Source organism: Chrysemys picta, chromosome 16 (assembly GCF_011386835.1).
Source record: "Chrysemys picta bellii isolate R12L10 chromosome 16, ASM1138683v2, whole genome shotgun sequence".
NCBI classification, from domain to species: Eukaryota; Metazoa; Chordata; order Testudines; family Emydidae; genus Chrysemys; species Chrysemys picta.
This window is the reverse complement of record NC_088806.1, coordinates 20,140,200-20,197,667: the sequence shown is the minus strand read 5'-3', so window position 1 is coordinate 20,197,667 and position 57,468 is coordinate 20,140,200. Positions and strand designations below refer to the sequence as shown.

Below are 57,468 nucleotides of genomic sequence, written 5' to 3'. Positions count from 1 at the left end.
GTTCTGACCCTCCCAAAGTGTTGACAGCTCAAGAAGAAGTGCCAAGGGCATGTTATGTAAAAGGGCTCGCTAGGAAATGCACTAGAGGGTCCAAAAAAGGCTGCATTGTGTCTCCCTTCTCCTAATTAGTGCTGGCTTTATCCTGCTGAGAAGCGATTAATCTTCACTGCTGACCACTGGTTGCAAAAAAGGTTCTTTAAAACAAGAAAGCTTTCTGTCATTGCCCTGGCAGTTTGGAGATTTGATTTAAAATTAGTGTTACACCGAGTTCTGCCCCTCAGAGCCACAGCCTGAGCTTGCCTCCCCGGCACTCGCTGAATAATGCCTTTGATCCTACTGAAATCAGTGGGCTGGCTTTCCTCACAAGGACACAGCATATAATGGTGTCACCCCAAGAATGTCCCAAGGAAGGAATATTGGCTTCTAGAATCGCAGTTGGAACTGGCTGGAATTTTTGCCACAAAATTTTTTTTCACCCCAAAATACCAATTTCTCGAATCTGAGACTGCGGGTGGGGAAAGGGAAAGAACATGAGAACATAAGAGTGGCCATACTGCATCAGACCAAAGGTCCATCTAGCCCCGTATCCTGTCTTCCAATTGTGGCCAGGTGCTTCAGAGGGAATGAACAGAACAGGTAATCCTTTTGTTTGTTTTAAACTTGCTGCCTATTAGTTTCATTTGGTGACCCCATAACACAAGAACTAGAGGTCACCAAATGAAATTAATAGACAGCAGGTTTAAAACAAACAAAAGGAAGTATTTTTTCACACAACGCAGGGTCAACCTGTGGAACTCCTTGCCAGAGGATGTTGCGAAGGCCAAGTCTAGAACAGGGTTCAAAAAAGAACTAGATAAGTTCATGGAGGATAGGTCCATCAATGACTATTAGCCAGGATGGGCAGGGATGGTGTCCCTAGCCTCTGTTTGCCACAAGCTGGGAATGGGAAAAAAGGGATGGATCACTTGGTGATTACCTGTTCTGTTCATTCCCTCTGGGGCACCTGGCATTGACCACTGTCGAAAGACAGGCTACTGGGCTAGATGGACCTTTGGTCTGACCCGGTATGGCCGTTCTTATGTTCTTATATTCTTAAGTGATCCATCCCCTGTCACCCAGTTTGGTTTGGAGAAAGTTCCTGACTTGAAAAAGCATTGAAAAAAAATTAAGTTTTGAAATTGTAACAAGGTCCTAGTTCGACTTTTTCAAATGGAAAAACTTTGGGTTTTACGGTTCAAACCGACTTTTGTCTTTTTTGAAATTTCACTTAATTTCAACTAAAAACAAATTTAAGAACGAACAAAAGGGCAAAATCAAAATGAGACCTTTCAAAATGATCAAAGGGAAACATTTCAATTGGCCCAAACAAAAAATAATAATAATAATTTGTTGGTTCATGAAATTTTTCAAGATTTTGATTTTTGACCCAATTCTGGACAAGGGAATTTTTTTTTTTAATTTGGAAAATTCTCACAGGAGGGGAAAACAATTTCCTGACTGCTCCCCCATCACAATTCCCTTCTGCTCCCCACCAGCCTCCTGGGGGCTAGTAATTTGCAACTGGCCTATACCAACACTCAGTTAATACACACACTTTTAGCTGCACCAACCAATAAATGGAGAGGGTGGGGTTAAGTCTCCACCCATGCCCCTCCCCGCACACTTGCTTTGATGGGAAAAGGCTGGAATTTTCAGAAGAGCTCTGCTCTCATTTAGGCACCAAAATACGTAGCTGGATTTTCAAAGCAGCCTGGCACATTGGATGCGTAGTGCTTGAAAATCTTATCCCACCTGAGCACTTAGCCCTGTTTACTTTCATACACTCAGGCTCAAGGTCAGGGTTGCCCTGGGGCATAAGGGCTCTTATTCCCTCCTCCTCTGCTGCATTGATGTGCTGTCCAAGTCACAATTTAGCCCAGTGAACCAAGGTGGCAGAATTTGGCCCATGGTAAAGACACCTGGGATCTTCAGAACAGGGTTTAATGTTAGAGGAGATGTGCGGCTAAATCCCCTGCACTGTCTTGCAAATCTCAGCCTAGGTGCCTTTGACAATAACTGCCCCAAACAAAACCTTCAGCACACATACTTCCGGGCATGTCCCAATGCAAGGGACACAATACAATCCTTGGGCTATTTGTCTGGTTTGTAATTCCGGTACCTCATTCCCCACTTCCCTCCTATTGTTAATTACATGTTTATTGCTTCTTGACTTGCATTAAACTGCAGTCTCTTTGGAACAAGACCTGTTTCTTACTCTCTGCGGAACAGCATCCAACACAATGGGGCCCTGATCCTGATTGGAGTCTTTGGGAGTAATAATAATAATGACGCTATTACAGCAATGAGCACATTGGCTTTGATTCAGCAAAGTGCTTAAGCACACAAGGAGTCTCCTTGACTTTAATGATGCTTAAAGTCGTGTACTTGCTCCTGTGCCTTGCTGAACTAGAGTAGTGTCAATAGATGTATGGAATGGTGTCTGCGGGAGTGTAAGAGCCTCAAATGTATTTAAGCTCCTAATTTCCACTGATCCTTTGAGAATCTGGGCCTATAGTGTCTTTGCCAGCTGCCAAAGCTGTTCATATTGCATGGAACAATGCCGTACTGATCGGGAGGGGTGCACAAGGTGACCAAATAGGTTTTTTCCATCTTTGGCTTCTCTCATTCCATGCTAAATGGTTTTATGCTTGAATTAGACACATGCATTTAAATAATGCTCTACAGTTAGCTGCTTATACATAAGTCACGTATTCAAAGCAAAGCCTTGTTTTTACTCCACCGAGTTGATTTAATGGTAAATTAAGCTGGTCTTGTAGACATGGTGGTTTTGATGTGATTTAAAGGATTTGGCATGGAAGTGATGGTGGCAGAAGAATTTTATGCATTTCCAAAATATAAACCAACAGTGCTGCCTAAGGGAGAGTGTGAGCTTCATGGCCTGCAGTCCTGCCTGTCCTAGCACCAGGATCTCACCACTGACTGGATTCACCATCAGGTCACCCCATAAACTACCTTCCAGCTGAACTTGTGACCCAAAAATCAGACTCAATGAACCCATAATTTTAGCTAATGAACTCAGTGACTTTAATGAATCAAACTCCGTTTGTACACCAGCCAAAACTCAGCAGTAACTTGGGTTCAGCTGGGAATTCATACTTCATGTTTCATGTCAGACCTTTCACATTTAACCCAGCTAAACAGAGTCCTGCCTGCATGCTGATAGCCTGGTAAACTTGGGTTCTTATCCGAGGTTTCTCTTTTGCATGCTGCAGTCAGAAAGTAATGAGCGGAGGAGGGAACCCCTCAGAGAATCTCACACTGCACCTGATAACACATCAGACCCTGGGTGCCCTGATGTGGACGAGTTTTGAGATGGACTCAGAAGCACAGTTAATGAATGTGCAAGAGGAAAAGGCCAGGTTTAAGTATGAGCAACTCAAGATGCGACAGGGGACCTGGCTTCTGAGGTCCCAATGCTGGAGAGATGAGCCTGAACCAAACTCCTGGATCCAAACACTCTCAAAGTCCAGGGATGCTCAGAATCTGAATTCAGATCTGAATGTGGCACTGGGCCCCTCGCGCTACAATGGACCGAAATAAACCTTTGGGAACAGGACACCCCTGTTGGGAGGGGTTGAACTCCAGAGCTGAACTTTGCAGCTCAGTACTGTACAGCACCTGGCACCATGGAGCCCTGACCTGACTCCTGTAGCCATGACTGCAATATAAATAGTAATCAGCTCCACTGAGCTGACCTGGCTACTCCCTTTCAGGTCAGACCTCCCAATCTGACACCGACACTGCATGGGGGTGGTGGACAACTCTCCACATCATTGGCTGGTCCCCTGGTATCTGAAGGGATGTCCCTTCTCTGGAGACTAATGTCACACATCCCATTTGGATGCAGAATGCACCGTGGGTGAAATTCGCACTGGTGCAGAGGGCCAGGACAAGGTACAAGTTAAGTCCTACATAAGCTGGAGTCTGAGGCCTTTGCTCAGTGAAGAATGATACAGTGTGATTCAGCCATACGGGCAGGGAACAGAAGCCTAGGGGATGCCACCCTTTAAAAATCAGCCTTTTCATCTCATTGTTCTTATCCCTTTGACATACAGGGAATTATCCCACTACCTGATCCCTTCCTCTGGCAGCAGGAATGGAGGGGCAACTCATAACCCAGTTCTCTCTCGCCATGGCTCAGCTGCTGGGGATCCTCACAGATCAGAAAGCCCAGCGGAATCCATGACTCAAAGCTCCCAAGCAGAGCACATGGGCATTTTGAACTTGACTTTTTTTTGCTCTAATCTAACCCTCCCACTCTGTTTATTCTAAGTGACCACATGTCTAAAGAAAACAAAACCCTGTTATTTTAACATGCAACTCAACTCCTGTTTTTTCCCCTGTGCGTCAAACTTGGGATGGACCGGGCTAGTGTCATAGAATCATAGAATCTCAGGGTTGGAAGGGACCTCAGGAGGTCATCTAGTCCAACCCCCTGCTCAAAGCAGGACCAACCCCAACTAAATCATCCAAGCCAGGGCTTTGTCAAGCCAGGCCTTAAAAATCTCTAAGGATGGAGATTCCACCACCTCCCTAGATAACCCATTCCAGTGCTTCACCACCCGCCTAGTGAAATAGTGTTTCCTAATATCCAACCTAGACCTCCCCCACTGCAACTTAAGACCATTGCTCCTTGTTCTGTCATCTTCCACCACTGAGAACAGCTTAGCTCCATCCTTTTTCTACCCTTCAGATAGTTGAAGGCTGCTATCAAATCCCCCCTCACCTTCTCTTCTGCACTTAAATAAGCCCAGTTCCCTCAGCCTCTCCTCATCAGTCATGTGCCCCCAGGGGCGGCTCCAAGCACCAGCGCAGCAAGCGTGTGCCTGGGGCGGCAAGCCACGGGGGGCAGCGTGCTGGTTGCTGTGAGGGTAGCAGTCCGGCAGCGTTTGGCGGCATGCCTGTGGGAGGTCCGCCGGTCCCACGGTTTCGGCGGCAATTCGGTGGCAGTACGCTGAAGGCGCGGGACCAACAGATCACCTGCAGAAACGCCGCCGAATCCTTATGACCAGCGGACCACCTGCAGGCACGCCGCTGAGGGCCGCCTGATTGGCGTGCTTGGGGCGGCAAAAAACATAGAGCCACCCCTGTGTGCCCCAGCCACATAATCATTTTCATTGCTCTCCGCTGGACTCTCTCCAATTAGTCCACATCCTTTCTGTAGTGGGGGGGCCCAAAACTGGACACAATACTCCAGATGTGGCCTCACCAGTGCCGAATAGAGGGGAATAATCACTTCCCTCGATCTGCTGGCAATGCTCCTACTAATGCAGCCCAATATGCGGTTAGCCTTCTTGGCAACAAGGACACACTGTTGACTCATATCCAGCTTCTCGTCCACTGTAATCCCCAGGTCCCTTTCTGTAGAACTGCTGCTTAGCCAATTGGTCCCCGGCCTGTAGCAGTGCATGGGATTCTTCCGTCCTAAGTGCAGGACTCTGCACTTGTCCTTGTTGAACCTCATCAGATTTCTTTTGGCCCAATCCTCCAATTTGTCTAGGACCCTATCCCTACCCTCCAGCGTACCTACCTCTCCCCCCAGCTTAGTGTCATCCGCAAACTTGCTGAAGGTGCAATTCATCCCATCCTCCAGATCATTAATGAAGATGTTGAACAAAACCAGCCCCAGGACTGACCCCTGGGGCACTCCGCTTGATACCGGCTGCCAACTAGACATCAAGCCGTTGATCACTACCCATTGAGCCCGATGCTCTAGCCAGCTTTCTATCCACCTTATAGTCCATTCATCCAATCCATACTTCTTTAACTGGCTGGCAAGAATACTGTGGGATACCATATCAAAAGCTTTGCTGAAGTCAAGGTATATCACATCCACTGCTTTCCCCATATCCACAGAGCCAGTTATCTCATCATAGAAGGCAATCAGGTTGCTTAGGCATGACTTGCCCTTGGTGAATCCATGTTGACTGTTCCTGATCACCTTCCTCTCCTCCAAGTGTCAGGCACTGGTTTCTGGCCATAGCATCCCAATAGGCTTGAATGGGGGCTTGAATATCGGACTGGGAGGGACCTATTTGGTCACAGATGCCCATCCCCTGCTATCACAGGCAACCCTGTCATGGAAGCCTGCTCATAAACTTAGCAAGCTCCAATTTAAAGCTAGTTCGATTGTTTACTCTGACTACTTCCATTGGGAGGCTGTGCCAGAGCCTCCCTCTGATGGTTAGAAACCTGCTTCTAATTTCCAGTCTCAGTTTCTTCCTGGCCAGTTTACCCCATTTGTTTGTTCTTATGCCAACATTGTCCTTTAGTTTAAATACCTCTCCTTTCCCCCTGCTTCCCCCCAGGGTTTACCACCTGTCATAGGGTGACTGGTGCGACGCTTCTCAGAGCACCCAGGGCTGGGAGTCATCGAGTTGCCACCTCCTCCAGTCCAATGGTCTCACCTATGCCAGCTGGGTGTCAGCTCCCTAACACAGCCAACCTGTCAACTGCTTAAGCACCCACCTCTGAACCTGCCCAGCCGCCGAGTCCCTTCAAAGTGTCCCCCTGTGGTATCTAGCCCCTGACCACTGGACACCCACAGACATCCCAGATCCCCTGTTCCCAAAGGAGCAGTGTACCCCCTCAGCCCACCGCTCCTATCCCACACACAGCAGGCACGTTCAGTTCTAGTGAAACAAGAGGAAATTTTGTTTAAGAAAAAACAGAGACTCCAGCTGAAACAAATGTGCATGCTGCAAACATAGATATACTCAAAACAAAATCAGATAACTCAAACTAGGGCCTACACTTCCTAATCGTCACCCTTCCTACCCAGCAAAGTAGATCCTCACCCCAAAGTTACATCTTTTGCAGTGCTTGCTAGCCCCACAGAGCCAGGACCCAATCTTTCACGCAAAACTCAGCAAGATACCTCCTCAGTGAATGGATGCCGGGTGTCTTTCTCCACCCTGCGATATACCAAATCCATCTTTTGTCTTTATTCACAGGCAGGGCCATCCCTCTCTATTGTAATGTTCCTTTTTACCTCCAAGTGGGTTTGATTGTTTGCAGTTGTCTTTGAGGGTTTTCCATTCACTGTTCTGTGATGGGGCAAGGGTAGACAATTGAGCCTTGCATTACATCACCAGAGGAGGGGTGACAACTCCCTCCCGCTGGAATGGGCCCTCCCCAAGACACATGATTCCCTGGTGACTAGCTTTTACTCCAAGACCACAAGGCATAGTTACATTATTCCCTAAATATTACCCCTACACTCATCTCACAGTGATTAGGAGTATTCATAAATTACAAGCTTTCAGGAAAGCCCTCACATGCTACCCTTCATGGATAAATACCATGAAAGTGGTGTATTAGGTGTAGTGAGTTTGTCAGGTCTGAGGCAAGAGTTGCTTGTGAAAAACAATGAGCCCTTTGCCAGTTGGCACCAATGGCACAACTGGCCCTTTAAGAGAGAGTGTTGTCCAGTGTACCTGTGACTGGTCAGCTGCCTCCCAATTGGGCTTCAGAGAAGGCACTGGGGCTATATAAAAGGTCTGAGGCTGAGCTAGAGTTGAAGTGAGGAAGAGTTCAGGTGAGAGCTTCCTGAGAATGGAGGAGAACTGGATGGAGCAGCAGAGAGTTGGCAGAGGGGAAAAGCTGCAGGAAACGTGAAGGAGAATGGTACCTGTAAGCAGCTGGTGATGCGTGCTGTGGATAGTTGTTTGGAGGACTGGCTAGAGCTGGGGGACCCTGCTAAGTTGTGGGGAGGCTTCTGCTGAGGAGTGAGGGGAAGAACCAGCATAGTCTGTGCAAGCCAGGCCTAGAAGCAAGGGGTTGGTTTAGGGGTGGTGGTCCCCAGGAGTGGAGGTAGACATCCCAGGTGAGGGGGCTGGGGAGTGAAATGCTGTAGGGAGCCATCTTGCAGGAGTCCTGACTTGGGGTCCAAGAAGAAGACTCCTGGGAAAGAAGTGGGTCGTGGCACTCACTGGTAGGAGGCCTGGGGGGGGAGGTGGAGCCCTGGAACAGGAGCTAAAGGAAGTGGGACAGAGGGCTTATGACTGTGGGGTGGCTGTGCTGGGAATGGTGGTCTTCAAATGGGACTGAAGACCTGCTGTGGTGTAACCTTGTTCTCCTCTGGGAGGTTGGGAGGAGCTGTGTTTGCCCTGAGGGGTCTGCAGCCTCTGGCACATCCCTATGAATAGAAGGGCTTGAATTTGCCACTGAAAGAGATGCTTTTCCTCTGAATGGGCTGATAAAGGGGCAACTGAGGTGAGCTGGGCCTGTGCTGCAGGAGGGTACACATGCTCTGTAACCTTCACCTGATGTATTTTCAGAGAGCAGTCAGATCCCCGCTTGGCTTGTTCAGCCTAGGAAAACGAAGGCGAAATGCTCTTATCTGCTCCTTGAGATTGGTGCTGATCATCCAGTAGCTCTTTTCTGCACCTGCGCCTGTTTGAATTTGCCTTTCTTGGACATGTACTGTCTTTTTAGTCTATGTTTGTACAGCACCTAGCACAGAGGGGCCCGGGTCCATGAGCAGGGCTCCTAGGTGCTGCAGTAATACAAAGAACAGCATGGGTGACCAGAGCTGGACACAGTATTCCAGCTGAGGTTTTACCAGTGCCTTGTACAATGGCCTTGACATCCATTAATATACAAGGGGGGGAGGGTGACTGCTGTCCTTCGAGTTGGACAGAGGAGGAGAATGAAATAGCCTGTGGATTAAACTCTCGACAGTCCTGTTGGAAGGCAAAAGAAGGGAACAGGTCCAGAACCTTCTCCTAATACCTCGGGGCTGCAGACTGCCCTATGCACCCCGCACCACAGCATCTCTCGGCCTGACGCTAATGACAACTTGCAGGTGTGTCTTGTTGCTGCTGGGATGCTCTTGAAAAATGTAAGGAAGACGCAGTTTTCTTTGTAATGATCTTTCTCTTGAGAGACCACTAGAGAGAAGATTCATGCCCTGCATCTCATGTATCTGCAGTTAACTTTGTCCCTGGATGGCTTCACTACTGAAGAGAGTAGCTTATGTGTAAGCAGGGGAGATCGCCTACATGTGTGTCTGTTTCCTTGGGATATCTCAGTCTGTTCCAATAAGAATTCCTCGAGGAGGTGAAAAGGGATAGCACACAGGGTCAAGCATTGCACAGTCGGTCAGATCACTTATTTGCCTGCCTTTGATGCCTCAGATATTGGGCACTGCTGGAGGAGGAGGAGGACTCCTCGGGGAGCTAACACCTAGCTCTCATGTAGGGTATTTCATCCACAAATTTGGGGCCCTCTGTCTTGGTTGGGCCTTCTAGGGGCTACTGGAGTCTACATAATAACAGCTCTTTAAGTGCCTTATAAAGGAGGGGCAGTAGTACTACACCTATGTTACATGGGGTGGGGGAAAACTGAGGCATGGGGACATGAAGTGATTTACCCCTATGTCACAGGCAGTAGAACAGCTGGGAGTAGAACCCAGCTCTTCTGATTCCCAACCCAGTCCCCTTGACCACACAGATTTCCAAATCTCTGCCGCTGTCTATTTTAAGGTATTTTGCTCTGAAGGGAACACGTGCCTCTCCTGTGGTAGGAGAGGCCATCCATAGATGCAAAGAGCGCTGATCACTCAGTGATGGTTAAGAAGCTCTTTTGCTTCTCCTTACAGTCCCCAGCGTTTATTGTCTTTTCTCAAGTGTCAGGATGACCCCTGGGGTTCAGACTGCGGGGTGTCCTCTGGTGTCCTAACACAATGCTGTTTCCTCATTCTCCTCATAACTGGGGTTTATCTCAGATGCAAATGAACTGCCCATTGTCTCTGGTGTCCCCATGCTCAGTTTATATCATAGGCACAGGCAAATCAACATCCTTTTGTCTAGAACAAACTTTTTTATCAAGCCTGCCCCAAAATCATATATCAGGACCATTTTTCCAGCACACATACACAACCTTTTATCCCCCATTGGTACATACATTATGCAACAACATTCATAGAATATCAGGGTTGGAAGGGACCTCAGGAGATCATCTAGTCCAAGCCCCTGCTCAAAGCAGGACCAATCCCCAACTAAATCATCCCAGCCAGGGCTTTGTTGAGCAGGGCTTTAAAAGCCTCTAAGGAAGGAGATTCCACCACCTCCCTAGGTAACCCATTCCAGTGCTTCACCACCCTCCTAGTGAAAGTTTTTCCTAATATCCAACCTAAACCTCCTCCACTGCAACTTGAGACCATTGCTCCTTAATCTGTCCTCTACTGCCACTGAGAACAGTCTAGATCCATCCTCTGTGGAACCCCCTTTCAGGTAGTTGAAAGCAGCTATCAAATCCCCCCTCATTCTTCTGTTGTGCAGACTAAACCCCAGTTCCCTCAGCCTCTCCTCATAAGTCATGTGCTCCAGCCCCCTAATCATTTTTGTTGCCCTCTGCTGGACTCTTTCCAATTTTTCCACATTCTCCTTGTAGTGTGGGACCCAAAACAGGACACAGTACTCCAGATGACTGGGGCATCACCAGCTCTTATTTGCTACTTCACCTGATTCTCTTTACAGATAACTATGACAGAAATGTGTTGGGTGTAATGAGTGTCAGGCCTCATGGAATTACAGAACAGTGGGCAGTTGGCACTGAGGGGCTCATAGTGTCATGGGTGGAATTTTTATTTCAGATTCTTTGTTCTTTCTTTCTTCTTTCTCCTCAAGTCAAAGAGAGAACATGCAGTGAGTCTCTTTGTACCATTCTGCATCTGAACAATAACACAGAATGGTCCCTGGTGTCTCACCTGCTGCTGGCAGAGAGGCTCTAGTACCTTTAAAGGTGCAGTAAAGAGAAATCTGAATGGGATCTCTTGGCTGTTATGTAAACTGCAAACACCATGATGCCCTTTGTATGTGCTTCTGTGAATCAACTAAGACAAGAACCGGGAGAAAGATGCACTGATTGGATTGCACAGTAAGTCTCTTTCAAGGCACTTGGGGGGGTCTGGATTTTGCTGCTTTACACTCCAGTAATTCCATTCTCTTTGATGGGAGTCCACCCTGAATTGTGGTGGGAGTGGTGTGATCTAAAATAGATAGTATCCGGACACAGAAGGAGCTGGTTTTTCCAGGTCTGGTTCAGATGATGCTAAACTCTCCCAAGAATAGCTGGTGAGATCTGGGCAGCACTGGATCCAAACATGAACCCTTGCCTTCATTTTAAACTCAAAATCCCAACCTAATGTGGAATTTTAAATCTACTCTGGATCCAAATGCTTCCTCCTCAGCCCTTCTCCCAACTCTCTCTGCTCCCACTGGTGTGTTGCCAAAGGCAGAGATTTTTGGGTTTTGTTTTGTTTTTTTACATTCTGAAGCCACTTTGCAAAGTCAAATGACGAGGTGGGGGAGGTGGAAAACCCCAAGTATCTCCCATAAGCTGTAGTCCAAAAAGAGAAGTAGTTTAAAATAGCCTGGTAGAGCGCTTGAAGCCAAAGATAGAGTGGAAAGGTTCTAGCGGAGGAAATTCTGGCTTTATTACCCCACTTGTCATGTTGGCTGCGTCAGAAACTGGATTGCAGCCCAATAGGACAAATTGAGCTCTTTCCTGCTGCCTAAGCCGGGAGCTCTGTCCTGACCAACTGGTCAGGAAGAAGTATCCTGTCTTCAGGGAGAGAGGATGAATCAAACCGAGCTGTTTGGAGGCTGTTATACACCTAGGGCCAAACCCATCCCCACTGTAATTCCAAGCAGTCAGAGGATTTGCAGCAGGGATCAATCTGGCCCAGGGTATTCGCCAAATAACACTGGTGTGGAGCTTAGGTGATGGGGAAACTTGTGAGCAATTCTTGCTCACTTAGTCTCTCTGTGCAATGGCAGTAATAGCTCTGCTCTTGTGGGTGTCTAAATACACTAACGATTGTAAGGCGCTCGGATACCATAGTGACGGGGGGGGGGGCCATATAAATACACTGATGCCCATCTGTCTATTTTATGTATGCGAAAGCTGCAGATATACACGGAGTTGGCCTGGGAAAGTTACACATTTGTCTAAACAAATCAATGCCAACCGATTAGGAGCCAGAGTAGAGTGAAAATATACAGGGCTTCGTCCTCTACTGAACACGTTCCCAAAGGACAAGCCTACATGAATCACCTGATTCCTAGTTGAAAAGTAATTCTTACACAGGAGTCGCTTAAACTTAGGCCCCAAATGGTATGTGTCCCATCTATGCTGGGGTGTTTTGCACACTTGTAGTGCATTCGTGCAAACCTCTAGTGTAAATGCATCATGTTGGTGTAAAAAGTGAGGTAAACTTCACTAATGCAAGTCACTTTTGTACATCGTGTCGCACATCTACAATTAGGGGGTTGCACTAGTGAAACTACAGCGATGCCAGAATTCCCTGGTGTACCGAAGTCCTTAAGACAGCCAATTCCCCTTGAGTGGGCCACCCTGCTAAGCAACTGTTTTGAGGAAGAAATAGGAATTTCTTCTATTGCTCCATAGGTCTCTGCCCTTCTGGGTCCCCTCTATGTGGAAGCTAGGGATGAGCAAACCAGTTTATTTTTCAAGTGGCATTCCCTGCCCCCATGCTCTAGTTCCCATCAGGCAGGAAGTCTCATTTCTGCAGAGCTCTGAGAATGTCCAGGTATGGGCCACTTCACCTTGAATGGGCCCTTAAACGTATGTTACCTACTGATGCTAAACAATCTGCTCCACCTTGTATTGAGCTGTGACACTCAGTACATTTCTCAGATCTGAAGAGCTCTGTGTAGCCAGAGCCGTCCCTTGGGTACAACGAAGCGGGGCGACTGCTCGGGGCCCTGCGGTCAATCTTGGAAGTGATGGGTCGGTCCCGGAAGTGACTGATTCGTCACTTCCACCTCAAGCCCTGTACCCCACTAGGGACGGCCATGTGTGTAGCTCAGACTTCTCTCTCTCTCTCTCCCTCTTTCTCTCTCTCTCACCAACAGAAGTTGGTCCAATAAAAGCTATTACCTCCCCCACATTGTCTCTAGTATCCTGGGACTGACACAGCTCCAGCACTGCTTAGAGGTACTCTTCTGTCACGCCTGCCTTGGCTGGTACTCAATCTGGAAATACCTAAATACCACAAGCAAGTCAGTTCTTACCACACCTCCAGTCCAGCTTGGCAGGCATGAGGGCTGCATGTAGTTCAACTGAGCTTCAGCAAAGCATCTAACTGCTCTTTTCAGGAACCCCAAACCTTTCTAAGGTTCAACCCTCCTTCGGGCCCAGTGGGCCAGTGCTGTTGGCCCTGGGATGAGCAATGGGTAGGTGAACTGTCCTTCCAAATTGGTGCTTTTCTGTAGTGGCCCCTCTGATCAAACCCTTGCATGAGAGGCAGGGTTGCCCAGGGGTTAGTGCGCTAGCCTGGGCCTCCAGAGACCTCTGTTCTGTCACCAACGTCCTGGGAAACCTTGGTAGAGTCACATAATCTCTGTGCCTCAATTCCCTGTCTGTAAAATGCCTCCCGATGAAGCAGCAGCAGCAAAACATCATGCAGGTATTTAATGTAAAATGCATCCACGGGGTGGACTTGGTACTGGAGCCCTAATATGCAACGCTGAGATTTACAAGCCATGATAGTGCACGCACCTGTTTTATACAGGGTTCATTCCAGATTAATAAACCTCCCGCAGGATGTCCCAGCTGGATGCAAAGTGTAGCTCAGGTTCAAAACAAAACCAAAAATACTGTGGTCATGAAATTGCGCCGCCCCTGAGCTGAGGAAGTCCGAAAGGATGCCCGAAGTTTATGCTTCTGGAATAAACCTGGTGTAAAGGGGATTCACACTCCAAAGACACATGTGGACTGAGCAAGCTGTTCTACAGTGATTTGTTTTCTTGTCAGCCTATAACCCAGCAGCGTCAGAGCAGGGATTCTCATGCTTTTCCATAGAGTGCTAACCAGCATACGCTCCCCGGCCCTAGCCAAGGGGAACTGAGCAACTGTGTCTTTAAGGGACTTGCTCGAGATCATACAGAGAGTCTGTGGCAGAGCCAGGAGTGAGCCCACAGCTCATGAGACTTAATCCAGCACCTTAACCATACAACCACCCTTTCTCTCTCAGTAAAATGATTGTGTCAGAGATTCCTCCCCTCCCATCTGGCTTTGCACGGCTCACCTCTTTCCCCTCCATAAACACTTAAGATCCCTGCAGCAACTACCTATGTGGAAAATAACCCTGGGGAAGTATTGGACATATCGGTAGCTGACTTTAATCTATCACTGATACTTATTTGGCTGCTGTCGGTGCAATAGTTGAGCACCTCCAAATCTTTCATGAATTTATCCTCAACACCCCAGTGAGGTAAGGCAGTGCTATTTACCGCCAATTTACAGATCGACTGACTTTCCCCACTGTAGGAGAGCCGAGACTTGAAACTCACGCTCCCAACCACTAGGCCACCTGCTTCCTCCCACTACATCAGGGATCTAGCTGCTGGGACTAAAGAGGAGACAAAACCAGGTGACCCGCCAGTATTCTGCAGCCCCCGGCAAGGTTTTGTAATCAGATGGCCTAGAACCAGCCAACTCTGGTCTGAAAGAGATCTGTCCCGTGCTGCCTGTGTACCGAGATCTCTGGTGTAGCAAAACTTTCTTTCCAGTTCTAGACATTGGACATTTCAGCCAAGTGAGTGGAGGGAAAAGTCTGCAAAAAAAATGTTTCAACTCTTCTGCTACCAGCTTCACATCCTGCCTAGGAAACAGAGCATCAGCCTTTTGGCTCCACAGCGGCCTGATGTGTGAGGCCAAGTAAGATCTGCCACCAGGCATAGCACTTTGACCTTCTGTGGGCTTGCAGCAGGGGTCGTTGGTGCGCACACACATGCTCCAAACCAGGCAACACTCATCCTGAAACAAGATGGATTCCACAGCCGGGTGCCACCCTGTAATGGATCCATGCACTGAACTGGGTACCTGTGGCATCAAAGATGGGGTAGTGCAGATAAACCCACAAGCCTTTACACCTCCTCTGTGGGAGAATCCTCCTTAGCTGTCAGGGGTAGCTGCACTGATTTTTATCTCCAATAGTCCTTCAGGGGCAGTGGAACCCATAGGCACCAGCCAGTACATTGTGTGCATTGCGTAAGGCTGGCCTGGCCTGTGGTGGAGGCTGCTAGTCAGAGTCTCGCTCTCCAGCCCCCTTCCCCTAAGGTTCAGAACCAAACCCAGGGCCTGGTAGGCCTGTGAGGAACAGGATGGGGGTAGCCCTACACCTTTCCCCCTGGGGAGGCCTTGCGCCATGACAACCTCCGCTCTGCGGTCCACCAGCATCCGCTGAGCTCTCAGACTTGCTGTGGCCTAGTCTGGCCCCGCGGAAGGGGAAATACGTACAACCCTCAAACACGGCTCTGCTGGCAGGAGCAGAGCTTGACTTAAACGGGGGCCCTTTGATGTTGGGGCTGCCAGCAGGGGGAGTCTCCCACACACCTCTCTCCCTCTGAGGTAGGCGGGAGCCTGTCCCACAATCCCAAACCGTTCCCCTTGTAAGAGTCTGACCCAGGACTGTAGGATATTTGCCAACGGGCGGGATTCCCAGACATGGGTAGATCTGTGGCCCCAGCTCCGTGTTAAAACTGAAGGCAGAGTCACATTTCAGCTGCTCCCTGATTGATCTGTCTTATCTTGTATGATGTATTTTTTGGGGGGGGGACTCCCCATCTCCTCTATCTGGGGGGCTGACCTCTCTGCTCCTGGCCCCCAGGTTCAAGCTGTGTGGACGGGTCAGAGGGACTGAGGCAGAGGAGCTAGCCGGAGGTGTGCTGTGCTCCCAGAGCATGAGGAAGGGGACTGTGGGGCAGGATCACACAGAAGGGAAAGAAGCAGAAAGCCCCCTCCTGTTTGCACCTACTTGAACTGCTGCAGAGAGGCCAGGAGGTGAAGGGAAGAACAGTGGGAGACGCAAGAGAGAGGAGAGGTGGGGGCCAAAATGCTCGGAGGTGAAATGGGGCAGGGTGAGAAGAATCTGCCTCAGGGGAGTAAACAGAGGAGGGTTCCTGCCCCATGAAGAGGGGAAATAAATTAGGGGAAATAAAGGAAACTAGGGGAGGGGAAAGAGAAAGTGGGGAGGGAAGGAAAGCATGTGAGGGCCATCTGCCCTGTCCGCTAGCAGATGGATGCTCCGTGGCTGTGTCCTTAGATTTATTCTGTCTCCCCCTGGAGCTGCAGAGTGGGGACAGGGGACATTGCTGCTGGGGTCTAGCTGCTGCTGTGGGGAGAGTAGCCTCTCCTGCCCTGAGTGGTTACATCAGCCCCTGGGTTTCACTAGTGAGTAGGATTTGCCCTTCCTCTTCCCTCATCCAGCTCTGCAGGGTTTCACCCGGTGATGCCCCTGTTGTACCATTTAAAACTTGCATGTCTGGGAGCAGCACCTCCCGGCCCCAGCGGCTGGGTGAAAGCCCCACACAGGAATCTATCCCAGCTGGGGAAGTTCATGCTGGAGTCTGGTTTCTGCTACTGCCCTACAGCCTGGTCTTCTCCTTCTGCCTGCAGCTTTGGGATGGGTGGAGAGGATCTCAGGGCCCAGGGGAGGAGACCTTGGCAATACAGCATCATGGTGCAGGTGCCACCACGCTGTGGGAGGCAGACTACTCGCCCTGTGGCTGCAAAGCCAGGCTTGGGCTAGCCCCACTTGCCCATGGATCCATCACTGAAATAGTCCAGCCAGGAGCCACTCATGTCATGTGACTGGCCCCTCCATCTCACATGCTCTGTTGGAGTCCCCCAGCAGAGAGAGAAGGCTCACAAACCTATCAGTCCATTGCTTGCCTGGCAGCTGATGAGGATAAACAAGGCAGAGCTTATGAGTCTCAGGAGCCATAGGAAACATTCGCCGGGGGAACTGGGTGGCCTGGAGGACTGAGAGTGGGCTAGGAAATCTGTCATGGCTAAGGGACCTAGTCAAATCAAGAACTGTTCAGTAGTGGCCAAAAAGCACTGCCGTGTGAGGAGTGTGTGAAGACATGTATGGAACGAGTTGCCACGTCTCCACCTGGTGCCTAATGCACATCCCCAAAATCACCAGGGTGTTTTGTCCATCTCAGCAGAGACAGCAAAAGCACCAAGAAGCCCATGGAAAGTGCAATCCTCTCTCACCCATCTCCAGGCCTGTTACCATGGAGAAGAGAGGGGTTCGGTGTCATTCCAGGGCTAAATTCACTGAAAGAAATACTGAGCAGGGGAAAGGGCGAAACAAGGGGGGAAGAGATGTGACTCTTTCCATCGTAGTGTAAAAGGGGAATAAAAGTCATAGAGAGAAAGTATGAAATACAATGTGGAAATAAACCGGTATGTGCATCTGGTGGCTAGAGCACTAGAGCGGTACTCAGGACATCTAGGGGTCTATGCCTGACTCTGGCCTGGGTGACCTTGGGCAAATCTCTTCACCGCCCTGGGCCTTGGTTTCCCCATCTGTAAAACGGGGCTAATAATACTGCCCTCCTTTGTATCGCACTTGGAGCTCTGCTGATGAAAAGAGCTAAGAAGTATTCTTATGGGAGTGGGAAGGGTTTCCTGGAGCTAGGTCTCTAGCTAAGGACTTAGGAAACCTTGGTACAGGTCCCAGCTCTGCTATAGGCTTTCAGCAAGTTCCGCATTGGAAAAATGAGGGTCTTGGCACGTCCCTCACTCCAGGAGTGCTGTGAGGGTAAATGCAGGTCGTACTTTAGCTGTGTCCAGAAATGTATCATTGTTATTTATAGGCATGAAGATGGCACCAAGAGTGAGGTCCCATTGTACCAGACACATCATAGTTCCTCCCTGAAGAGTTTACATTCTATCTCTTATTCTATACAGCGCCTAGCACAATGGGGCCCTGATCTCAGCTGGGGTCCTTAGGCACGGCCATAATACAAATAACCTCATTTCATTATGTCTAAATAGGCAAGCCAGACAAGAAGAGGCAGAAAGGAAACATTATCCCCATTTCACATAGGGGAAACTGAGGCACAGAGCAATTAAACTGACTTGCCAAAGGTCGCAGAGGTGGGACCTGAACCCATGTTTCCTGAGGTATCAGGCAGTGCCTAAACCGCAAGATCGTCCTCATACATTTTCTTAGCATGTTTCCTTGTAAGTGACTAATGGAGTTGGAATGATGGGACTATTGTTTAGGGCTTTTTGGAAAGTTTTAAACCTGTTCTTCTTAAAGCGCACACATATACCTATGTATAAGGGTACCACTGACTGGACCGTCAGTGTGGAAAATCATTTGAAACCACAGTCAGTCAAGACTGCCCTCTGGAGGCAGATAATATCATCCTTAGTTCTGTAATTCAATATAAATGTATTTCTAAAAACTAACTGAAACAAAAATGTCAAGGCCCTAAACTGACATATATAAATGGAGTAACTCATTATAGTGAGGAGAAATCTGAATGAATCTTTGCATAATACTGCAGGGGTTTATGTATTTATAGTCTAAATTAACAGCACTTATAAATCAAGGGTGACCTCTGGTGGCCAAATTTACATGATTGAGTATTTAATACACTTATTGTATATTGATATCATACAATGATATATATATTGGTGTTTGATACACTCGCTCACTTATTAGGGCCTGACTTTGAGCAGTACAGGTGCTAATCAGGGCCACAATTCTTTTTCACAAGTTAGCTAAAGAAAATGCTAAGCTGTCAACATGTCTGAACTGTAGTTTCACATCTTTACAACCAAGACGTTTTCACTGAGTACACTAGAATATAATCTGGCAAGAAACAAATCCTGTCCATGGATCTTTTCCTAAAGAGATGTGTTCTTATCCACTGGGTTTTGTTTAAAAGGAAAACTAATCAAATGTATTATTTCAACCTCAGGAGATGCAGTATTTACATAGGCTGGGCCAAATTCTGTTCTCAGTTACTCTGAATTTATTCTGATCGTTTCAGTTGAGTTCCTCTGGGTTCACACCATGTAAGTGAACTCAGAGTCAGGCCCTGTGTACACAAATAATTCACTGTCTTTTTTTTCATTTGCACACTTCACTGTCAGCTACAGGCCTGAATGAAAACCTCAGATTCAACATACTATGAGTCCGGATGCCTTGCTGCATCTTGAGCCAATATTTGCAGTGTAAGGTCTGTTCAAATTGTTCTCCCATATGGGAAAAGTTGTCTCCTGGGGCCGATTGTTGCTAGTTCTTTCATCGAAATTGACACAGTCACACGGGTGGAATATTGGGGGCCAGCTGCGAATTCAGTAGAGAACACACTTCCAAGAGTTAGTCATATCACAGAGTGATATTCACTGTGTGAAGGTAATTTAACCTGGATTGCAAGCAGCTGATCTATGTCTAACACTGGATGAATGGATAGATCGATCCTGAATTCAGTTGACTAAACACTGCCCCCCTCCAATCCTCTTTATAACAGTCTGTGTGAGGTGAGAACGCACTCTATAAGACACTGATTATTCCCCTTGCTTGGGAGTTCATTATCTACACTAGCAAGAGAGGATAAAACAGCACTGACATCTAGCGGTTGTTTTTGGAGTGGTAGGACTGTATGTACTTTATCTAAGATGTTGTCACTAGACAGCACAGGGAAGGCAGAGGAGTGAGTGCAAATTAACCAGGGTCAGTGCTGCAAAAATGAAGTAAACTTCCAAATCAGGCAGGTGACCCAAGACAATGTATCACAGGTGACAGGTGAAAGTGATCAGTAGATACTGGAGGCTTTTGATTGCTACAGAATCATGGGAGCAAGTGCAATGGGCCCGATCCTGGAAACAAAACTGCCACAGAAGTCAGCGTCTTAGAATTGGGGTTCTGCATTTTGAACAGTGGTGGCTTCCCTGAGGTTTCTGTTTCTTAGTCTTCTGGCTCAGTGCAGTGATAGATTCAGGTGTTTGGGGAGGGGGAGGAGAAAGAGTTTGCAAACAATTTGATCAAAGGGGCTTTAAACTCACATTGATTATTAATTAGATGCTTTTATATGCTCAGCCCCTCTCATTGAAATCAAGGTCCCATTGAAATCAAAGGGAGCTTTGCCACTGACTTCAGTAAGACTGGCATTGAACCATAAACTCCTATCCTCCATTGGTGGTTGTAAAGTGGATCTGAAAGGGTTACAACAAGAAACAAATACTCCAGAGAAGTCAGTGGGGTTTTTTTTTCATCTGCTCCTCAGATCTGTGAAAGGACAATGCCTGAAGCCGGAGGTGAAAACCAGGTTTGGTTCTGTTATCCCAAAGCACTCCTTAGAACTCACTTTAACAAGTCCGGAGAGACTTGTATCAGCTACAAGAAACTACGAGCTACTGTTTGCAGACAAAACCACTAATGAAAACCAGGCCAGGGCTGCCTAAAATCTAAGATATAAATGTGTCCTCATAGGTCAAAAGCATGGATTAGAAATGAGCTGCATCCTATTGGAAAGATGTGTCCCGCCGTGCCTTGTGTAGATGTTACTGCCATAGTCAAGCTTGCTGGGGGTCATAATTTATATCCTGTTATCCCCAAATTCCCTTCTACCAAACCCTAGTCACGTTTGTTTCTATGCACATTATATGGATGTATCCTAGGGCAGTGAGAGGCCATCCTTCTCGTCAACTATCCTTAAAGAAAAGGAGTCAGTCAGGACGCCTGGGTTCTATTCATTGACTCTCTGCGTGACCCTGTCAGATGTCAGCTATCTGTGCCTCGGTTTCTTTAAAATGGGGATGAGAATATCGACCTCACAGATTGTGAGGCTCTAGTCATCAGTGGATGAAAGACACTACAGAAGGGCCGTGCTGCAAGTGTGAACTTTGCTATTTTGGGGTTACTTTAAGAAATGTGAAGTGACTCTGAAAGTGACATTCTTCCAGAAAAATCACTATGTAAAAATGGCCTCTTCTAACACCCCCCAGCCATGTGCAGCAGAGTCAGACCTGCAGGTTTTAATTACAAAATAAATATATATTTATGCCTGTGTCTGTAATTTTCACTCCATGCAACTGAAGAAGTGCTTAATGACCAAATAAATCTGTTCAATCTTTAAGATGCCACTGGACTCCTTGGTTTTTTGTGTTTTGTTTTGTTTTGTTTTTTAATAAATATACATCTTAGTACTCTGTCCCCTCTGAAGCACAGAGAGTGCACGCTGGAGTCCATTCTAGCTCAGGGGTCATAAGCAACAGGATTAGCAGCTAAGATCCAGCAGCAGTAGCCTCCTTATTGTAGATGCTACTGGGTGGGTGAAAGAGGCCCCAGCTTGACTTTCAGATCCCATAGTGAGCTGGCGGGAACCATTATTTGTAAACTGAGCACGTTTAATACTGAGCCACTGAGAGAGAGGTCACGGATGGATCACCACCATGTTGTTTTTACAGCTCCCTTTAAAAAGACAAGCAGTAATTAGAAACTTGGCCCCTGGATAGCACTCTATTTAGAGACACTGCTGTGTGTTTACTATATAGGTAGAGATGTGGTTTTTAAATAGAGACCATCGGAGAGAGGGGCAGATGTAAATACGCCTTACACTAAGACATTTGTGTAGGGAAAATAGCCTGTAAACCATGATCCTGCCCCCTCCCCCTCCCCCCAAGTCCTAGCCATAAAACTTGATTTCCTGCTAGCTAGAGCTTCAAAAGGCTGCGTTAGCCTTTCAAATATTTGAAGGGTTAGACTTTAAAACACAGGTTAGATTGGCTGATCTCTGGGGTTTCATGCGCTGGAGGGGAAAGGAAGTTTTGGCCCAATCCTGAGCACCTGCAACTCCACTGAGGCTCATGAGAATTGGGGGTGTGCTTTGCAAAAACGAGGCTCATTGCCAAGAGAGTTGGCTGCAGAAGGAGCACCTGCAATGATGTTCCATAGGATTTTTAATAGGAGCGGAAGAGAAATGCAAAGCTTTGGTATCTCTGGGGCTAAGTGGGAAAAGGGGCTTAGAAGGAAAGAAACAATATATCAAAGGAGGCGATTTCCCTCTCGCCTTCACAACAGCTGCTCCCTGGTTCTAAGAACTTTCCCAGCCAAGAACATCTGCTTTCTGTTGGAGTTGTGTTCTGCATTCTCCTTGCTGGGCACATGCTAACAGGTGACTTACCTGCCCCTGCAGCTTCCAGATCTAGGAATCCCACTCCCTGGGAAGACCCTCCGGCATCAAGCTAGCTGTGATTTCTGTTTCTCTAAATCATGAGATGGGATAGTTTCAGGAATACCCCCCTCGGGGCACACCACACAAAAAAAGGTGGGGAAGGAGCAACGTGGTTTGGGTCATTTTATTCTCATAGGCACACACCAAGAATCTCCTTTACCCACTAGTCCATAAAGCCTGGTGCTTTATTTTGGCTTTAGGAAAACAGCTTCGTTCAAACCCTCAGGATTCAGCTGCTTGTGTGATGTTCTGTTCAGAGACCGCATTCCCTGTGTGACAGCATTTGCTTCTGGACCACAGGGTGTATTGCCGCTGGCTGATATATGCGTGGGACTGTGGACTACAGAGTCAAAACTTGATGCAATAGGTTTGCCTTCAGCCCTGACGACAATGCTGTCTGAAAGGTAAGGGGCTGATTCTGCTCTCGGTGGGTCTCCTGCAATGGGTGGGCGCCGATTCAGGCCCCAAGGGTCTGACACTGACATGGCAATCTGAAGCAACTCCTCTGGACTCAGTGGGGGTGAAACTGGTGTAAACTGGGGGCGGGGAGGAGGGTCTGCGTCTGATCTCCGTGTAAATCAGGACTAACTCCCCTGAAATCCAGGCGCTTCTTGCTGTGAGAGCCGGCTCTTTGATCTCGGCAGAGGTTGGGCTGAAGGAGTTAATACGGAGCGAGTAAAAGGGGGGGGGGAATGCTGGAGTTGACACTTAAACAGGAGAGGCGGGTCCCTCTGTCTCCTGATTGGCCTCCACTTCCATCCAAAACTTTTTTTTTTCCTTTTTCACTTCTCCTCCTCCTGCTTCTCCGGGTCCCAGGGGAGGGGAAAGTGGAATAGTGCGAGATCAAAAATAAACCTCTTATGTCAAACGAGGGGAAGAAAGTATAAATACTGAGAAGTCGGCAGCCTGCTTTGGGGCTGCAAAGGCTTTGGAGGGGCTGCTCCAGGCGAGCTTGGCCAGAAGCGTCAGGGGAAGACAGGCGGGAAGCAAACTCTTAGCGAGAGTGAGAAGCCCCTTCCCCAAGCCCCCTCCGGCTCAGCACCTTGCCCAAGCAGCCAGCTGACTTGCTGCTGCTGGGTGTTTGGCTTGCCAAGGTGCAGGGAGCTGGTGCTGACCCCCAGTCCGGGCTCCGGAGGGAAGCGGAGCTTTCCCCATCTCTCTCGCTCTCCTCTTGCTGGTAATTAAACCAGCCGGCGTTAATCTCTCCCTCTTCTATTGCATCTGGCTTCACTCCCCAGCGCCGGTCCCACGCCGGCTTGCGGAGCGCGCCCTGCCCTGCCCTGCCGGGGGTGGCACTTGGGTCTCCCGTCGCACTGGTCCGGTTCCAAGCCCGTGGCATCCATGCCCCTGTCCCGTCGGGAGCCGCCCCTGCCTGGCAGGCTGGCACCTGCCTTCCCCCTCCTGCTGCTGCTGGGCGCTGCCCGCGCGCTGCCCCGCCAGCCCGGGGACTCCCAGGAGGTGGTGCCGGTGCGGATCCCAGACCCGCGGGGCGGAGAGCAGGTCTCCTTCTGCCTCTCCGCCTTCAGCCGGGACTTCGTGCTGCAGCTGGTGCCCGACGCCCGCTTCCTCGCCCCCGGGCTGAAGATTCAGCGCCTGGGCCGGCCGGGCCCGCGGGCGGAGGAAGACGAGGCGGGGCTGAGGAAATGCTTCTACTCCGGGACCGTCAACTCGCAGCCCGGCTCGCTGGCTGCCGTCAGCCTGTGCCGGGGCATCCGCGGCTCCTTCCTGGTGGACGGGGACGAGTACCTCGTCCAGCCCGCAGCCCGCAGGGGCGGCGATCCCCTGCTGCAGCCGCACCGGCTCCAGAGGAGGCGGGCGCCCGAGCCTCCCGAGCCCGGGAGCGAGCTGCCCGTGGGGACCAGCCGCCGAGCCAAGCGCTTCGTGTCCGCGGCCCGCTTCGTGGAGACGCTGCTGGTGGCCGACGCGTCCATGGTCCAGTTCTACGGGGAAGAGCTGAAGGTAAGAAGATGCCGCCCCCCCCCCACCCCGCCTCCATCCCCTGGCAGGTCCCTTTCCACCCTCCACGCGTGATCTGACACCCGTGGGAATGAGATGGGGCAGGATCCAGCCCCTTGCGATGAGCATCTCTGGTTCCTGGGGGAGCCTCCCAATCAGAGATCCGGGGGTGAGCCCCACTGGGGAGCAGCCACGCTCAGGGGTCGCGCTGACTTCAGGGCGAGGAGCCGCCTCCCCAGGAACCCGGCCTATTGTCTCCCCCTGGAGGGAGCGGAGCTTCGAGGAGACCTGCTGTCTCAGTTCAGAAACCAAGCCCCGGTGTTAGCGCGGCGCTCCCCACAAGGGCTAGAGGCTTCTCGCTCCTGTCTCCGCACTTGAAGCCACCGAGAAGAAATACCCTGAGCTCAGGGGTGAGCCTGAGGGGTTCCGGTTTGGGAGCTGCTGGTGATTGTCCACGAGCTTGCTTTGCAAAGGCTCTGCGGCTCGTCCCTCTCCGGGTACCCTGACTGGGTGGCAGGTGGGAAGGGAGAGACCTGAATTCACCCTCTGGTGACCACGGGCGTTTCTAAACATGGCCAGTGCCCCGGCTCCCAGGGCGGGTTGTGACGCTTACCTGTATGGAAACATCCTATGATCAGACAAATAACGGGCTGCTATAGAAATCGGTCTAAAAACCTGAGCGCCTTTCAATAGGGTCTTGGCCCCACCTGGCTGAATTTTGTAGCAGGGATATATTTCTATGAGAGACTATAGCATGGTCCCCCATCCCCCTCCAAACAAGTGTATTGTCTTCCATTACATTCTCTGTGCTTTTGACATAAGGCTGGTTAACTAATGTTCCTAAAGTGCTTTCAGATCCTAAGTGTCCCTGAAGTGTGAGTTTGAGACATAGATATCAAATGAAAGAGATGATCCTTGAAGGTGAACATAAGAACGGCCAGACTTGGTCAGACCAATGGTCCGTCTAGCCCAGTATCCTGCCTTCTGACAGTGGCCCGTGCCAGGTGCCCCAGAGGGAATGAACAGAACAGGGAATCCATCCCTTGTCGCCCATTCCCAGGCCAGCCCTGGTTATGCCCAGTTGATCTACAGCATCTGTAACGTGGGCTTTCAAACCTGTAATGAGCATGATCACTTGCATATCCCTCACTGAGGTCCATCCCAAGTGTGACGCATTTTAAAACTCAGCTATTGTTAAGCCATGTTTGTGCATTCTCTCTCACACACACAAATGACTGTGGAGTGATTTGGGGTGTTTTAACCAGATTAATAGTATTTTCCTTATCTGAGCCATTCAAAGATAGCTGCATGGGTTTTGATGAAGCTTTGTTGCACTCTTGAGCTGACAAACGGTGCAGTTTCAGCCTAAAAGGAAAACTGTGGAGACTGTTCTGAGCAGCTGAGTTGATTTGCCCTCACCCTTAACTGTAACAGCATTGTCACTAGCTATGGGCTAGTACCTTTCATGTTGCTACAGAACTAGCCGGGGAAGTAGGAAACGCTGTTGTAGCAGGAGGTGAAGGAAGCGTCTCTGGCCAATGGAGTGAGCCGTGTCTAGGCCTGCATTTCACCAAGGAGAAAGTGCTACTTTTTCACCTGGTTCTGAAACCTGGTTCATCAGGGTTTGGAGGGGAGAGGAGGAAAAGGGGGGGTAATATCTCTGTCTCTTGGATATATAGGGAAAGTGCTCTGCTGCAAAACAAGGGGATTAACTGAATTCCCTCTTGGAGCTTTAGCACGGTGAGTAATGCAAGCCTCAGCGGAACAATGCACTAGCCTGCTTGGGGTTAGCCACCTGCTATCAGTTAGCGCAGACCCTCCCTGCACACGAACACATTCATGCCATGAGGCAAACAGACTCTTCCCCATGCTTCTGCCCTGGGAAACGTTCTCTCTTCTATGGGAGAAGAGGTGTCCTTGGCCCGGTACGAGTCCAGGTCTCACGTGTCCATAGCATCATACCAATGGCACTGATTGGCCCCACGTTCAGTGTGAATGGAGAGGCAAAGGACTGAATCACCTGTGGAGGCTGATCTCCCCTCTCACCCTCCAGGTCGGGACTGATGCTTTCTAGCAAGGTGCATGCCCTGCCAAGCCTGCTCTATGGACAGAGAGTGTCTGTCTCCAGGGCTGTCAGTCTGGACCCCCGTCACCAGCACTGTCACTTTTCAAACCCTTGGCCTATAGTCTCTGCCCAAACCCAACTTCTACTCATCTTCCCAGCCATCAGATGCACCATAAGCAATTGTACAAGTGTAAGCATGAAATCCACCTGCTCTTGTATGGGGGCATATGGCACATTTAGACAGCAGAACACAATCTACCCCCAGAAATCCCTGTATAACTTCCATTAGTGTAATAATAACAATCCCTAGGTCTTATAGTGCTTTTTATCTGCCGATCTCATAGTTTTTTTGCAAGGGAGTTCAGTATCCCTCTCCCCTTTTTTACAGATGGGGAAACTGAGGCACACAGAGGGACATGACTTGCCCAAGTGTAGGGGGAAAGGAGACCATGCCTCATGAGGCAAATATACCCCAGCCATCACTGGCACTGAGTGGAATCCACACCACTCCATATATTACCCTGCCACCTGCTTGTGCAGGTATTTGCCATTGTTTTGGAGGGCTGTATTCTGCAGCAGAGGGTGGATCTGGCACTGAAGGCCGGACTGATTCTAGGTTTGTCGTCACGTGGTTTGAGTGACCCGCTCGTGCTTTTAGGTACTAAAGTGACAGAGGGTGCAAGAGACTGGCACCAGTGTGTTAAACAGTAAAGTCTGTAGGATAGCAGCAGTTGATACTAATGGCGAATGGTCCATAACCAGTGTGGGCATGGGGGGTGTATACACACACATACTGGGGAGGATGTGCAAGAGACAAGACAAGGCCTGACTCTGCAGTAGTCCTAGGTCCTGAGCTCAGATTGAAGCAATGAGATACAGGGGTGGGTAAATTGTAGCCAGATGAAACCCATGTGCTGCATTTTGACTGAAGTAAGCAAGCAGCCAGCAGGATTAAGGTGGGATCTGACCCCTTCCCAAAGGCTTCCCCTCATGTTCTCCCCAGTGGGGGCACATTCTCATTCCTGCTCTCTTCAGTTGAGACCTGATCACAGGTGCTGGGGGGGCTGCCACACCCCCTGGCTTGAAGTGGTTTCCATCATATCCAGGGTTTACAGTTTGGTTTAATGGCTCTCAGCCCCTGCTATACTAATTGTTCCAGCACGCATGGTCCTAATCCTGAGAAGATCCAAGATTCCAGTTTTGGCCCTCGTTTGTTGTTGTTTATATAATACCAGTAGGGTGCTCAGTGCTGTATAGATAAAGTCCCTGCCCCGAAGAGCTTACACTCAAAATAGCAGTAGATCCGGTCCTATTAGATGCAACATTGTGACCCAAATCTTAAGGTCCTAACTGGTTTGCTCAGTTCTTCATCAGACAAAGTCAGTGAGCGTTCGGAATGCAAGAACCTGAGGTTTTGGACCCATGGCAAAAAACTTGGCCTTGGATAAGAATGTCACCCCACCATTGCATTTCCCATCCCGGCCCTCAGAGGGGCCACCAGTGCAGACCATAGTAGTAATAATAAGGTTTTGCATCTTCCAGGTCCTATTTTTGCTTTCAAATGGGCAAGAAGTGGCTTGAAAACAGCGGTAGGGTTTTCAGGATTTGTTCCCAGCTGGTTATCGAAGCTGCTCCTAGCTGTCTACGGACACGCTGATGAAATCAACAGATCTCTGAGCGAATAACTGATCTCGTTGGGTTTCTGTGATCGAGCTCTCACTAGGCAGCTCTCCATGGCACCACGACCATTGAGCTGCACTTGGAACCGATGGGCTGCTGACATGCCAAGGATGTAGCTATGGGACAAATCCAGAAGCCAGTTACCGTGGTTTAAAGGAATGTGATGCCACCAGAGGCCCATGGAAACAGGCTGCTTATCAGCCAGGAGATCCCAGGACAGTGTGTAAAAGGGTGGAAGGGGCCCTCTCCCGATCCACTATTGGAAGTTGCCAAGCTGTTTAGTGGGAAGGGACCATAAGCAGTAGGGCTTCTCGGGGAATATGGCGTAACTCCATTTTCTGCAACTGAGGTTGGATTCTGGCTCATCTTTCACAAAAGCCAGATTGAACTGACTTCAGGAGCGTTCTTCAGGATTTAGAGGTGTAACTCAGAGGAGCATCTGGGGCAGAGCATATCCTAGTAATCCTCATTCGGTTCCCCATCCTGCCCCACCCTCTTCCCCTTCCTACTGATTTCTCTGCTTAATCCCAAAAAGGGGGAGGGGAGGGAAATATCATTTTCAAGATGCTTATTTTGGGGGGGGAGGGGGAAGAGAAGTCAATATTTTTTTTTCCGGTGGAAAGAAAATGATCCAAAAAATCAACATTTGAATATAAAAATCCCACCCCGTTCTAGTGCTGAGTTTACACACGCCAGGGCGGTTATTCAAAATGGTCCCACTCGCCGGCTCTATTTTGGCTTCTTGCGTGATCAGTAACAAGAGTTCTGCAGCTGAAACTCAGCTGGCAATCCGGGAGGCGGCTCAGAATCCAGCTCACGCTCCCATAGCTGAACTGGCTTTGCTGAGCTGGCGGGAATGCAAACTTGTTTGCGTCGGTGGGAGCAGCACATCTGACTGGAAGATGCACAGGGAGCAAAAATGTTGAGACAGAAGGGACCGTATTTACATAGTTACTTTTCTTCTCGTAACAACATTTTAATGACCAAATATTTATTAAAGGTCAAAAGCATTGTTTATAGTAAGAAGCAATTTTCTTACATAAGCTGTAACAGATCAGGCATTGGATATACATAAGAGGAAACGGGCAGGTCAGAGCAGTGTAAGTTATAATCAATTTTATGCTGCTATTAAGGAAGTTCTATCAAAATTTTATTCATTCCATTCCATTTGCTCCATCCTTCCTCAAGTAGTTCAGCTGTTAGCCTAACTCAGACAGCAGGGGTCTGATCCTGCTCCCTCTTTACTCTGATGTAAATCAGGACTAACTGTCCTGACATCCGCGGGGGAGGTGACAGCAGAACCGGGCCCTAAGGCTCTCTCTTTCTCATCACTTCTCTGAATCAGATTATTCCAGTGGGCATTTGTTGTTGCTTGTTCCTGAGAGGTGCTGAGCGCTTTCCGCTCAACAGGGCCTTGGGAGCGCTCGGCGACTCTTGGGAGGCGCTCAGACCTTCACAAGATGGTGTAAGCCATGATGAACCGTGCCTAGATTCTACAGTGATAAATGCAAATACCCGCACCAGGCACACAATGCACGGCACAGCTCCTCCAGAGACCCCACAGCACTTTACAAAGGTGGGTGAACACCATTAGCACAATAGGGCTTTTTTTTTTTTAACGGTTGAGGAAACTGAGGCATGGAAAGGACTAGGGCCTAATTATTTCAGAGATGCTGAGCACTCACAATTGCCATTGACTTCGATGGGGCCTCTGAAAATCAGGCCCAAGGGGAGTGGAGTTAGGTACCCGAAGCAATGGGTGTGTTTGAAAATAGTGGTCTCTTTGACTTGCTTAAGGCAGCACAGCCAGTCAGTGCCAGAGTCAGGGCTCAGATGCAAGTCTCCTGACTAGCGTGCCCAGTTCACTTGAGAGTGATCTCAGCTGGCCTGGTAGGAGTAAGGGCTTTGGCTGTGGGCACAGTGTTGCCAACCCCAAGCGTTCCACAATCGTGAGTTTGGTCTTAAAAATCATGAGATTTCAAACAATAATAAATGTTGGGTCCTTTTTCTTTGCCATCTGGTCTCTGAGCCTTCAGGGTGCACTGGGGTCATGTCTTCAAGCTTTTTTCTGTAACTTCCTTTGTTCTTGTCAAAGAAAAGGGAGACTCTCTTGGTATCCCCTGACTCCAGCAGCTGAGGCTTGAAGAAAAAGCATCAAATATCACAAGACTCGCGATAAAATCAGCAGCTCTGAGTAAGTCATAAGATCTACCCTTGACTGTAGCGTTTCCTCCATACAGTTGGGATCTGCACTAGAGCTCCATTGGGCCTGCTACAATCTGGTTCCTTTGAGAACAGCCAGTAGCTAAACCGCTGGACCCAGTTTGTGGAGCAAGGCTGTATTGCATCGGATTACTGTCAAAGTCCCATCTATTGCAGACAAGCAGGGCACACCCTCTACATAGGCCAACTGATCCTCAAAGTGACCTTGCAGGTGAGCTAAACCCAACCAGATCTTGCTGGTAGAGTTGCTTCTAGCAGTTCCCATCTACCAAGTGGCTATTCCAGCTCAGATGAATTTTCTGTGTCCCATAAAGTCTCAGGGTGACATTTCCAAAGTCTCCTGGGGGAATGAGATGCACAGTTCCTGCTGATTCCAATGGGAACTCGATGTCTGAACCCCTAGGTGGCTTTGAAAATGTCACCCTGGGCTTCCATCTGGTGCAGGTAGACAGTCGCAGCTCTCTGAGGAGGAAACGGATATTTGCTTTGCTGCCTTTCTGCCACCCTGTGCTCTCTGGCCGTGACAGCAGATGGCTCCAGATGTGATTGAGATGGAGCTAAGACTGCCTTGTGCCAGGATTTTTCACAGTTTGCACAATAGAGTTCAATTAATCCCTTGACAAAAGGAGCCAGCCCTCCTTATCTGATTGCTGGATAAAGGGGGCATTCTGCAATCCATGGGGGCCATCTCTGAAGGGTCAATTAACATGGGCTGCCTGTTTCCAGCTGCTTTTCACTGCAGCCCGGGGAGGAAAAGGAAGAGCAAGAGAAGTGGGTGGCTGAGCACATCAATGCATTGGCCTCTCCGCTCCGGGGCTCCTGGTTGGAGTTTATCTGGCACATGGAAGTGAGATAACTTTGGCAGCCTGAACTCTGGGTTCAAGAAGTCCAGGATGAGGTTGAGCAAGGAGTTTAAGAGGCATAATCCAGAGGGGGCCAATATATTCTCCCCCCCCCCCTCTCAATTTCTGCCCACTGGATGTGGGAATCTTCTCCACTTCCTTTCCTGAACTGCAGCGTAATGTTAAACATCTGCCACAGCTGACCCCAGAGGTGGCTGCCGGCAAAGTGACTGTTGATTATAAAGCACTTTGGTATGAAAGGCACAGTGTAAGAGATCATTGTGATTACTCTGTGTCTCCTGCCTAAGGATCTGCGCGTAACTCCCACATGCCGAGAAAACAACCTAGCCTGGAATAATTACAGTGGTGGCAAAAGACTAAACAAACGTGACTGTGCTCCTGTCCAAAGCTCCGTCAGAAAACAGACATTGCTTCATCTCTACGATCTGGTGTGTCTAGCAGGTTAGAAGATGGGACAAGGCATCAGGATTCCTGGGTTCTACTTCTGGGATGGAGTGTGTTCTTGTAGTGAGAGCAAGGAACTTTGGAGTCAGCGCGCCTGGGTTCTATTCCTAGCTCTGTCGCTATCAAGCTGCGTCGTCACCTTGGCCAAGTCACTTTAACCCTTCTGTGCCTCAGTTTGCCCACCTGTAAAATGGGGATAATGGTATTTGCTGACCTCGGAGCCATGGGCGGTGGGTCAGCTGATCAGGAAAGGGCCGTGGTGACTGAAATGCTGTCATCTCAAAGGAGAAGGAAAGCAGGTTGGATTCCAGGCCCAGCTGTACTGACCCTGAGCCACCTCCCCTAGGGCACTTGGTCAGGTTACGGTGCGGGGGGGGGGGGGGGGGGTGTATGAAGAGCACACTCTGAGCAGAGGATAAGAACATCGGAGCATCCCCAACTCCTTAAGCATGGAACATTCAGCGAGGAGGGAAGGAAAGGAGAGTGGGAGGAAGAGAGAGAGAGTAGGAAAGGAGGGAGGAGAGACAGAGCTGAGGAGGAGGGGGAAAGAAAGGACAAGAAAGAGATGAAGGAAAGGAAGAGATGGGGCAGAGGAGGAAAGGGAAAGGGGAAAACATGTGAAGGAACAAAGAAAAGAGGGAGGAGAGGAGCTGGAGAAGCAAGAGGACCAAGAGGAATATGAGCAGTGGACTGGCCAGGGTTCACTTTGCCTCCTGGCCCCATGCTGCCCACAACTTACTTTGGCTGCAGCCTGGCTTTGTGCTAGGAAATTCCTGGCTCGGCCATCAAACTGCCGAAGGAGGTGTTGTGTGAGAGGCAGGAGCCAAGGCCCTGGCAGAAACCCCAAGAGCTCCCAGAGACTTTGGTAAACATTGAGGAGGCTGCCCCGCTCCCCACCCACCAGGGATTCCAGCTGGGGCTGGAATGTCCTTCTGGTTCCCGCTAGCCCGTATCATTATGGAACAGCCGTCTCCCGAGGAGCTCCAGGCCAGTCCCACGGCTCCGCGCTGCACGCACCAACCGATGAATGTCCTGACAACCAGCAGGGAGTGAGTTTTACTTTGCAGCCATAGGGACAAATGCTCGGGGAACTAGTTCCACACAAAACCTGTCTGCATAGTATCAAATCAGTGCTTGCTGCTGGGGGGGCTTTTAAAGGTCCTTTTCAGAGCTCGTCAGTCCTAAAAACCGACCACCTGTCTTCTTCCCGTGGTCTGTTTGCATCAGGGCCGGCTCCAGGCACCAGCTTAACAAGCAGGTGCTTGGGGCGGCCAAGGGAGAGGGGCGGCACCTGCGGCAATTCGGGGGCGGCAGGTCCCTCACTCCCTCTAGGAGCGAAGGACCTGCCGCTGAGCTGTCGCCGCCGATCGCAGCTGTTTTTTTGTTTTTTTTTTGCTTGGGGCAGCAGAAATGCTGGAGCCGGCCCTGGCATACAGAATGCCCTGGACTTATTTCCCCTCCAATAAATGCTGTCTTCTAAGGAGAAAACTCACTGCCGGTTAGGATGTTTGGCTTAAAAAGCGACCCTCCAATAGCAAATCAGAATGCGGGTCCTACAATAACACATCAAACTGGGGCGGGGGGTGTCCTACAGAAATAAGCCGACCATAAAAAAACAGGTTGAGTGGGTTCGTGTCCTACTGAAACAACCCTACAGCAACAGATGTGTGTGTCTAGTTTCATTCATTTTTTTACCCTTCCCCCTGACCATATTCAGCGGACTGTGCAGCTTCAGATAAATAAGTGTGCAGAGAGGCGTTTCGCAAGACTCTTTACAGTCACATGAAATCCTTAGATGTGATCAAATTAAACGTAACCACTTACATTCTTATCTCTCATCTTATCTCCTTCCCCCTGTGTTGTGCTGTACGCTAGCAGCAGTCTCATGATCTGTAATGGTTTGTGCTTTTCACGTCAGTCAGCTGCAGAGCTGCTGGCCTGACCGATGGGGCACGTGGGTTCCTTGCTGGAAAGGCAGCTTGTTTGCTTTGTAATTCAGCTGAGCGGGAGCTGTTAATACTACCGGAGCATAATAATACCTAATAATAATTAATATCTAGGCTTCCACAGTACATCAGCCGTAGATCTTCAAGCGCCTCATTAGGGATATTAAGAAACATTATTCCCAGAGGGAAACTGAGGCACCACTTAACTTCCTAAATCTGGTGTGTCTGCTACTGAGGGTCACTGAGTGGCATTTTCTGATGTGTTCCCCAGTCTGTTTCGCCTTTTGGGGGAATTGGATGGAATTTGGTTTTCTCGCAATAGCAATCAGCAGAGAATCCACAACCACTACAGGGGAGGTGGAAAGTTACCGAGGGCTTCATCAAACAGTGGAAACTTATCGCTTTATTTCAATATGGGCCAAATCCTGCTGCATCTGCCCAGGCAGCTATACCAATGCACTGGGTGAAAAGGAAGGATTCCTCTCTCTTTCCCTGAGAATTTGACAGAGATCCAGATTCATCTCCCCAGATTGGAACCTGCCCCTCCAGTTTTAATTCTAGGTCAGATCCAGGACTGGAAAAGGACCAATTGTCTCGCTTTAGTTAAAGATGTGAGTGAAATCTCGAGAGCAGTTTTTTTGAGCAAGATGGCAGAAATCTCACAAGAACACTCCTGATCCCACAATGCCAATCAAGGTGGCAAAAATCATCTCACAAGATTTTTAACCTCATCAGATCTGATCCCCTCAGCCTTGATTCCACCCTTTTCCTAAATCTAATCCTGCTTCTTCAGCAAGCAGGGACATCACGAAGGGAAACCCAAGGAAGGTGGACAAGCAGGATCAAACAACTTCAAATGTTGTCTTCGGCTGTGAAACACAGTGATCGGCATCTGCAGAACCCCTTGGATTCCAACATGTTTCTGAACTGGCGCTGCTGGTCAAATGGACTTTCTGCAGGTGGCTTGCTTCTCACCCAAGAGCAGCCAGGTTCCTATCACGGGTCAGCAGAAGCCCTTGCTCGCATGCTGAAACAGAATGCGCTGCACAGGCCGAGCGCTGGTATAAATAGACACCAGATGGTGGAACAAGTGAATTTGACCTTTTAATCTTCACTAAATAGCTGTTTGTTCAGTTCACTTTCCGTCTTTGCCTTCCAGTTCTTTTCTATGTTTGCAGATACAGGCAGGAAATAAGATTTTAACCCCTAGCCCCACTGTGAGGTCTGCCAAACCAGCCTACCCCACCAGAGCATGCTCCTGTATCCTGCACCTTTGGGCTCAGACAAGATCTCATAGCACTCTTTGCAAGAATTGAAATGTAAACCCAGGTGTCTGAGCCATTTCAAAATAGATAATTATTTTCAGACCCTTCAAAATTTTCATTCTGGTTCCAGTCTCCCTTGTTACCTCATCCCCCTCCCGCCAAACCATTGCTATATTCTACTAAGCAGCTACCATATTCCACCCCAGAGTCAGCTGCACTTCAGTGGTGGGTGATGTGAACCCCTGGATGGTTTGCATATGCGTTCAAGTGCTTCGGGGAGCCTTCTGCTTTAAATTGGAGGTCATTATGCCAACTTCAACCCCAGTCTTGTGAAAATATGGAATCCTCTTCAGACGCATTATTCCACAGCTCTGTGGCCTTTTTATTAGGGTGCGCATTTTGACTTTACCTCGAGGCAGAGATAAAGAATTCTCACATTTCCCCTGGAACAATAACAGTAGGATGTTGCAAGTTGCATAGCCTGGTGTATGTTTCTTGCCTCAATAGTGAATTCTTTGCTGCATCTGCTCTGTGCTTTGCAACTGTATGTCACATTATGGAATTCTGGCCAGTCTGAATAAACAGGTCTAGTGAGTGTGCCCCTCACTCGTTCTGGTGCCTGCTAGAATGTAATGCACTGAATTTGACTAACGTGCATATTGCTAAAATTAGACGTCTGTTCGCGTGGCTAGTCTGTGATAGGATAATATGTTGCAGAATGATTTAAGATACCTAGGAATGTCCTGCTTATATGGCATTGGTTCAAGACAGCCCCAGTGCACCAATTAGTCTTTCAGAAGAGACATAAATCCAAGCTCCTGACCGCATTTTGCTAATTAGGAGTGGCACTGTTCATAAGAATAGGGATACGCTGACTGCAGTGTGTCAGCCACATTTCTGTTTAGTTAATTACGTTCCACCTCCTCAATCTTGCTGCTCCCTGCAGTTGCAGTTGATTGTGGTATTCTTCACTTCACTCCCTTTGGTACTGTGCAGTGTTGCTGATAAACAGCTCTCTCATTCCACCCCAGAGGTGGCTGCATTATCAGCAATGACTGATCTCCACACACAGTCTGTGACGTGCCTGGGGATCCTTGGGGATGAAAGTCATTTTGTACGTTATTTATACGTGAACGTTGCAAAGTGCATTAGAGGCGCCGTGTTGTGACAAGACCTCAGATCCACTGAATGTTGGGATGCAAGTGAGACGCCCATCATGGCCACTGATTTACATGTGTGCATTGGTGAGTCTTACTAATTTTCTAAGCAAATGGCGCTTCTGCTCCTCCCATGCAAATCACTGGCCCAGGAAAGGCTGTGAGCGTTGCGAGCTGTTTATTCCCCACTGAGGCAAAGAATTTGGTGCATTCCATACTACGGGATACTGTTCACTCTAGCTAGAGCTGCGATTGTTAAACTCACTGGTCTCAGCTGCTGGTGTAAATCTGTAGGAGCTCTTCTGACTTCAGAGCTGCTCTGGACTGGCACAAGTGTAAGAAAGGGCAAAATTCAGTCCTTATGTCTGAATCGAATCTAATTAAATAATTATGCTAAAGTCACTGAGGTGAGACCGCAAAGTGTAATTTGCCTGGGATGAGAGAAGCCACATTCTCTTTCTCAGTACTCATGCTGTTGTGCAATGATTGCATTTTTTTTCTCATGAATATGATTCCGTGAGACGGTGCCAAACAGAGGAGGAATTTCAACGTGCCGATAAGATGTTTACATCAACCTAAACATTGCTGGAGCGTTTGACGTATTCAGTAACCTCTGGTTCGCCTGTTCGCCCAAGCAGAAGGAACTCCTGAGTGAATGCCTGGCAGCTTGCATAAGTGCTATAGGAACAAATCCCATTCACAAATAATAACACCGGAGTATAACGCCCACACACGGTTTGGACTAAAGTACCGCAGCGCTCAGGGCTTGCTGGAACGAACGCGGCTATTTCCTGCTGTGCTCGTACCTCCTAGGAATCTCTGAGCCAGGCGTGCTGACCACCCTTCAGGAGTGGAGAATGTGTTTAAAGAGCACATATTTGAAGTTGAGTGTAAAGGCCAGCAAATACTCCTCCATACGGTAGAGTGAAGACTTGGGGCAGATCCTCAGCGAGTGAAAATTGGTGTTGCTCCATTAAAGTCAACACAATTATATTGATTTTACTTCAGCTTTCCACCCTCTCCCCCCATGTTCGTACTGCAATCATACATCCAATAATGTAGATTTTGTATCTTTAAAATGCTTGTAAAGTATGTGTCATGCCCCCTCTAGTGGCTGGTCCACATAGAGGTTAACAACCTGCTACTGCAGCTAGCTAAGAGAGTTCTTGATATACCTCAACTAGCAGAGGCCTGTAGTTTGGAGCTGAAGGCCTTCGGGTCAAACCCTGCTGACCACATAGATATGTGGGTGTTACATACACAGCACTGAGATGGAAAATGTATAGTTAAAGTGGTTACATTGTGATTGGTTCCTGGCTTTAGAGGACTGGGGTTGGAAAATGAGGGCATGGTTCATGCTACAACTGAGGATGCCCAAACACATCCCTCAGATCACTGACATCCTTCTCCTGAGCAGCTGCAGACGGCAGTGCGTTATTTGCAATACAGAGGATCAGCAGTGCTCCAAAAGGCAATACAGACATAGACTGAGATACACCTCGATCTAGGCCCGGGGATCTGATTTTTCCCTTGTCTTGCACCTTCGGTTGTAATTTAAACCAGGACAGAGCAGGTGTAAGAATTTTACGCCCACTCTGGGCTGGTGTAAACGACTGCCCAAGGTGCAGGGCAATGGAAAAGGCGGCCCATGGATTGGATTGAGGATGCTGTCTGCTAGGTGCCCACTTTAGACGCTGTAGGAGTGATCATGAAGGTTGTATTGCTTCATCCCTAGTGCCCAGGACTTAATAAAACCCTAAGTAGTGGCCCCTGCGAGAGAACAGAAAGTGGCAGGCTTCACGCTGTATACTTTGGACCCAGAAGTTTCCCCTCCGCAAGGTTTAACCCTCTGGTTGCCCGTCTGCCTTTCTCGTTTCAGAACCACATTCTGACCCTGATATCAGTGGCCGCTCGGATCTACCAGCACCCTAGCCTAAAGAACTCCGTCAGCTTGGTGGTGGTGAAGGTGCTGGTTGTGGAGGATGAGAAGGCCGGGCCGGAAGTGTCTGACAATGGAGGGCTCACGCTGCGCAACTTTTGCAACTGGCAACAGAGCTTCAACCCCGCTAGTGACCGTCACCCAGAGCACTACGACACTGCTGTCCTGCTGACTAGACAGGTCTGTAGTCTCAGCCGCTGAGAGACCAGAATCCATATGGGATTTACCTTGGGCATGGTCTGGAGCACAGAGGGAGATAAGGAGGGGGCAGAATTATACCCCTCCAGTCCAATACTCTAACAGTGCTAGGCGCTGTACATACACCTATTAAGAGATGGTCCCTTCTCCAAAGCCCTTATATTCTAAATAGAATGCAGACTGTTATTCCCATATCAGTGATGGGAATTGAGACCCAGAGAGATGACATGACTTTGTCCGATCTAACCCCGGGGCACTGAGGCAGAGCTGGGAGTTTAAACTAGATCTCCTGATTCCCACTCCAGTGCTTACCCATACAGCCGTCTTTCCTCTCCATGAAATATTTTCATTCTGGTCCGCATCGTCAGGTGCCCAGCAACGGCATCAGAACTTTAGAGAAAAGGAAGAGATGAAAACTGCTTGGAAACCCATTGACTCATAACCGTGAATTTCAGAAAACCAGCTGCTCGAGGAACCTCACTTAGTAGTCAGTTAATAGGCCACATCTTGTCTTACTTATTTTCATATCACAGAACCATGGGATTTATAGACAGCAACGATCTAGGAGTTCATTTTGTCTATGCCTCAAGCATGAGAGAGCTTGGTAGATCTGAGTCTAACGTGCAGTACCATCTCCTGGCACAAACATACAGACGTAGACAATTCTTTCAGCAATCTACGTAGCAAGACACAGGTTAACATACAAGGAAAAGCTAGAAGTGGGAATAGACCCCAGGGAGTGGCATGCTAACGGAACGATTGATAGATCCCTGGTTAGCCATATACCTACAAATCCATACAGGCCATGAGTCTGTGGAATCACTTGGGGACCCATGCTTTCTCTAACTATATTTCCTCTGGCTCCGTTTTCAAACACAGGACTTCTGTGGGCACCAGAGCTGCGACACTCTGGGAGTGGCTGACATCGGCACCATGTGCGACCCCAACAAAAGCTGCTCTGTGATTGAAGATGAGGGTCTCCAGGCTGCCTACACCCTCGCTCATGAACTAGGTAACTCCTTTTGTACGGCACGCACTGAAGGAATAGCCGCCGGACCACTGCGGCAGAATCCATGGCAGGGTCTTTATAGCTCCGGCATCTCGGCTCTGAAGTCTCTCTCAAGTCAGGGAGACTGGCAGGGGGCAGTTTAAACTGGAGGGCCAGATCCTCAACTGGTGTAAACTCACACAGCACCATTGTAAACTGGCGTAGCTCCATTGACTTCAATTATTATTATAAATGATGTTTATTATATTAGTATCTAAGGGCCAATCAAGATCAGGGCCCAGCTGTGACAGGTACTGCTCCGAGTGTAGACAGTCCCTGTCCCAAAGAGTTTATCAGCTCAATAGACCAGGCAGACCCAGGGTGGGGGCAGAGGTAATACGCCCAAACAGAGTGAACAAGATGATGGCACCAAACGTCTTTTTTTTCCCCCCGCAGTCAAGCTATGCCAGTTTACATAGCTGAGGATCTGGCCCAAGCACTCCAAACCCTTTTCTTTTTATTCACTGTGGTCCTTTGCACCTGCTCAGACCGGTCTGTGTCCAACACGGGAGATCAGCTCCCATTGTGTAATTCAGATACAGTGGGGGGAAAGATATCGTTGAGCTTTGTTCCTGAGTCTGGTTGGTCGCATTTTGCCACTTGGGATATGATCTTTGGCTCGATCGCTCCTGGGGGAGGAGGCACAAAAAATACAGGGGCACCTCTAAGTTAATGGATGGTGTTGCGGACAGTGGAATCTCCACCTCGCAAGCAAGCACCTTATTGAACATCTGCTTCTTGTGGCAGCACCTGGCTTACGCCTGTCCTAGGTCAGGTGCTCCCCATGGGCCCTCTGTGTTTGGGACTCTCCTGGAAGCCGACGGGGATTCCCCATTCAAACCCGCGACAAGGCTGTCAGCCTGAGAAGGGCGGGAAGTGTCAGAGGCCGGGCAGGGCGTACTCAGAGAGGATGTAGGCTGGTGAGGATGGGAGGAGGGAGGAAGACCGCTTGTTAACATTCAGGTTCTCTCCTCTTCCAGGACACGTGCTCAGCATGCCTCATGACGACTCCAAGACCTGTGAGAGGCTCTTTGGGCCCCTGGGAAAACATCACATGATGGCTCCTTTCTTTGTCCACTTGAACAAGACCCTGCCCTGGTCCCCCTGCAGTGCCATGTACCTCACAGAGTTTCTGGACGGGGGACATGGTAGGAATCAATTCAGTACCCACTGGATGGCTGGGGTTGTTCCAAACCACGGGGACTCAGGCCAGCACAGATCCTCCAGGGCCAGATTTTCAAATGTATTTAGGCACCTAACCTGCTGTGGCACTTTTGAAAATCCCATTCGAGCCCACCAGCCTCCTTAGGTGTCTATATGCCATTGACAATATGGCCCTTTTGATATCCCTGCCTCCTGTTCAGCTGGGTGCACAGACTTCATCTCTAAGGGCTCTTAGGCCAGTCCAAGCACCACGGCAAGTTGGAACGCACAAGCTGGGAAAGGGAGGCAGTGGGCCCTGGCTGACATCTTAGCCAGGCAAAGCCCGAATAGGTCAGAGGCCCCCAAGCGCCCATATCAGTCGTTTACCCACCTGCTTGGCCTATAAACTCTCCGTTACAGACACCATGCACTGGAGTGTCCCCGGTGCACTTTCCTCACTGCTCATCTCTCTTTAACATCCCGCACCCCAGGGGTTATGCTAGGGAAGCAGAGGTGCTGGGGCAGCTTCATGCAGCCAACAGCAGCTGAGGAATTGCTTCACTGGGGGATCCTGACGGCTTAGACGCCCACTGATCAGGGACAGCGTAGGGATAATAAAGTCATCTCTGCCGGACAGCAAGAGAGAATGGAGCTGGCCCCTAGGACCCCAGGGCTATGCCTTAGGTGAATGGTAAACAACTTTATTTCACTCTGCTTTGCCCTGTTCACTGACCAGGTGACTGTCTGCTTGATGCGCCAGCCGAACCCATCGTCCTCCCCACAGACCTTCCAGGCCAACTCGCCATGTACGACCTGGACCGCCAGTGCCAGCAGATCTTCGGCAAGGAGTTCCGGCACTGCCCAAACACCACAGACGAGGACATCTGTGCGCAGCTGTGGTGCAGAATGGACACCAGGGAGCCCCTGTGTCACACCAAAAATGGCAGCTTGCCATGGGCAGACGGTACGCCCTGTGGAGCGGGCAGGCTGTGCTGGGATGGCAGCTGCGTGGCACACGATGCGAGGAAGCCCCAGGTAACAGAATGGCTGATGGGAAAGAGATGATCTGTCTCTACCCGGGTGAAAGAACTATTCACCAAGAATGCGGCTGAAGAGCCGGGCCCTCACCCATGATCTTCCTCTCCACCATCATCTTTAAAAAGCAGTTGAGCTTTAGGTGTTGCCCAGCCTTATCATTATTATGTGTATTGTGGTAGCACTAGGAGCCCAAGTCATGGCCCACGACCCCACTGCGCTAGGTGCTGTACAAACACAGAACAAAAAGACAGCATCTGCCACAAACAGTTTGCCATCTAAGTAGAGTTAATACTTAGCACTTGCATGCATGATTCCTCCTAAGAACCAGGGAAGTCTCGTTAACCCCAGATGCGGAAACTGAGGCAGAGAGCCGACATGACTTGCCCAAGGCCACATGGCAATTCACAAGCAGAGATGGGATTAAAACCTTGAAGTCCTGACTCCCAGCCTCGTGCTCAGACCGCTAGACCCTACTTCCTCATTGCCTACATCCAAGGAGGGTGAACTCAAACACCAAGCAAGTTCTGCCCGCCTCTCAAGGAAGAGACAAGATGAGCAAATACCCTGGGCGTGAGTGTTAACTGCTGATAGTGTCGATGGCCCCGATCCTGCAATCCAGTCTGCTAATGTGGATCCCTGTGGATCACGTTTATGCCAATTAGAATTGGGCTCCTAGACGGCTGGCAATTTATAAATGAAGCACCTCATGTTACAAAATTGGCAGGAGCGTGGGGGCAGTTCCCTTATCTTCATCCATCCTAACCTGTATCCAGGAAGGGCCCATATCTTTTGACTTGCCTGGGGGGGTTTTGTGAATATCTCCTTTGATAGCATGTTACGCTGAGATATTTTTTATTTCAGCCCATGCTGGACAAGGCTAGCTCATAGATTAACTCTGCAGTGAATTTCATTATGGTTTGCGCTGGTCTGAACTAGACTGAGCAGATTGTCCTTGTGCCTTTGAGTCATTTCCTTTCCCCGCGGGGAACGTACATGGAAATCAACTAGTTCTGAATCAGGGCCCAGTGCAGCCAAGTATTTAAACACGAGCTTAACTGTAAGCACGTGAATAGGTTCATTAAAGTTGATCGTGCTTAAAGATAAGCAGGTGCATAAGGGCTTTGATAGATCAGGGCCTCCAGCCAGCACTGTTAGGAAGCAACATATGGGGTCATTTTACTGGTGCTTTAGTCCTTTATTTGCCCTCCATATTTACATGACAGGATCAATGTCAGGATAAAAATCACGAGGCTGAGTCATAATTCACAACAGTTTTCCTCTGGTGTGATTCCTCCGGCCTTCGTGACCTTGCTACTGAGCACAGGGGCTACGAACTGAGGAGAGAACACCTCTCCTATTGTGCCAAAGCATCGCAGCTTTACTCCTTTAACTGTGAGTTTCCTGTCCTTTGTGGGCTCCTGCTGCTACCATAGCGATCTTTTAATGTGCAAACAATCATATTTATGTTACCCCCCCCCTTGCTGCTCACTGTTTGCTTTCTGCACTTCACGAGGGACGTGGACTGCTCAGTTCCACTTGGGCACCACAGGTTTGTTTCCTGGCTGGTTCTCCCGTGATGCTGCAAGGTTTGGGTTGCAAACGCCACAGGGGATGTTTAAACCTCAACCAGAGCATAGTGGCTTGGCTGCATTTTTAAAAGAATATTTCTACCTCCATCAGGTTTTGTACGACACCTTTTTGTCATATTTATCTAATTAGAAATTAACACTACCACCTACCCCGTGCGCCCTGCAGCAACACACCGACTGACCGATAAACACGCTGTAACTTAACCTCTAGGCTCTTCAATGGCCTGCCACCATCAGCAGCGCAGTGCCGAGCACAAAATGAACCCAAAGCCCAGCCATGACTTATTCTCCCTCTCTCTGTCAATTCCCATTGGGTGACACCTGCCCTTATTGGCCTTAATGGCAGAACTCCCATTGATACCAGTGGGGCCAAGTTTTCACCCATGGACTTCAATAGATGCTCATCCCCTCTGAGAGTCAAGCCCTAAGCCCTGTACAAGGTTGAAAGGGACAATGACAGCTGCCTGAAGGACGGGAGCTTGACCTACTCTAGGAGTGGTCCAGGCCCCTAGTTTGGGCCCCGGTTCTGCTCCATGTTCAGCCAGGGATGGTTGTTACAGCACATCACCGGCTTCTCTTCTGGTGTGGAATGTGATGGCTCAGAGGCTCTGGTGAGCTGCCAGAGGGCAGGGGCTCTGGAGGCGAGGGCCTTCCCCTGCGTCGGGCCTGCCACCGGCTGTGCGAAGTTTAAACCCTGGAGCCAACGTCACGAGCGACCCCACCCGGCTGAACTCTGCTGGCGGTGTGGCGAGGGAGGTGGCCTGGGTCTCAGGCTTATGGTTGAGTTTTGCAAAGCCAACTTGGGGATTTGCGTGCCCAACTCCCAGTCACTTCAGTGGGGAAAAGGGGGCACAAATAGCAGTTAGGGGCCTAACTCCTATTGAGAGCTCGGCACCTACCTGCCATTTGTGCCTTGGAAAAATTTCCCCCATGTCCTTTCGGCAGCTTGGAAAAACTCAGCCTAAACGGACAAGCCTATCTTTGGCACCCAGAACCCTTTTGAACGTCCCACAAATGGCCTCTCTAGTGGGTAGTGCATTGGACTGGGACTCAGGAGAGCTGGCTTCTGTTCCTGGCTTGGCCGCTGGCCTAACGCTTGGGCAAGTCACTTCCCTCCCTGTGCCTCAGTTTCCCCATGTGTATAATGGAGATGATCTGCTTTGTAAAGCACTTTGAGAGCTACTGCTGAAAAGCACTAGATAAGAGCTAAGGGTTCTTACTGATTTCTTTCATTGCCATAACGAGAGCCTTCCGTAACAGAATCCTTTGCAATGTCTTGCAGCCCGTGGTGGATGGGAACTGGGGCCCCTGGAGCCCGTGGGGAGCCTGTTCCAGGACGTGCGGAGGAGGAGTGCACTTCTCGTACCGGGACTGCAACGACCCCGCACCTCAGAACGGTGGAAAATACTGCGAGGGTCAGAGAGCCAAATATCAGTCATGCCGCACAGAGGAATGCCCACCGGACGGTAATCCACTGTTTGCAAGTCACACTACCCTCCGCACAATATCCCTGGCTCCGTCTGCAGACGCTCCAGAGAGAACGGCCGGGTAATGGGTTTCCCAGCGGGGGAGCTCAGGCGGATGTGAAAGGAGCCATTGTACAGCTATCGATATAATTTACGAGGCATTATTTATGGCAGCAGCCTGTCTGCTGAGATCTGACTGCCAGGCGCTGCTGGAGACAGGGAGGGCTCTGTCTGCCACTGAGACAATCAGAGTATCCCTCACCCAGATTCTGGAGGTAGCACACGGCCTTCCATCCCAAACCTACCAGAAGGTTTATTTACCAAAACCACTCCTTCCCAGTCACCGTTTCCCCAAGAGCCATTGGCAGGTTAATTGGCCACAGTCTTCTGGCAGGGGTATCCACCCAGCTACCAGCTCCACCAGGGTCTAGTGGTGAGACTTGCAGTGTGCATGCATGGATGAGCAGCAAGCCTAGCTCACTGACCGGATGCCGTTTGTAATATTTCAGGCAAGTCATTCATTGCCCTTGGGTTGCTGTCGGGTCACATTTCCCCTTCCTTTCAGGGAAGAGCTTTAGAGAGCAGCAGTGCGCAAAGTACAACAGCTACAACTTCACAGATCTGGACGGGAATCTGCTGGAGTGGCTCCCCAAGTATTCTGGGGTGTCCCCCCGGGACCGTTGCAAGCTCTTTTGCCGAGCCAGAGGGAGGAGCGAATTCAAAGTATTTGAGGCCAAAGTAAGACACTTGCCTTTAATTATTATTGTCCTTACCTGGAATATAACTGGATGAAAGGCCCCAGCTGGGGTCATGGAACTGTCTCATTATTATCTGCTTCTTCTGGCCCAGGTGATCGATGGGACGTTGTGTGGGCCAGAGACCCTCTCCATCTGCGTCCATGGGCAGTGCATCAAGGCTGGCTGTGACCACGTGGTTGGCTCCTCCAAGAAGCTGGACAAGTGTGGGGTGTGCGGTGGCAATGGGTCGACATGCAGGAAAATATCCGGCTCACTCAACAGATCCAAGTAAGTCCTGGGGAGGTTGAAGCCTGGTATTCCGGGGGGTGATGGAAGGAGATGATCGTAGCATAAAGGTGGCACCAAGTGAGAGAGGTTTGTCTCTCCTGGTGATGTTTTTGGAGCAGCGGCTTTCACCCCATAATGATCCTGCCCCTTGCAGGATCGAACCCCCAAACAACCTGAAAACTCCGGACGGATGCTCTTAGAGGGCCTGATTCTACATCATTCCAGCTAATTAAAGCGTTGCAGGATCAAGTTCAGAGAGAAAACGGGTTTAAACATCCAACATAGTCACTGTTTCCAAGGCTCTTTCCCTGGGGGCCAAATACTGGACTTCAGTGGAGCTCCACTGACCTACAGCAGCTCAGAATCCAGCCTCTGAACCGATTCTTCTCTCTAGCTACACCTCTGAAACTTCATTGACGTTAATGCATTCAAACAGGGGGTAGCAGAGGGAAGAATACACCCACACGTTCCTAAACACGTATTTCCTTACACAGACAACCAGCAGCATGTCAGATGTTTACAATGATTTCAGATTTAATAATCCAGGTGACTCTTCCCCGTTTGTTTTAATTTTTACTCTTGAATCAGTTTGGACAGTGAAACCAGACCCAGTCAGGCTCACCTTTTGTCTCTTGTCTGTTACCCTTTCTGATTCTCCTGCGCTATCTAAGTGCTGCAATGTTGTGGATGCCAAAACTGCAGGAAAAACTTTATATATATATTTAAAAAAAAAAATACCTCTTAACATTAACTTTTAAATGTATCATGAAATTATTAAGGTTTGCAAAAACAATTCTCACACACACACACACACACACACTCTCTCTCTCTCTCTCTTAGAACCTAAACTACCTGTCAGTCAGGCAGATTCTGACCTCATTTGCACTCGGATAAATCAGGCATAACTCTATCAGTTTCCATAATGTTAACCTGGATGTACACTAGTGTAATTGGGCTCAGAATCCAGGAAAGTGACCCTGTAATGTTTGTTATCTCTGCCCCAAACTCCATGAAACTTCTGCAAAGTTTATTCCTTATGTAACCTAAGCCGTGCCTGTTGCTTCAAACGTTATCTGGTGCCGCTACCATGTGCTTGGTGCTCTACCAGGCACCAATAAAAAAGTCAGTCCCTGCCCTGCGGTGTTTACAGTCTAAGCTCAGAGGTTGAATTTCACCAGTGTGCAGTGGGCCAGCATAAGACCTATGCCATGCTTAAATGTCTCAGTGATCTTGTGCTGGCCTGACACATGGGCGAGTTTTGTTGTCTGGGCCAGAGCCTAAAGATGGTATAAATCCATGTAGTGCCACTAACCTCAATAGAACTGTGGCAATTTGTACCAGCTGAAGAGCTGGCCCTTTGTGTTTACGGGTTAAACTCCAAGCAGAATAATGCTAGCCATCGGAGTCCAATATAAAAGACTTCTTGGAAAGAAGTATTGGGAGCATAAGCTTTCGTGGGTAAGAATCCACAAAAGTTTATGCTCCCAATACTTCTGTTAGTCTTAAAGGTGCCACAGGACCCTCTGTTGCTTTTTACAGATTCAGACTAACACGGCTACCCCTGTGATTCTTGGAAACAGAGTAACAAAGGGCTGAGAGATCAAATTCCATGTGGCGAGATTACTCCCGGGGTCAAATTAGATTTCCTAAATGGTTTCCTTCCAGGGAACACAATGAATGGAACTTCCATTTGCCAATGAATTGCTTGTGGTTGACTAAAGAGAGATTAACATGGTCATGACAGCCAAAAGGATTTAACCTACAAGAGATCCTATTAAGATCAGGGTTAAGGATGCCAGCACAACTGACAGCAAAATTCGACCCTAAGGCTTTGTTCCAAAATACTCTATGCATAACTGCCAGCCACAACACAAGCCCTTGAAACGCTTTGTGTAAATATTCCTGTCAGCTACAGGTGCTGACTTGTGCCAGGTGCTGGATTCTAGTGTGTTGCCTCACACATGTCACAAATGATCATTATTGTTTGCTCAGCACAGACAATGTACAAGGCACAAAGACAGACAGTCCCTGACTTAAAGGCCTTTTAGTCCATAGCCATGACTCAGTGCTCACACTGCAGTCCCTAGGCCCCTGCATACTCCACGATTCTACAGCGACACAATTTGCCATGGAATCCAGCCCAGCGGCAAAACTGCGCTCCAGAATCGGATTTCATTTTTTTAAAACTCAGTTGCTATCTCTGATGGTTGCAAAGAAAACCTTTCAAACGTAAACCAAGTGCAACCAATGTGGAGAGATACCTGCTTGAATCTGCAGATGGCCTGGAAAAAATAGCTCAAAGAGGTGTGAACTGCCCCACTCATCTCACAAGAGATGTTAACTCTGAAACCTAAAGAGGACAATATAAACATCAATATCAGTAACTGCTTAACTGCTGATTGTTTTAGCAGAAACATCCAGCCAGTGTTCTTATCCTATAGTTCCAAACTGTCACTGATCCCTCCCCAGGTACCAAAAGCCCCAGCTGCCTCGTGCCCAGCTGTCAAAACCCTCCTCTGTGTCTGTGATGAGGTCCCAATGCAGATCTGAGCTTCCAGAACAAAACTCTGCAGCCCCACTGCAATGTAAAAATTTAGGGGCAGTGTAAAATAAAGGGAATTTCATATCAAAATAAATAACTGATTGCACTGCTCATTTTCACATTTTGTTCAGAAAAACCCTCCCGTTTAACATTTATCGGAGGCTGTCACAGAATTTTCCATCCATGGCACTGGAGTGCCGATTAGGTCAAGCTTGTCACAGGCAATATGCTATCCCATCCCTGTACTAATTTGTAAGTTCAGGATGATAACCATCTCCTCTTGATCCACGCAGGTATGGATATAATGACATCGTCACGATCCCTGCTGGAGCTACCAACATTGATATCAAACAACGCAGCCACCGAGGGGTCCGTCACGATGGAAACTACCTGGCTTTGAGAACCCTGGACGGCAAGTACCTCCTGAATGGAGACTTTGCCATTTCAGCCATGGAGCAAGACCTCCTGGTGAAGGGGACAATCCTGAAGTACAGCGGCTCTCTGACGACTCTGGAGCGGCTCCAGAGCTTCCGGCAGCTTCCGGAATCTCTCACTGTCCAACTGCTGACCGTCTCCAGTGAGGTCTTCCCGCCCAAGGTGAAGTACACTTTCTTCCTCCCCAAGGACATCCCCTTTAGCAAGCAGAAGGTCAAGGAAAAGAAATCAGCCAACATTATCCAGCCCATGCTGACCTCGCAGTGGGTTATGGGAGACTGGTCCGAGTGCTCCAAAACCTGCGGCTCTGGCTGGCAGAGGCGAACGGTGGAATGCCGGGATGTGGAGGGCCAGGCCTCCACCACCTGCGACAAGGCTCTGAAGCCTGAGGACATCAAGCCCTGCGGCGACCTCCCGTGCCCCATTTGGCGTGTCGGCCCCTGGTCGCCGTGCTCCCGAACTTGCGGCGAGGGAGTGCGGACGCGGAGCGCCGCCTGCATTGACTATGCAGGAAAGATCGTAGCCCCTGAGAAATGCAGCTTGCCCCCGCCCCAGGCAGCGACCGCTGCCTGCGTACTGCAAGAATGCTGAGCCAGGACAGGCCTAGTGCATCGGAGACGCATAACGTAGCCAACTACTAACCAGACCAGACCTGGCTTGGCAAGTCAAGCAGGGACGTAGGTTTAAAAGTGAACGTGCACTAATTGACCTGAGCAGGCCCCCGGGGGCAGACCTGCTTGGAAGACTCTTTTCTGGTTCCATCCCCCGCCAATAGACATCTACCTCAGAGGGGGCAGAAAATAGTCCGGGGGAAAGGAGGAGTCCAGTGATTTATTTTTACTGGTCAATAGCAGATGAATTTTAATTTAAGGAGCGAGTAATCCTATTCTAGGCTATTTCCCAAAAGGATGACCTGAGTTTCAGCCATGCCCACCCATTCTCCTTCATTATTTACCATATGTGGCCTGAGAGACTCATCTGCAGGGAGGCTGAGGGGTAGGATAGCTGCACCCCCTGGCTTGAAGGGGTTTCCATTACGTTCAGGGTTTACAATTTGGTTCAATGGCTCTCAGCACCCCCACTATACAAATTGTTCCAGCACCCCTGAGTTTAACACAGGTTTGTTTGTTTTTTCAACCTGTATGGGATGAAGGGCCTGATCCTGCCGCCATTACTCAGGTAGAATTCCCAATCTCTTCAGTAAAGACTGTGGGAGCAGAAGCCTTAAACATGACCTTATACTAATTTGGCAAATTCCATTAGGGTTCGTTACTACAGAGGGGTTTAAGCTGCACAATTTGGCCCCTCTGCCCTGTCCCAACTTCAGTGGTGTTCGGACCTGGGGCTTTGGTTCAGCCCATTTGAAGCCGGGCCCCTTTGCCAAACTTCTGTGGATCGTGGCTCCGATTTCGGTCCCCTTTGTCCCAAAGTTTGGGGGTGTTTGGATCCAGGGGGCTTGTTCAGGGCCATCTCTATTCTTAGATGGTTATATACAACCATCCACCATCTGAACAGATGAAAGGAGAGGGGACAAAGTCGGTCCATTAGTGGTGCACAAATGCAGTGGAAGCCCCGTGGAAAGTCAGCCTGCAAAGTCAAACCCAGCATTGCACGTGTCCATCTGAACCTTTCCGACTTGTCTCTCTCAGTTAGCCTGCACAGACAACCAGTGAACCGTTGCAGGAGGCAGAGTGTTGTGAGTAGGGGACCGAGCTCCAGCTACTCCTGAGTCTAAAGGACACTAATTCCTTTATGCAGCCTTAGATGAGTCACTTAACCTCAATTTCCTCAGCTGTAAAACGGGGCTATTGGCACTACCCTGATTCACAGGATGTCATGAGGATTAGCTGATGATTGTACAGTGCTTTGAAGGTGAAGAGCGAAATGTTTATTGCATGATATAAGCTAGATGCTGCATCTCAACTATGCCCTGTCTCCTGACCAGGAGGGTGCGAGCTAGTGTTTCCTTGCGCATGGAAACCCTCCTCGATTTTCAGTCAATTCTCCCACCACTTTGCCCTAGTATTGTCCTCCATCTGACCAGTCCTGACCAGGACATCTAAAACAGCTTCTCCCAAGGCTGGAGTCTTTTTTTTTTTCCTAGCAGGGATTGCTGCCAGAGCTAAGTAACACAGCCAGCTCTTCTCTCTCTCCGACCCAGATGTTGTCTGTCCCCAGTGCAGACATCTGGCCAGTCTCTGAACTTTCACCTTTTGAAGCAAGCTCCCTGTGCTACACATCCGGTGAGACTGATCAGACCTGGCAGCAGCCTCTGTCTTTAGGGAAAATGTGCAAATTTACTTTTCATCAAAGTTTCTCAATAGGGGAGCCTCATATTACCCAGAAGTTCCATTTTCTTATGCCCCTACCTTGGGGACTCCCAAGCATCTTTCTCCCTTTTGATGCTCTCACACTCTCTCTCTCATGTGTACGGCTTCCATTTAATTGTTGGAAACAAACCCCAGCGAACTAAAGAGATCTCCATTTGTCGGTCTCTCTCTCTGCCTGTCTCATGTGTGTCCTTTTCTAATTAGGACTGGGTGACCCTCCTGGAGGATAAGATTCTGTGATCATTGAAAACTATTTGGGGGAGGGGAGGGGTTCTCAAACCTATTGACCCTATTTTCCCTGTATTTTAATTCTAGGTTTTTCTAGCTAAAGCAAAGCCTGTACTATAGGGAGGGGCATGCCAGCATTTCCCCATCGGAACAGTGGTGAGAGCAGGTTACTAGGAGGCAGGATTCCTCGGGTCTGTTCCTGACTTTGCAGCTGTTTTCTGACCTCGGGGAAATCACTTCTGTTCTCTGTACCTGTGGCTACGTCTACACTGTGACACCGAGTCTCCGAGCCTAGGTCAATTGACTCACCGGGATTGGCTGTGGGGCTGCAAATAGCAACCTAGAGGTTTGGGCTCGGGCTGGAGCCCAGGCTCTAAGATCCACCCCCCTTGTAGGGTCCCTGAGCCCGAATGTCTACGCTGCAATTTTTAGCCCCGCAGCCTGAGCCCTGAGAGCCCAAATCAGCTGACGCAGGCTAGCTGCCCTGCAGCCATGCCGCAGGCCTTTTATCTGTATAGGAGAGGCCTGGCCGAGGTCAGCTCCTTAAAGGTCAGCAACGTATTGTTACAGAATGAGAGTATTTGATGAGGCCGGGAGGAAGCTATTTTAGCCACAGATGTCAGCAGGGAGGGCGCACGGAGTGGGTGGGCGGCTGCAGAGCCCTTGTAAGAGCCATTCTTTTATTTATTTATTTCGTCGTTGTTACTCTTCTTATGCCAGAAATTGACTCATGCATCTTTGACCTGCTGCTCCTCCTGGGGCTGGCACTCCATGCAGAATGTGCTCTGGCAACCTCATTAGGGGTGTGCCCCAAGACAGCCTCCACAGTGGGGTCACCCTTTTTTCCTGCAGTCGGTGACCTTTCAAACTAAAGCTGCTACATGTGCTGCTGCTATGGGGCTCCCCGGCCTTTACCCACTCCCTGCATAGACTAGAGTTAACATGCCGCTAGCTTGGCCCATGTGAAAGGGAGACCCTTGCCTGGGGCCCCATTAAACAGCCACGCCAAGGAAAAAGGGAAGGGGGTTGACCCTTCCACCTTGGAATCAGGGCCGGCTCCAGGGTTTTGGCCGCCCCAAGCAGCCAAAAAAAAAAAAAAGCCGCGATCGCGATCTGCGGCGACAATTCGGCGGGAGGTCCTTTGCTCCGAGCAGGAGTGAGGGACCGTCCGCCGAATTGCCGCCGAACAGCTGGACCTGCCGCCCCTCTCCGGAGTGGCCGCCCCAAGCACCTGCTTGGTAAGCTGGTGCCTGGAGCCGGCCCTGCTTGGAATGGAGTTGGGACAGTGAAAGAGAAGCCCGTTTTGTTCATCTTGAATAAAGAATAGTCTGCCTGCTGGCTGCACCGTATTTAATGTAAGGGGCAGTAGGAATAGAAGTGCTAAAACCAACAGTTTGGTTCTTCAGTTAAACTCTAGCACTTTCTTTTAGGAAATCTAGCTAGCTCGCTCGAAGGTGTGTGGTTAAATCCTCGGGTTGCATTTGAATATCTCAACCAGTATCTCAATACTGGGCTGACCCAAAATCCCAGATCCGAAAGCTCCTGATTTAGGGGTTCAAAATCCAGATCCAAAAGTGTGGCCTATTCAACCTTGGGGGTTGGATCTAGACCCTTACAAAGAGAGGTTTGAGCTTTGAACTCTTATCAGAAGTTGGAGTAAGGAGGGTTGGGTCCTACCCACGTCTTAATAAGAACTGACCCAAACCTGAGCTGAACCCAGATAGAACCTTAGCACTGCTGCCTCTTCATTTCTAGATTCTGGGGGCAGATGTGCTAAAATACCATGAGAAAGGCTGTTTGCACCAGGAATCTTTCCAGAAAGCCAGTCCTCACTAGACATCTAGCTTAATTTTGAAGACCTAGAACATTCAGGCCCTGATCTTCCTCCAGCAGGATATGGATAACTGCCACTGAAGCCCAGTGAAGTTTTTCTTATCCTGGGGGTTTAGCTGAAGGGAAGAGAAGACCCCTGCTGATCTGGTTGTTTCCTTTAATCAAACTACTGAATTTCATTTTTGCTCTCCTCCAGACATGTTGGGAAATCTTTACAAATCCTCATTGGCTTCTTTCAGGACGCAGTGACTCATGGGTTTCTCACCTTCCCTTTGCTGATCTGAGAATGTGTATGCAGAGCAGGTCATGAACTCAATAGTGCCCTCCTCCAATATCATTTTATCGGCATGTTACACAATATATAAAATGGTCGGACCCGAGCCAGAGGGTGCACGTCAGGGTCCAGACTTTGAAAAAGTTCACAGCGTGAAGAATCCAGAATTTCTATTAGGCCCCTTTTATGGAGGTAATGGACAGCTGCAAAGTTTGGATCCAGCACTGAATTTTCCCAGAGTTTGAGGTTCAATTCAGGCCTCTCTAATGAACACACACAGAACGCTGCTCTAGCTCCAGGAATTTAAACCATCTCACACGCTCCAACAAATAGTTGGATGCTGAAGTCATGCTTTCTTGCTTTGGTATTTTTTTTCCTTCACATGTGTGAGTGTTTAACTCAAAAGCAACTATGTGTCTTTTCTCCAAGGTTGTAGTGCCCATTTGAGATAGGTCAGAAATTGCAGTCTGAGATTTCCCTGAGATTGTGCCAAGGAAAACATATGCACTAATAATGAAGCCCACACTGGTGTCAAGCAAGCAGAGAGACCTCCTCCATTCACGTCCATGGCGCAGTTCATTAGCTAGAACTTCTTGCATGTGCAAGTTCCCAGTTACAGACAAATCCCAATCAGCATGATATTTTTGATTAACTCCCCAATTGCTTTCTAGCTCTGCTTGTGTTCCCCTTAGTCCTAAATAGTGTAAGAGGACTCTTCGTCCCCAGTTCAGTAAGGTACTGAAGAGCACATCTGGCATTAAGCATGTGAGTAGTCCAATGGACTTCAAATGAGTTTAAAGTTAAGCATGGGTTTAAGTGATTCGCTGGATCATGAGGGGGAGAATGCATCTGTGGTATATAAAGCTCTGTTGAAAAAATACTGTGGTGTTTTGCTGTATTGGTCCCTGATATGGAAGTAACATTATAGCAAGCATTTGCACTGGTACTGTTGTTTTATATTCAGCACAGGCCTGTGTCTCTAAGCTTGAAGTGGGAATTCTTTACAGCAGCTGCATTCCTGCTACTGAGGGTTAATAGTTTAACGCCAGCATGTGAGGTCCAGCCCTGACCACTGAAAAGTAAAGCTAACCTCGAGGTGACAAGGGCAGGAAACCTGCCAGTTTCTCATTCACGCCAATGTCAATCCTATTTTAAGCAGACCTTTTTGGTCTCTTGTTCTCACTCTTCTAGTTACTGTAGATTGAGATTCGCTCTCAGCACAAAATTTGGATCAGGATCAGAACTTCTTTATGGGGTGTTTTGATCCCGGGCATTGGGGCCCAGGTCTGATACATACATTTCACTGGGTGATGATTGTTTTGGAATTCCTGACCTATCCTTCTCTTAGAAACATGTAGCATTTATGGTGATGTAAGTCAAATAAGTTATATATAGGAGATATATATATAGAGAGAGATGTATATATGTTTCCCTTCAGTGAAGGATTGTAGCAGTGTACTGAGCCTCTTCTGTAAAATATTTATTATGAATATTTGTTTTGTACAGTAGCTGTCTGAAAAGAAGGTGTGACCATTTGTGTTTTAAGATGATGCTGCTGTCCTCCCCCATCCTACACCCGCAGTGGAGTTTTGGGGGAGGAAATCTCGCTAATCTTTCTAATTGCTTAGTTACACAACTGGTATCTCACTACTGTTTGGTGTGCAAATCAGGACGCGATTTCCAATCAAGCTTTGTAATCATAACAAACCAATAGAAATAAACGTTCTAATTTTATTTTAACAAAGAAACATTTTCTTGTTTTATCCTGGGTTTTGTTTTGTTCTGTTAATCTTTGAAAATGGATAGTCCAATTGTAATGCTAGCCTTTATCTCTTAATAAAGGACTTCCTGGAAATTACCACATTGTCAGTTTTTGTTTTCCACTGGTTAGATTTGGTTTCATGAATACTTTCCTCTGTGTGTTTTATATGTCGCCTTATTTCTGATCCTTGCTTTACCTTTTTTTATGTAACTTTTCAGAAATGTCTCTCTGGATTTTAAACTAACGAAACAAAACATTACGATAGGAGGCTGTCAAAATAAATCTGTGAGAAATCGTGGAGTTGTTTACATTTTGCAGGTTGCTTATGCTGTGTTAGTAGGTACTGCAGAACTCTGTGACTTATTAGACCTGAGAAGAAATATGCTCTAGTGGTTAAAATAGGGGGACCGCTGTGTTCTTCATTTAACTCTGCCGCCAAATGAATTACTCAGCATTTATATTGGTGTCAGAGAGAGCAGAATTTGGCCCTTATTGTTATAAATGTAGCATCATCCTCTAAAAATACAGCTGTTAAAGTTTGGCACTTCTGACGCCATATTAGGTGGCAAACTTATCTGGATGTATGGACTGAGTTTAGAGGGCGTCTCACTTCATATAATATAGCTGGTTTGCCTTTCTCAGGGAACATGTTAGCTGGATTCCCTCTACCTTCCCTTAAATGACTTAGGCCCTGATTCAACAAACCACTTAAGCACATGCTTAAAGTTAAGCACGTACTTAGGTGTTGTGCTCAACTGGGGTCTTACATTGCCAAGTCAGTAGGAGTCTGACGCATCCCTTTGTGTCTTATATATCCCTTCTGAATTTACCTAGCAGCATTAAACACTAATGCCACTGACTTCAGTGAAGTTACTATGTATTTACACCAGTGCCTCTGAGCAGAAATTGACCCATTACTCTGCTTATGTTCTACTTGAGTATGTCTGATTCCATGGTTGATTCACACAAGCTTTGCTTCTGTAGTCTGTACTGTCACCAGAAGCCTTCTTAAAAAACACAGCCGTCCATCATATAGAGGCTAACGTTTATCTTCTTTGCATTACATGGTTGCTCATCTGTTATTCTGTTTAGACCTAGATCCCAGCCATAGGGATGGTTGACGTGCCATCCATGGAAGGTAAAATAAAACCAGCACATACCATACATTTCAACATGTTCCTTCCTGAAAACTGTTGTCACTGCAAGATTATAACTTGGCCAGTGAAATACAAAGCCTTGGGCTTGAAATACCAAGGAGAACTTGAATAGAAAATTCTGGTCCCAAAGCAAAGTGAGCACCTCTGAAATGGCTTCTTTGCATCTTTCCAGTTTCCGGTTTCTTTGCCAACAAAGAGACATGCTGGATGGGGCTGGGGTAGTTGGGTCTCCCTGTGGTAGGGCCAGTGCCGCTCAGGAGAATGGGGTTCAAAGGTTGCTGTGTTTGTGCTTCCCCATGGTGCTAATTTGCACCTTGGTTACACACTGGTGGTCCACAGCCACAAGGGCTCTTGTGCTAGTGAAGGATTGCCATGCTATAGGGACACACTGGCTGGGCCTCCTTTCCCCCCAACTGGTGGCGTGGCACAGGTATTACTACGGTGCATCTATACCCTAAGGAATCTCCCAGGCAAGGGGACAGACTCCTGAAGAGTCTGGTTAAGTTCCTTGGGCCGCCAGTACGGCATAGAGCAGCCAAAATGCAGCAGAGGATCACTCCTTGCCTGGCTTTGCCCTGCTGTGCAGGGATGGTGCCTCACCACCTAGCGGGCCCTCTTGGCCTACAAATGGTCTATGCTCCACGCCCAAGTTTCCTCTATCCTGCCCTCAGCTTGAGCAATGGGGCTGCACCAGGGGTTGCTTGAGGGACACCGATTCCAATGAATTCAGGCACGTACTTGCAGCTGGTACCCTAGCAAGCCTCTGAGGTTTGGGAACAGTTGCTTTTACTTCCTTCCCTAAAGATTTACTGGGCAAATGGTGCTGATGGCAGAGGGTGTGGGCTGCTATTTTTGGTCTCAGCCCAAGAAAAACAGAAAGGGTTAGTCCTCCACCACAGGCAGTGCATGGTAGCCTACTCTACAACAAGTCACTGTGTTAATGGGCACAGAAATGCATGACACCCTATTTATAACCTTGCGTACCACTAATTTTAGACAACATCCGTTGGCCCCTGTACAGCTGGGTCCTATCTTTCAGCTCATTAAAAAGCCAGGCTTGCCTATTGTTTCCTCTTCGTTTTCAAACCAAACTTTGTTTTGCTCTTATCACTGGAATTTTGTGAGTATTGATCAGCTTGGTGCTGCTGCATATCAGTGAAGCCATGGGTGACAGACTATTAATGGGTAGGTAAAAGCTACCAACTAAGCAGGCCTCTGCATCACTACAACTAGATTTAAGAGGTTAAAAACGGGGCAGGGAGAGGCTATAAGGAAAGGCATATCACTGGAGTTTCTCTGCAGCTGTTCCCTTTCGGGAAACAGACAGACTAGGTGACAGCGGGCAGTGAGATGCGCTACCTTATTTTTGCCAGGGAGAGAAGATGTGTCCCAGTCCTGGATTCACGCCGTTCTCGCATGCCGAACTAGGGCTGTTATCCAGTGTCTCAGCTGCATTCCAGTTTGAGGTAATTATATTTTGTCAGCCTACTTCCCTCACTGCAGATTTCCTTGGTTATGGCATTTCCTTCACTTCTCATCCTAAACTGCTGGGTCGTGCCAACCAGTTGCTGCATTCCACCCCAGAAGTAGCTGCACATCAGCAGTGGGTGAAGTGATTCACGTGTGTCTGTGCTGGTGCAAAGCACTATGTGGTCCTGTAGGATGAAATGTGCTATCTACTCACTTAATCCTATCAGGTCCTTGAGTGCAGCATCCCACATGATCACGCCATAAATGCACAATACATAGTAGCCATTCTCATATAATGTGTGTGAGCTATACTGGAGAT

General features: G+C 48.8%; 1 protein-coding gene across 1 annotated transcript; it reads left to right on the top strand.

The window, feature by feature from the left end:
- The first annotated feature begins 22,869 nt into the window (after positions 1-22,869).
- Positions 22,870-54,618, top strand: ADAMTS8 (ADAM metallopeptidase with thrombospondin type 1 motif 8). The gene is made up of 9 exons (XM_005303912.4): positions 22,870-24,032; positions 37,552-37,791; positions 38,689-38,821; positions 39,838-40,005; positions 40,737-41,035; positions 43,910-44,093; positions 44,659-44,831; positions 44,943-45,118; positions 47,954-54,618. The coding sequence occupies exons 1-9, from the start codon at positions 23,415-23,417 to the stop codon at positions 48,684-48,686; spliced, it is 2,724 nt and encodes a 907-aa protein (XP_005303969.2). The 5' UTR covers positions 22,870-23,414; the 3' UTR covers positions 48,687-54,618.
- The last annotated feature ends 2,850 nt before the right edge of the window (positions 54,619-57,468 follow it).

Coding starts and splice junctions, on each gene's coding strand:
- ADAMTS8 (XM_005303912.4), top strand. CDS start 23,415: ATGCCCCTGTCCCGTCGGGAGCCGCCCCTGCCTGGCAGGCTGGCACCT. Junction 44,094..44,658: donor AGAGGAATGCCCACCGGACG/GTAATCCACTGT, acceptor CCTTCCTTTCAG/GGAAGAGCTTTAGAGAGCAG. Junction 45,119..47,953: donor GGCTCACTCAACAGATCCAA/GTAAGTCCTGGG, acceptor TGATCCACGCAG/GTATGGATATAATGACATCG.